The following is a 57,323-nucleotide window of genomic DNA, read 5'->3' as shown; positions in this document are numbered from 1 at the left end:
AATTCGACTGAATGCCGGTACTGAACAGCGCTGCCTGCTCCGGGGGGGCGGGTGCGTGTCCATCCTCTTCGTTATGAAGGGGAAGCGTGCCCCGGCCATGGGTGGCCATCTCAGTCTGGAGCAAGGGCTGAGGGACCAGGCTGGCCGGCTAGCTTGCACTGGTTGGCAGGCTTCGCGCTTCAGTGCCTGCTCCCCTCATTCCCTTTGCACCCTCCTTTACTCTAAATTTACCTCTGCCTTCGTAAAACCTAAGCGATTATCTGTTCTAGCTAATCTATGTCCTAAATCTCTCTGCATCATTATTTTTCCTTTAAGTCCCCTTTTTAGTTAATTGCCCCATTATTTCAAGGATCTTACTGTCTCAATCTAGTGTGCACGTGCTGAAGAGCACCCAATCGAGTATAGTTTACAAAGAGGCATCCCATGACAAACGCTTCTGACTAATGCTTCAATTTTTGTCTCTAGAGGGTCAGTAAGAACCGCAAGGCTCCTGTTTTAGAAGCGGCTTCCGCTGGTCCTGGAAGAGGCACCACTCTCCCCGGTCCCGTGCTACTACGCGGGGTGCCGTTACGGACTTGCAGCAAGTTCTCTGTCCTCTATCTGCCGCACTTTGGATCGCGGGGGCAGGAACGGAAAGCAAGCTTCTGTCGCTGCCGTCACGACCTGCTCGGGCCAGGCAAACCTCCCCCGCACCGCGACGAGGGCAAGCGGGGGATTCTCGCTCTGAGTACCCTCGAGCCCGGGAAGGGGCGGGGCTGCCTTGGGCGGTGGGCGGAGCCTGGTCGCCCCTGGGTCCGCCAATGAAATCCTGAGCGGGCGCTAGGCGTGCGCGTGACGCTGCGTAACGGGCCGCGAGGCTGGGGGCGGAGGGGCTGGGAGTCCGGCGCTTTATCTGCGTCTGCGGCGGGGCTGGCTCCGCTGCGGGCTTGGACCCTGAAGAGCGGCCAGGAGCCGACCTTTCTGCCAGCGGAGCTGTGACGGCTTCCCGGCTCTGCCTTCCTTGGGGCGATCCCCGCTGCCGGGCTCCGGCGACAGGTAATGCCTGTGCCCCAGACCCCCACCTCACTTCCCGTCTGGGTCCACGCACCCCGGCCGGAGACGAAGGGGATAGAGGCGGCGGTTGCAACTCCGGCCCGGCGGCCTCGGCCTCGTCCTAGGCTGGGGGGCGGAGGAGGCGGCCCGGAGCCAGGGGAGGGGAAGCCCCTCGAGTCCTGGGGAGTTTGGGGGCATCGAGAAGGCGGGAAAGTTACCATCGGGTCCCCACGTGGTTGGCAGCCTTTTAAACCTTGGTTGGAGATTGGTGTGGTGTCCCGCATGCGCTGTGGCATCTCTCAAGCTGGTAGTAAAGAAAGTTATGAGTTACAAGACATTTTATGCCTTAAAAAAATCAAAACAAAAAATGCACTCAGGAAGTCAGCCCCTAATTTATTTGGGCGGGGGGGTGGGGACTTGCGGATGGGTAAATGGCACTTCAAGATATTGAAATCTGCTTGCCTGGGCTCCAAAGCCTTTAATCAAGCTCATAATTTAGTCTTAAATGTTGGGATGTAATTTTCAGTCATTCTTAAATGTTAATGGCCAGGCAGTTTAAATGACATACATATTTAGAAGTTATTTGTAAAGGAGAAACAACGATAAGCTCTGTAGCATCTGTACGTAGGTTAAATTCATAGGTCAGTTAATATTTAAGTGGCTGTCATTTATTTAAACTGCTATTTTTTCCCCCAGAATGCTTGCCCTTCCCTCGACATAGAATTCAACTTGAAGTGTTTTTCCCCCCTTGCTTTAAGTTGGACAGCATGGGTAAATGACTTGTTCGAGAAGCTTGCATGTTGTCTAGGCATGAGAATGGATTTTGGAAGGAACTGTGAGGCATTAAAGACTAATCATTTAATGAAAGAAAGTAATCATTTAAAAATGCACGTGTCTCGATGCATCACACACGTAGAACTCTCAAAGATTTCACATTTCTCTTAGGATGAATAGCAAACTACTGCTGCCACTCTTACTTTCTCCAGTTGACTTTGGGCCACTTTCCTCCTGACTCTCTGGGCTCAAGCCACACTGGTTTTATTTTTGTTCCAAGAAAGCGTTTTTCTGTTTACTGTCTCCTGGTCTTTAAGGGTTTCCTCCCCCTCTTAGGTACTGTTCTCCCCTTTTCTTCAATTCCTATGTATTCCTCACTGTATCAGCGGAAGTGTCCCGGCTGGCTGTTTCAGCAGTCAGTCATCCATGGTAACAAGTTGCATTAGTTACTTAGAAGCTTTGTTTCCTCCACTAGCATGCACATTTCATGAAAGCTGGCCTAGACCACCTTATTTCTGTCTTACTGCTCTGGAGTCTTGCTCAGCACCTGGCACAATGAAAGAATGAATGAGTTGGAGGACAGAGGAAGGAACTTTTGAATGGGAAGTCTTAACTAGGGAAGAGTGCCTGTTTCCTTTGGGAAGGAAATGGGAAAAAATTTTTAGCGAATTTATTTTTGGAATTTATCGCGTAGGATAAATGATCTAAGAGAGCCAGTCTGCGTGCTTTCGTTTTGCTTATTGACTTAATGACCTTATTCTTCAATATGTAAATATTGTGAGATTGTATTAGGGCAAACTTATGTTTAGAAAGAGGAGGGAGAAATGTTATGTTTTGGATTGTAAATTTATCTGCAGTTGTTTCTCTCTACCCTCCACTGAACCTGAGAGTGATACAGCAAAGTTCTTCACTGAGAGTAGGCACTCAATATTTATTTGTTTTACAGATCTATAGGTTCTTTTGAAAACTTTATTAATAGGACCATGTAGGCAGGCTAACATTTGTTTCTCAAATTCTTTTTGTGTTGCTTTTGTTAAACAGAAAGCCACAGCCCCATGATCCCAAACCTAGATTTAATACCTGTTCTAATTGCAGTTTCAATCTCTCCCAGAAATGTAATCTAAATTAGCCTACCTGATAAGACCCCGCCTTCCCCCACAGGAAGGTGTCCCTGCCTGAAATAATCTACTTTTAACTTCTTAGTCCTGTCCTCTTTCAGCCTATAAAAACCTTTCCTTTACTAGATGGGATGCTGTCCAATTCATGAATTACTTAATAAAGACAATTAGATGTTCAGATTTACTCAGTTGAATTTTGTTTAATTTTCTCTTTTTAATAAAAAAAATTTTTTTAAAAGAACCTGTCAGAAATGAGGAATACAATAACTGAAATAAAGAATACATTAGATGGAATCAACAGAGGATTATTAATCCTTTCTTAAGCCAAATTAGACGCTATCACACTGAACATTACAAAACCAATACATAGATTGGATTCTTAAGAAATAGTTGTTTAGTCAGTGTGTTATATTTTGAAATAGTTAACTAGACAGCTCTATGTCATCTTGGGTGTAAATGTTTCCTCTGCCACTTACTGTGGGACCTTGAACAAGATTTGTAGGATTTCTGAATCTTTTGCATCTTTTAAAATGGAATGTTAAATGAGAAATGTTGTACAACTTGCCCTAGTGTCTAGCACAGTGTTACTGACTTAGTAAATATTAGTGCCTACAGTCTTTATTGCTAAACCTCTCTCAAGACTAGTCTTATGACTAGTGTTTTTACTTCCTCAACTCATTTTGCAACCCAGTCCAATATATTTCTTTGTCATTCCTGAAACTAACTGTAGCAGTAAAGTACATTGTAGCTATTAATGTCCCCAAATTGTGAAATATCCCATATGCTACCCTCCTTTTTATTTTCTCCATTTTTTTGTCCTACTTAAATTTTCCATGATACTGGCCATAGGTTACTTCTTGAATTGTTTAACTTGATTTTGAACATTTCTTGCTCCTGGTTGTCCTCTAATCTTTCCTAGCCTTGCTTTTTTATTGTTCCTTAATTGTCTTATGATATTGGGAAAATTATCAACCGCATGTAAAATGGGATAATGGTACTTGCCTGCTGCATACATGGTTGTGAGGATTAAATGAGCCATGTAAGTGTAAGGTTAACATTAGCTTTATTATTTCATAGGTCATCTCTTGAGTTATGGGTTCCCCGGGAGATCTTCCTGTGTGCTGTTGGCCATGGCCGCTGCCCTCTGCCCCGGGGAATCCCAGGTTGCCATCTTCAGTCCAAACTTGTGTGTGCACCTGCCTGTTGGAGATCACCATGTGGCTGATCGACATGCACAGGACATTAAACCTATCAACTCCCTTCTCTTCTATAGTTGCTTAGCTTAATGGTGTACCCATGGCCTTAGCTGAGTAAGAAAACTCACTTGGGATCTGCATTTCCAACTACCTTCTGAATGTAGCCACCTGAATTCTCATAGATGCCTCAGCCCAGTGTTTGTAAATTTTTCTCCCTTATCTCTTCTTTCTTCATGAAATCCTTCATTCATTTAGTAAACTTGTGCCATTTGAGCCTTACTTTAGGCCTCTATCATATTTGGTGTGAGCTCAGTGTTCTTTCTCCCTTCCACTATCTTCTTTCTCTGCCATATTGTCACCTGAGTCACCTTACCAAACAACAAATATCGAGTCACCCTGTTGTTTAAAAAACTCTATCAGCTTCTTGCTTGTGTGTTAAGTACCAGACTCCTTGGTATGGCTCCTAAGGGTCCTTGGCCTTTTGTCCTTGTCCTTCCCTATACCCTGTGCTCAGCCTTTTTCCTTTTCTTCCTTTATGATTTAAACTAAATTTTACCTTCTTCAGGAAAGTTTTTCTGATTGCCCCTGAGCTCATCTGGCCACCAGGCTGAATTCCTGTCATACTCTGAAATCTCAACTGCTGTTCTATAATACCATTAGATGTTATAATTACGTTTTTACGTGCTTCGCCACTAGATTTTCACTTGTGGAGGGCACAGAATCTGTGTATCCCAGGGCCTGGCACACATGAGACCTTAATAAAATGTTTGAAATAATGTGTGAAAGAAATTTAAGGCAAATTGCTTTGCCTTCTATGTTTAAACTGCCACAGCCTTTTAAAGATGTGCCAAGGTCACTAAAATATAAACAGGTCTATACTTGTTCAGTGTTTTTCATAGCTTGCTCTCTTCCCATCCTGTTTTTGTGCCTAGCAAACTTCTGTTTCTTCTTTGAACTCTGGCTCTAATGTTACCTCCTTCATGAAGACCAGTTTCACTTCCCTAAATAGTTATCCCTTCTCTTGACACATTGTGTGTGTGTGTATACAATTTAATGGGGGTAGACCTCTGTTATAACATAATCATCTGACATGGTTGTAGAAAGAAGTGCTTAATACATATGAATTTTATTTTCAGATAATTGATTGGCACATATCTTTTAAGTGTTACAATGTTTAAAAAAAAGTTTGGTGCAAATTGCCTTGCCCTCTGTATTTTTTATTTAATTTATTTATTTTTATTTTTAAATCCTCACGCAAGGATACATTCACTGATTTTGGGGGGGAGGGGAGAGGGCGGGAAGGGGGTGAGAGAAACATGGATTGCCAACCTCCCGCACAGCCTCCCGCACACACCCCACTGGGCCGAACCCGCAAACCTTTTGGTGTTATGGGACAACTTGGAGCCCCCAGCTGGGGCTTTGCCTTTTATGTTTAAACTTCCACAGCCTTTTGAAGATGTGCCAAGGTCACTAAAACAGGAACTTCAGCTAAGGTCTGCTTTGATAGAGTGATGTATTGGGAGATGCGTAAGAAATAAACCCCTTTGACCACATTAACAAAAACCAAAACCCTGTGTTTGTTCTCTCTTTTTCTAATGTTGATTCCCACTTTTTAAAAGCCTTCTTTCTTTACTGTCATTTAAAATTGTGCTTTTGGCAGTCAGTACGTTTTTTTCTGTTTGAAAATGGAGGCTGAATTACCCCAATTTAAGGTTATTAGCATTTAAAGGAGGGAGTCTATACAGAGGACTTTGAGTGAAGCAAATAGTAAGCACCCACTAAGGGAACTTAAAATTCTAATACGGTTTATTCTTATTACGTGAATTGTTTCAGGAGAACAGTCTTTCAAGTTTGAGAGGTTTCCAATGGAGTAAAGGGCACAGCATTTGTCAGCAGACTGTTCTTCAGGTTCTCTTAGATAACAAGTTTAGAGTTGGGTCCTGAATTGCAGGTGTTGATGAAAAGTCTTAAGCTCTAGAACAGATCATTTTTACGTACATACCTACAACTTAAGCTCCAAACTTAGTAAATGTCTCCATGAGCTGTTTCATGTTTATCTTTTAATATCAATGGGTAAAGTTAGAAAGAAAAGTGAACATTAGTTCCAACTCTTATACTAGCCTATTAATGATGATTTCATGGACATGTGAAGGGCGGTGGTTTTTATTTCCTTAATGTTTGTGAGAATGCTTGCTACCTGTTTACTAATTCATTCAACAAATGCTTATTCAGTGCAGACTGTATTCCAGGCACAGTTCTAGATACTTGGGTAAAATGGTGAACTTCACAAAATCCTGTTTTTCATGGGGACTACAGTCTTGTGGGGTAGATAGGAAATAAGCGCTATAATGTATCGGACAATAAGTGCTTTGAAGGAAAGTGAAGCAGGGTAATGAATAAGAGTAACAAAGTGTGAGAGTATTTTTAGTTACGGGAGCCGGGGAGTATAGAACTTGAATGATAGTGGCGGAGAAAGCTTGAGGGTGTCTGTGGGAATGAGCCTGGCTTGCTCAAGAAATAGCAAAAGGCCAAAGTAGCTAGCGTAGAGCAGGCGAGAGCGCCGCGGCAGCAGGTCAAGGCTGCAGGAGGCCGGGCCGGAGAGGCGAGCGGGTCACTGAGTCACTGGGTAACGGGGAGGGATGAGAACAAAACCCAGTGTTCGAAGGGTTTGGAGCAGGGAAGTGACTTGCTTCCACTTACCTTTTCAAAGGATCACGCTGAGTGCCGTGTTAAATAATGGGGCAGAAGGGAGAACACGAAGCCAGGCCAGTAGGAGGCCAGTGTAGTGAGAGGGGACGGCGGCTTGGACTGTGGTGAGAAAAGGTTAGAACTGGGTATGTGTTTTGAAGGCAGAGTCGAATGTGCTTGCTGTCGGATTTGGATAAAGGAGAGTAAAAAATCAAGGATCACTTCCAAATTGGGGTTGGGTTTTTTTTTGGTTTGTTTCTTTAAATCTGCACAGGTTGACTGTTAGTGCCATTAACTCAGGTGGGGAAGGCAGTGAGAATGGAATTGGAGGGGACGTCAGTAGTTCACTTCTGGTCACATTAAGTTTGAGACGCCTGTGAGACAACTACATGACGGTGCCAAGTAGGCCTCTGGACAGGAGCCTAGAGCTCAGAGGAGGGTGGGGCTGGTGCGGGGAGACGGGCATTAAAGAATTGGTGTGGAGGAATAAGAGCAAGTGAACTGGTGGTGTTCCAAGGATTGGGTGCTGGGAATCCGAATCATGGACGCGGCAAAGTTACTGGTAACAGCAGTTCTAGGGGAAGGTGTGACGGGGACACGGGAACAGCTTGTTCGAGACCAGAAGTTGAGGAGATTGGAGGCCAGGGTTTTGGATGGGTCTGTGTACTCGGATGATGATATAAGAGAAGTGTGGAGGAATTAGTGAGAGGCAGAGTGAGTGAGGTGTCCACCTCCTCAGAGAATGAGGGGAGTGATCAGGGAGCCAGCACACACTTGCAGCAGGAGAGGTGTCGTGATAATCTGGCTGGGAGGAGGAACATGACGTGGAGGTGATAGGAAATGAGGAGGATAACCCCCCTTTCAGGCCCTGTGTTAATGGGTGGGCGAGAAAACACCTGCAGTACACCACACCTAAGGGCAGTGTGGTCCATGTCAGCACTTAGACACCATTGAGCATTAATTACAGTTTGAATTTGTGCCTTAGCAATAGCTCAAGTAGTTTGCCCAGCTAGTGCCTCTAGACTGGTAAGGAATAGATTCAGTCTTATTTTATTTTCTTACGTTTTTAAGATTTTATTTATTTATTTTTAGAGAGAGAGGAAAGGAGGGAGAAAGAAAGGGAAAGAAACATCAATGTGTGTCAATGTGTGGTTGCCTTGTGCACGCCCCCAAGTGGGGACTTGGTCCACAACCCAGGCATGTGCCCTGACTGGGCATCGAACCGGCGACCCTTTGTTTTGCAGGCCAGCACTCAATCCACTGAGCCACACCAGCCAGGGCTCAGTCCCGTTTTAGATGAGTGGTCAGAAAGGTCATTTCTCCCTCATCCCTCAGCTGAGTGAATGCAGCTCACTGGTTCCTTGCTTGTGCTCTTGACCTCATGGTCTGCCCTTCGTTCAGAGGCCAAAATGATAATCTGTCTAGAGAAGGAACGAACAGTTGAGCTGAGCATTGCTGTAATTTGCCTCCATTTTTTGCATAACAGTTATATCCATTAGTTAACGTGCATGGCAGGAGGAGCTCGGTTCAGACATCTCATAATTTTACCATTTACATGATCTGAGCACTTGGTCAGAATTGAGGTGAGCCACTTTAAGTAATAGTTATCCTTCCTAACACCTGACAGTAATAAAATGTTCATAGTATCTTGGAAACCACATGGTGTTTGAGCTGCCCTTGAGGAAGTATGTAATTATAGCGCTTTATTTACCCTCATCTAGTACATCATAGAGCAAACAAGAATTGAGGGATGACATGGCTTAGTGTTTGACTGTGTCCCTTAGCATACAGGAAGGACGTATGTAGATATTGGATCACTTGATTCTTTACACTTGGTTGTTAGTAAAATATTGGCACTGTGTTGTATATTATTTTACTTTTTTGTGATGATAAACTGCAGTAGTATTTATCTTCATTTTCTAGGTGAAGGAACAGATTCAGAGAGGTTGGGGGATTTGCTGATATCGTGGAACAAGTTCGTAAATTACCGTGTTGTGATACTAAATCCTGTGCTTTTCCACTGTGCTTACAGTTCTCACTTCTAGCTAACAAGAGGAATTTGAGGTCAACGATATTAGTGTAGACTATGATAAAAAGGGTTTGTTACGTTAGCATTTTCCTCTTTAGCCCACCTCTAAAATAGATTGCATTATGGCAGTGTGATTGTACAAACTCAGTACCTGTGTTTTAGCTTTTGACGTAAGACTGTTCTCTAGGTTAGGCTGATGTTTCCTAATTTCATGACCAAGGACTTAATTTTTCTATAGAGTACCCAGGCCTAATTTTTTTTTTCCTGCTAACCATCATTTATTTGTCAAACTTGGTTTATTACCTATTTTTCCACCTCTTAATTAGTGCTTTTAATCAGTGTTCGTTAGCCTGTATAGTTCACTTTATGTGATAAATGTATAATTGTTTCTTTCAGCTATTGGAATATTTGAAGTAGTTTTTGCATACCTTTAGGAGGCTTGAGGACCACCCCCCCCCCCCCCCATTAAGAACAATTGTAGATCTTACTGTTGAGTAGGATGTGCAGAGCAGTTAACAGTAAAGATGATGCTCATCCAACGCCTCCCAGTACAGTTTCCTCCTGATTCTCTCAGTAGAGCACTGTATCCTCGCACGTAGGATAGTTGGTTGTGGGATTACCGATACACTTACTTTCTGTGCTACTGCACACCTGTTGTGTTCCAGAGGCTCCCCACTAGATTTTGGGTATTCGAGGAGTAAATACCATGTAGTCTCTGTCTTTGAGAAGCTTGTGCTAGTGTCAGGGGGAATCGTATTGCTCTCTGAGTATGGTAGTGTGATGGGATTCACCAGGTGCAGCGGGAGCGCCGAGGAATGTGAGATGATAGGTGGTGGGTCAAAGAAACCGTTGCAGAGGGTGCGAGCCAGGCGGTCTCCGTCTCGTGGTTACAGGAGGGACTGTGGAATCCGACAATTCTGGTTTGGAATCCCAGTTCTGCTGTTGGAGAATCATATGATTTGGGGCAAGTGAAATCACTTCTCTAAACTACATTTTTCTCATCTGTAAAATGAGAATGATACCTACCTTCTCAGTTGTAATGATTTAGGAAGAAAGTAAAAAGGACTTAGCAGCACAGTGCCCCTTAGGTATGCAGTAGCTGCTTGCTAAGTCAAAGCTGCTTTCGTTACTATGGCCATTCCTGCAGCCGTGGCTGTGACTCTTACTTTGAAGGTGAGTAGGATTAGCTAGATAACAAAAGGGCGCAGGAGAAAGGGCTTTCTAGAGACGGGAAAGACTAGTAGAAGACAGGGTGTCCAGAGACAGTATTTGAGGAATAAAATAAGAGTAGCTACCTTAAAGATTATATTGAGATTAAAATGCATCATACATGTAAAGCACATGAGCACTCCAAAGTAGAGTCTCTGTTTTTAAATCACTTCATCCCCTGTATAATTTCTTACTTTTGGAAACAACCTGGTTCTTTTTGCATCTTTCTTTCTCTCTTGTTTTCTTCCGTGATTTCTTTTCTACTTCTTGATGTCTGTCTTTGAGGGCATTCCTCAGAATTTAGTTGTTTGTTCTCACTTCTCTGATCTTTTCTGTTGAAGAACTAGATGCTTTTCTGGCTTCCTCTGTCACTGTCACACAAATGATGTGGAGATGTACCAGTTGCCCTGACCTCTTTCCTAAGTTCCTCTTACTTGGATCTTACTGGTTTCCTAAAATTTCTGCTTGACATATACGCCTACTGTTCCGTAACTATTTGATATGTTCAGTTTCAGAAGAAAAAGCTAATGTATACATCTGACTGATGTATATTTGTCAGACAGAACAGGACATTTTAATCTAAAAGCTTAGATTATAACAGAATTTTTTAAAAAAAATGTAGCTTTAGAAATAATGTAGTGAGTATTTTATTATTTTCCTTTCTGCTTCAGACTAATGAAAATTTCATACCTAGTAAAACACTGCTTTGGAGTAAACCTTGTTCTGTCTTGACATTGATCTGTCTAAAATTTGACTTCAATCATATTTTTCAGTGCTTAAAATGGCTCACCACTGCCTAACTGGAAAAATGTCCTAACTTCTTAGGTCTTTACAGTTTGATTCCAACTCTCTTTTATTGTCTTTCTCCGCATCATATTTCTCTTTTATCAATTGAAAAAAAATGGAAATAAAAGTGTTTGTACTCAGAGGGGCCCCGGGCTCAGATCTGGCCCTGGAGTTTGGTCCCTGCCGGCTGCTGGAGCCGCAGGAGGAAAGCAGCGCCATGGTTGCCCGGGAGGCCTCGGTGTTGCTGCCAGATGGCTGGGCACTTAAAACCAGTTCTTGGTGTTTTATTGAGCACAGTTTCACTGACCATCAAATCAGAAAAGGCCATTCCGTGACCATAGTGGATCAAGACAAAAACAAATCCATGCTGTCGTCATGTCTGAACCACACAAAACCTGAGCATTGTCTAGGTCGCAAAATTTCCAGCCTCCTCTTCCCCAGAGTAAGGCCAGTGATGGCTTCTGCTTTGCCAGCTCCAGCTTTTGCCTCCCTCTCGGGGGTCTTCCTGCAGAGATTGGTTGGGAAACCGAGACTTAGAATTGTCTTGGCTTTCTGACAACACCCAAGCCACAGTGAACCTCTGCCTCTTTGGACTCCCCCAAAATCACCTAGCCAGGTCCCAGATCCTAACTGTCACTTCTGATGCCTTCTTACTGAGTCACCCCGCAGTTGCCCATGGTGTGCGTCCCTAATAAACCCAGCTTGTACAGCTGCAGGTGCGTTCCTGGTGTGGGGGCGGAGGGCATCACAGTAGCTACTCTGAGCCTTGTTTTTTCTCATGTGAACCGGGAATAGTAACATCTTTTTTGCAGAGTTGCTATGAAGATTAGATAGGAAGACAGGAAGCACCCAGCAGAGTCCTTGCACTTAGTAGACATTCAGCAAAAGCTTGTTTCTTGTCCTCTGGTAAGATAGTCCCGATCAGTTGTGGTCCCTTGAACAGGGCTTCCAAAAATCTTGTTTTAACCCTTTCTTACTCATGAGTGCCTGTTCTCACCCTTCAAGACTCAGTCCAGATACACTGCTTTTACCATTGACTCGACTGATAGTACTCTACCTTGTGGCATCCTTGTACTTAGCTTTTGTTATTAAATTCTTAATTTTTCATATAGTTATGCCTTGTTTGTTCAATTAAATTGTTCTTTAAGAATGAGGGTGTGTTTAAGGAAGGGCCTTTGAAACCAGTCAGTTACTTTTTGGGGACTAATTTCTTCACATTTATTTTAGAATCTTATACTCAGAAAATGCATAAACATGATCACAGTAAAACAGAAGGAAGAGAATATACCATCATTTTTTACCACCTCTAATATGGTGAAATCATGCAATTTGCTTAAACCAGATCCCTAGCTCAAACCTTTTTACATCTTCTTTCCTAGATAACACAATGGTAGGCGAAGAGATGTCTCTAAGAAAACGGCTGTCAAAGTCCAGTGAAAATCCTGAAGAAAAGGAAGACCAGGGAAACCCTACACAGCAGTCCCTAGAGACACCCACGAATGGTGAGGCTTCTCATTTATTTATTTATTTTTTTTGAGGTGAATTAATGAAATAGAGAACAAATTCAGCATCTTAGAACAGTGATTGCCATCTCTTTCACTCTTTTATAAATGGATATGCTGGTAGGCTCTGTAACGATGCAGAAGAGAAAAATACACTGATAAAGAGAATATAAAGGAACATTGATTTAATTGTTAGTCACAGCCACCTTTGATACTACTGGTGACACAGCACATCACAAAGCAGTAAGTTTGATGGATATAAGTGGAGTTTGCAATATATACTTTGATGTAGGATTTATAGTACCTAGAGTTTCATGTAATGAATAAATTACGATATAAGCTTTTTCTTCTTAATTAATTCAGTGAACATTTGGGAGTTATCTGCTATGTTTTAGACACAATTCATCCATTTACTCATTCCTCCAACCGCCGGACCTACCAGTAATTATTGGTGCCCTGCCAGGTGCTGAGACCTGTAGCAATGATCAGTACAGATGTGTTCGTCCTCATGGAGCTCTGAGTTAGGTGATTAAGAAACACTCCCTCTGCGATTAACATAATTAGATTATTATGAATAAGTGCTACTAATTATTCTTTTAATAGATGTAATAAACATAATGAGAATAATAACCAGGATAACTAACCTAGTTCAGTACAAGGTTATAAATCTTGGGAGAGATAGAGAGATTAGGAAGTTTTATTCTTACAGCCAAGTCTGTTTAGCACATGAATACAAAGATGTGTATGACATAGTGCTTGTTCAGGGTCAAGGTTGGTGCTTAAGATTGATAGACCTGTGAACACAGCTCCAACTGATGTCATCTATTGCATCAGCTATTTATTTTTGCAGTGACATTTGTGTAGGTTTCATTTCAAGGATTTGAAAGTCTGAGGCTTGTTTGGTTAACAAGTAGGGGTGGAACTTTGAGACAAGTTGTCTGACACGCTGGACTTCTTAAAGAAGTGATCTTTTCCTTTTTCTCCTTAAATTTAATTGTAAATATCAGCAGCTGGATCCCCAGAAAAGAAATGTTTCTGCTTGAATTGGCATAATGAAGTTTGTTGCGTGCTGTACTCTTAATTAGCTATTTATGAAACATTTGTGTTGCATATGGGCTAGTTTTAGTGTGATATAAAATGTGAAATCTGACCCAACATTAGATAGAAACATTCCTCTTTCATGATTTAGGGACTGGGTAATAAGCCATTTTGTCTTAGAGGCAGAAAAATTACTTTTTATTGAAACTTCCTGTCACCAGATACAATTTTCTCTTCATGTTCCAATTTTTAAAAATTTTTAAATAACTCTAATGTCTATGTATTTTCAGTACTCTTTATTGTTTTAGTTCATTAAGTTTTAATCATTCCAGGTTTTAGTGCAAATATTAACAATTGAATTTTTAGCTTAAATCAAGTATGACCTCCTCCTTGGTTTAATGTTAAGTAATGCTGATCTGAAAATAGAATGTGTTTGTCTGCTTACCTAATAAACATTTGTTCATTTTGGGGAATTGGCAGATGAGTGAGATGTGCCCTTTTAGTTTTAAGGGCTTAAAGGACACCAAGCCATGCCAGTTAGTATGGCCCACCAACCAGGACCTGGGACATCTGCACTATCTGGTAGCTTATAGGAAATGTCCCACCTCACATTTATTGAATAAAATTTCATTTTAATAACATTCCCAGGTGATTCATAACATGTTAAATTTTGAGACACATCTTAGTGGCAAATTTCTTTTGGCGTCTGTATTAGTCAGGGTCTTGCAGAGAATCAGAACCAGTAAGAGAGACGCAGGCACCTAGAAAGGCGCACTGTGAGGGATTGGGTCCGATGGGGGCCGGGGAGTCCCACAGTCTTCTGTCTGCGGTCTGGGGAGCCAGGGCAGCCCGTGGCGACCGACTAGCCCAAACCTTAAGTCCGAAGTCCTGAGATCCAGGACGACCATCTAACTCTTAGTGTGAAGGCTGTGAAACCTGAGCACCACTGTTGCGGGCAGTTCGAGCCAGAGAACCTGTCATCCTTTGCCCTGCATTCCGTTCAGGCCCTCCAGCGCTGGAGAGGGTGATTTTCACCGGGTCTACTGATTCAGCAGCTTCTGTCTTTTGGAAACGCCCTTGCAGACACCCCCCTACCAGGGCAGTCAGATTGACACAAAGTGAGCCATCGAAGGGTGCCCTGAGAATCACCTGTAGAATGAAAGGAAACCAAGAAACTGCAATTGCACCTCGGTCCCCTGCATAAATCTACTGCATCAGAACCCCAGGGGGAGGGTCCAGGAACGCTAAGTGTGGAAAAGCTTGCTGGACAGCCCGCCAGGCATTGCTGGCTGAGAATCACGCGTGTCAAGAACTCTGAGACTCAACTAGAACTGCCTTGTGATATATCACTTTGGCATAACCCCAAGGACTTTTACCTTAAACTCACTGTATGTAATTCTTGAAGTCTTACTCTGTGGTTTGTAATTCTGGTAACTTATGGGTAGGATGACTTGATGTCCCAGTTTGCTTAGGTTAGTCTCAGTTTTTGCCTGTGTCCAGTGTAATTCTTTATAGTGTTTCCTTGCATTCTGAGAAGTGCCCCAGTTGGTTTGATAAATTATATGCTTACCCAACCTTTGATTTATTGAATTAATAGTGACCATTATTGTGACTTTGCAGTATTTAGTTCACATTTTCACAAAAATATGCTTAACTTACCCAGTGCCTATTAGGTGAAATTATGGTTAATTGCCTTTCTTGTTATTTTGTTGCATTTGTTTGAAATAATATCAGCTTTTAAAATTTATTTATTATTTATTTATTTTAAAATACTTTACTTATTTATTTTTTAGAAATAGGGGAAGGGAGGGAGAGAAACATCCATCAGATGAACACCCCCAACCGGGAACCTGGCCTGCAGCCCAGGCGTGTGCCCCGACTGGGGATCTGGCTGATGGGCTGGTGCTCAGTGCCCTGAGCCACACCAGCCAGGGCTGAAATAATGCCAGTTCTGAAGATAGTTTGTTGTCTAAATTGAAACTGTTATTGCCTGATTTTATTTTATTTTTTGAAAATTTATTTATTTACTTACTTTTTAGAGAGGGGAAGAAAGAGAGGGAGAGAAACATCTATTGGCTGCCTCTCCCACATCCCCATCTGGGGACCTGGCCCACAATCCAGGCATGTGCCCTGACTAGGAATCAAACTGGTGACCTTTTGGTTTACAGGTCAGCACTCAGTCCACTGAGCCACACCAGCCAGGGCTATTACCTGATTTTAAAAGTAATGTGTGTTAATAAAAAAAGCTTGTATTGTGCTATAATGTATATGCAGTAAAATGTTCAATTAATTCACAATTTATTAAAAAAGGATAAAAAAGAAAACAGAAATGACTCAAAATTCTGTCATTGAGAAATAAGTGTATGTCCTTCCAGAGATATTTAATTTCCATAAATAACATTTTTTATATAAATAGATTATTTTACATGTTGTTTGGTAATTGGGGTCTTGAACACATTGTAGAAGTTGTTCCATTGTCAAGTTATAGGTGAGTGGCTATAAACTTTTTTATGCATGTCATGTACCAAATGTACTTGTTTTTCCAATGAATATTTAAGTTGTTTCTTTTTTTTTTCCTGCCATAAACAAATGGTAACTAATATCTTCACCTGTTTGTCAGATGCCTGTCAGAGGAATTAAGGGGTTAGAGTATGCTCCTTTAAGATACTCATTTTGATACGTAATGCTAGACTGCAGCATTCACCTTACAAAATTATCCTTATGTGTTCCTGCTGTTACTGTGTTTAATTTTTTCTTTTTTTAGTTGCCTGTTTAAATTTTAGAAATCTTCCTTACTATTTCTTTTCATGACTGTGTACCTGTCGTTTCTGCTCTTTCTCCCTGATTTGCATCCCTTGTCACACACTGTGGAATTGTTCGTTCTGGAAGTGAATAGAAATGAGGACCCTGCATACCTTGGTAGAAAAAGCTGAAATTGGGAATCTTATCTAGACATAGTACTGTGCCATTTACCAGTTCTGTCTTTATCCTAAATGTGGAAATGCTATTTGAGCAGAGACTGGTCTAAGTTCTTTTTCCTTCTTTTTCTCCTCCTTGTTTTCTTTTCTCCCCTTGATCCTCTGCTTTTTCCTCCCTTCCCCCCATTTGGCCCCTTACCTCTTACTCTTTCTTTTTTCCTTCCATTTCTTCTACTTTTTTAAGTTGATGTAATTTACAAATCATAAAATTCTCCATTTTAAGGTGTATAATTCACTGGTTGTCAGTGCATTTACAACATTTTATAGCCACCTGGGGAAAATGTCCTGAGGTGTCCCGGAGCCCTCCTGGAGGACGGTGCCTGGAGACCAAAGAAAGAGGCCGACAACTCAAATTAAACAAAGTAAGGGAAGCAGGACATAGCAGGTGTTGGACACCAGCAAGGAGGTGGACCTCTACTTCCTGCACGGAAGGCAGCTGGGAGCCTGACATAGGGAGCCTCGGGCAACACAGGTGGCTTGTGGCCACGTGGTTAAGAGCTGTACATTCCAAGACATGAGTGACTTAATGGGCCTACTTTGTAAGAACATTCCTTTCAGGTGACACAGGCTCACCCCTCTCTGGGAGAACTGGGGTCACTGAGAGCTGCTTGCTTTTTAAGATGGCATCATTCACGCCAAGCAACAGAAATCATTTGCCTAACAAATTATTGTCGTTGTTTAATTACAGAACATTTTTATCATCTCCAAAAGGAACCTCATGTCCCTTAACAGCCACTCTCCATGCTGGCCTTCTCCCAGCCCTGCAACTATTCATGTGTTTCCTGTCACTTTGAATCTGCCTGTTCTGGGCATTTTATATGATGGGAATCATAGAATGTGTGGTCTTCTGTGTCTGGCTTCTTTCACAAAGCATAATGCTTTCCATGCTTTAGCGTGTATCACTTCAGTATTTCACTGTATGGATATACTTGCTACATTTTGTTTACCTATTACTTATCATATGGTTGTTTGGGGTGTTTACAGTTATTGGCTATTAGGAACAACGCTGCTGTGAGCAGTTTTGTGTGAACATGTATTTTCACTTCTCTTGGGTATACCCATATACATAGAGGTAGAGTTGTTGAATTGTATGGTAAATCTGTGTTTAAATTCTTGAGGAATTACCAGACTTTTCCAGAGCAGCCACACCATTTTATATTCCCACCAGCAAAGGTATGAGGGTTCCAGTTTCTTCACATCCTCTCCACCACTTGCTGTGACCTGTCTTTTGAGGCTAGCCACTGTAGTGCGTGTGAAGTGGTGTTTCACTCTGATTTTGAATCCCGTTTACCTGATGGCTAATGATGTTGAACATCTCCTCATGTACCTATTGGCCATTTGTAGATCGTTGGAGAAAAAGCTTTTAAGTCGTTTGCCCACTTAAAAATTATTATATTTTTCATTTTTTAATTTTATTGTATATTTTCCATTACCATTTATCCCCTGTATACCTTCTGCTGCCGCTGCCTCCCCCCTCCCCATATTTTAAATTTTTAATTGTGGTAAAAACGCGTATAACAGAATTTGCCATCTTGTCCATTTTAAGTGTACAGTTCCGTAGTGTTAAGTAGATTCACATTGTTCTTCAAGCGATGTCCAGAACTTTTTCATCTTGCAAAACTGAAACTATATCCATTAAACAACTCCTCATTTCCCCCACCTCTTGTTAACCACCATTCTATTTTTTGTCAATGAATTTGACTACTTTAGATACCACATAAAAGTGGAATCGTACTGGCTTAGTTCACTTAGTACCATGTCTTCAAGATTTATGTGTGTTGTAGCATGTGACATTTTAAGCAAGATTTCCTTCTTGCATAAGGCTGAAAAATACTCCATTTCATTCATATATTATGTTTTCTTTACATGTTCACCCACTGATGGACTTATGTGTTGCTTCTACTTCTTGACTATTGTGAGAAATGCTGCTGTTATGAACATAGGTGTACAGATATCTTTTTGAGACTCCGCTTTCTATTCTTTTGGATAAATATCCAGAAGTGGGATTGCTGGATTGTGTGGTAGTTCTAGTTTTAATTTTTTAAGAAGCTGGCATATTGTTTCCTATAATGGCTACACCATTTTATAATCCCACCAGTGGTGCATAAGGGTTGCAATTTCACCACATCCCTACCAACACTTGTTTTATTATTATTTTGAATAGTAGCCATCCTGATTGGTGTGGGGTGGTACTTCATTTGCATTTCTCCAATGATTTGTGATGTTGAGCACTTTTTCATATACCTGTTGACCGTGTGTGTTTCTTCTTTGGAGATATGTCTGTGCATGTCCTTTGGCCATTTTTTAGTTAATTGTTTTACGTTGTTGAGTTGTAGAAGTTCTTGAGTTAAGTTGTAGGGGTACATCTGGAAATGAACTTGTATCAGATATATGACTTAGCAGTATTATCCTCCATTCCATAGGTTGCTTTTTCACGGTTGATTGTGTCCTTTCATGCATAGAAGCTTTTAAATTTGAAATTACTCTGTTTATTTTTGCATTTATTGCCTGTACTTTTGGTGTAATATCCAGGAAATCATTGTTAAACCCATTGTCATAAAAGTTTTCACCTATTCTTTTTTTCTAGGAGTTTTACAGCTTTGGGTCTTATACCAGGGTCATTAATCCATTTTGAGTTAATTTTTGCATTTGGTGTAAGATAAGGGTTCAGTCTAGGCTTTTGCATGTGGATATCCTGCATCAGTTTCAGGAGTACAGCCATCAGGGGTAGGCAGAAGAATGTCCCCTCTCCTAAAAGGTCCTAAAACTTGGAACCTGTGAATGCTTCATGTGGCAGGAAAAGGTACAGAGCGGGATGCCGTGGTGGGGGGGGAGGGTTGCAGATGAATTAAGTTGGGAATCTTGAAATAAGATTATCTTGAATATTCATGTGGGCCCTGAATGCAGTCTTATGTAAACAGGAGGCAGAGAGATCTGACCACCCACAGAGAAGACAGTGATCTGGAGATGGAGCTGAGAGAGATCTGTAGATACTGGCTTGGAATATTGGCCTGATGTGGCTGTAGGTCAGAGGGTGCTGGCCGCTCCAGAGCTGGAGAGCAAGGGTGGGGTTCTCCTTAGAGCCTCCAGAGGGAGTGTGACCTTGCTGTGATACCTTGGTTTCAGATCAGCCTCCAGAACTATAAAAGAATAAATTTCTGTTGTTTTAAGCCACCAAGTTTGTGGTAATTTGTTACAGCTGCCACAAGAAACTAATACACTATCCTAACAGAATTGAATCTGTTAGTGCATGAACACGGGATGTTTTTTGGTTTATTCAAGTTTTTAATTTTTTTCAACAATGTTTTATAGTTTTCAAACTGTAAGTTTTATACTTTTTTGTTGAATTTATTCCTATTTATTGTTTCTTTTGATGTTATTGTACATGGAATTATTTTCTTTATTTCACTTTTTGATTGTCACTACTCTACAGAAGTGCAGCTGGTTTTTGTGCTCATGCTGTATCCTGCAACCTTGCTGAATTTATTTTTTAGGTGTAACAGGTTTTGTAGTATTTACTGTAAACATGATCATGCTACCTGCAAATAATAGTTATCTGTGGGTTTTTTGTAGATGCCCTTCATCAGATTGCAGAAGTTCCCTACTTTTCTCCTAATTTACAGGTTATGCTTATTTTCGACTGTCTTTTATTTTACCACTTTGTTCATGTGATAGTTAATTTACCACCACTAACAGGTTTATCATATGGCAAGCACTGTTTTAAGTGTTTTACAATTGTTAACTCAGTTAATATGCTGTAGTTCTATTTAATTTCAGTGTTGATATATATGTTTATATATGTTATATATATGTTTTATATATATATCTCTGAACATAGTAGCATGGCTTTTGTAACAAATTTTGAAAATCCCTTGGCAAAAATATGAAAAAAACCCTAATATCATTGTTACTCTGTAATCTTGCCTCTTCATCCAATATATGCATCTAATTATGAAACTGTCCAGTCCACATAAAGCTTTGATTAACTGAATAGGTTGAGAGTACCTTTTTTCCTTCTTAGAATAAAAGCAAAACATGTTTGTTTTAGAAAATAAAGATAAGCAAAAATTCAAGTGTTGTGATTTTTCCATGGAATACGTTCCTAGACATTGTGTTTAGGGCAAAAGGAATGCGTATCTGTAAGATGATTTGGGTACAGGTTGCCAGACTGTCTTCTCGGAATGTGGCCCTCCCAGTGGCAATATGGGGGTCCCTGCTACTTCACGCTTTTTCAGTTGTGGATGACATGGCCTTTTAAGTAAACTACGTGTGTGGCGTTCTGAGAGATGAAAAAGTCCACTAACTTGAGAAATGCTTTGTGCAATGAGAGGTAACATAATTACCAGCAGAAATAAAGTTATTGGTTATTAATTAGTACTTTTTATAGCTTTTAAGGTCAAAAGAGATTGAGTACCTTAGTTTATTGCAGGAAGATTAGTAAAAAGAAATGGAAGATATTAGCTAATGCTTTCTTTGACAGCTTTTTAAACTTTTTAAAGAAAGAGAATTATGCTAAAAAAGCAGCCCGAAAGGTTTAAAGTTCTAAGAGGGCCAACAAAATAATGTCAATGATGATTTTTTTCTGGGATGTAATGTATTTCTGGCAAATTTGTCTTTTAGGAGAATTGCTAAAAATCACTTGAATATAATTTTTCCCAGGCATAAAAGGTACATTCAGTTTTAAATAATGGAGCATGAGACATAACTTGACTATTTTGAAAGAAAAGGTGGTCAGTGATGTTTTGCTTTTAATGAGATATTCTTTCATGTTGCCAAGCCCTGGGGCAGGAATATAATCATAAACTGTAACAGCGTTCTAAAGGGGAGAATATTATACAATCCACTTTATGACAGTTTTTTAAGGTGAAGTTGCAAGAAATGTTTGAGGGAATAGCTTGTATTTTCTAATCTGATTTTCACTGTTGTAGCTAGAATATTCTGGAATCTAATTTTAATAACTTTATCAAAAGTTAAATCTTGGAATTCTAGCTTTTAGAATAAGAATTGGTCTTAGCTGTTGTTTAATCATGGCATTACATGCAGTGCTTGCATCTGAGATTAAAGTCTGGTCACTGCCTTCCAGCAGACAGTTTAATCTAGTGTTGTTAGGCGCCTTTGATCTATGTATATGCACAGTGTTGCTACTAGCTCAGATAAGTAAGACACTGAAACAGAAGACAGTTCTATGTTATAAACAGTAGTTAAAGTAAAGTAAATTATAGTAACTATATGGAATAGGAGGCCAACAGGGTGAGGGGTATCTTGCTTTAGAATGGAAGGAAGTGTCTCAGAGGGGTAGAATTTGAGTCTGGCCTTTGAAGAAGAGACCAGGAGAGGGCTTTCAGGCCAGAGGAAGGCATGAGTTAGCAAAGGCATGGAGTTTAAGACAGTATAGATGATGTGTAAGGTGTTTAGTTTGCTTTCAGAGAGGATTTCTGGGAGGAAGTAGTACAGGTGGATTTGTGTTTTGTTTTCATGGTTAGGAAGACAAAATTGGATAGGCCAGGAGGAAGTCAGAAGATGGGGCTTAAAGTCTTTTCTGTGTATGTGGTCATCGTACCTACGCGGATGACTTACAGCCTGTCAGTGCTTACGTGTCCTCTTGCAAAACAAAGGAGAGCAGATGAGAAAGCACTGTTTACAATATGTAGCACTAGATTCATCAAGGTATTATTTTACCTTCCCGTTGATGGTGCTGGCAGCTCTTCTGTCCCAGATCCTAGGCAGCTTGGCAGCCCTCTGCTATATAATAAATCAACTAAGAGTTATAGTCTACATGAAATCTTAGTATTTCTACCAGAAGTTATCTCTTAATTTTTAAATTAAGATCATATGATGTAAAAGATCAATGGTATTAAGGCTAATTCCTTTATTCCATATAGTGTGGGCAGCTCACACAGTTGATTCAAGTGTAGTGATAAAAGAAAAATAAACCAAAGTTAACTCTGGTTGAGTAATAAAGTTCCTGGAATTATTTTGATTATAGATTAAAAATCCATTTATAGCCTTCAAAAGGTTACAGAGCAGCCCCAGCAAGTGGCTTAGTTGGTTGGAGCGTCATCCCCTTCACCAAAAGGTTGCGGGTTTGATCCCCGGTTGGTGTATTGGGAGGCAACTGATTTCTTTCTCTCACATCAGTGTTCCTCTCTCCCTCTTCCTCTCTCTCTAAAATCAATAAACATATCCTTGGGTGAGGATTAAAAAACAGAACAAAACAGAATTTTAAAAAAAGTTATAGACCAATTGTGATTGGTATTTCCATTTATTCCTTTGTAGATTATGCATAATCTTTGCATAATCTCAGTCTTCTGTCCTCATGCTAAGTAATGGGGCTATTTCCTCTTCTGCTAGTCTTTGTTCAAGAAATACAAGATATTTTGGTTTCATTAAAAAACAAATTGCTGTGTCTAAAAATAAATAAAAATCTTAAAAATTTAGATATTGCTAAATATTAGTTGGTTTCATAAATCTGAGTAAATATTCTTAATTTTTAACTGCTGAGTCTTGTACGTACATTTTATATAAACAGTAACAATACTGAAAAATAAAACTGATATGCCCTTCGCCTGTGCTGTAAGTTGGGTTTCAATATATCATAAAAGTCTTTCATAAAAAAAGTGTGCATGTATGTATGTATTTTTACTGAGAGGGGAAGGGAGGGAGAAAGAGAGGGAAACGTCAATGTGTGGTTGCCTCTTGTGTGCCCCCTACTGGAGACCTGGCCCACAACCCAGACATGTACCCTGACTGGGAATTGAACCAGCAAACCCTCGACACTCAATCCACTGAACCACATCAGCCAGGGCTAGATATTACTAATTTTACTTTTAAAAATGTTATACCACTTTATATTCCCATCTATATTGTTATCCCATCCTCTTGTCAATATGTCTTACCAATCTTTTTAAACTTGCAATTTGATGGGCAAAAAACACAGCATAAATTTGTTTTCATGAATTATAAGTGAGGTAGAGAACTTTTTAATATATTTATTGACTTTATTTTTTTTTCTTTAAAAGCTCTGTTTCTCTCCTTTCCCCATTTTTATTACCTATCTGGTGGCTATTTTTCTTTTCTTTAAACAGCTATTCTATATTAAGGAAAATAATCCTTTGACTATCATGTATTGATGGGGTGAATATTTTTTAACTAGCCGTTTGCCTTCTGACTTTGCTTATGGTTTGCCTTGCCACATTTATTTTTTATCTAATCACATTTTATTGCTTTTAGATTTCTTGTCATGTTTAGAAATCATCCAATATAACGAGAAAGGGAAACAAGTTTTTTACTTACGGTTTTTTAGATTCAAATATTTGATTCATCTGAAATTTATTTTAAATAATAAGTGAGTTAGGGATCTAATTTTACAGTTTTTCAGAATGGCTACCTAGTTGGTATACCATTATCTATTAAATCTGCTTTTCTGTATGAGTATTTGTATACTGACCATTGTTTCTGGTTCAGATTCCATTTCTTTATGGTTGTGCAGATATGATTAGTTGAGAATTAAGGAAAGTTTTTGAGGTCAGTGGAGCAGTATAAAAGATCATAGGTGGATTATACTATGTTATCTCCCTTTTTGTTTTAAAGACTGGTAAATAGTGACTCAAGGACTACTTCTAAATTCGACCATCCTATGGACACAGAGGTGACTTTTACATGATTTTTAGGTTACTGATATCTCTGAAGGGCAAGAGAGGCTGGGATGCCTTTCTTCTAAGGCGTAGTCGGAATTTTTTAAAAGAAAATGATCAGAATTTTAAGATGAGTTTGAACTTCTAGGCAATAAAAACCTCTTAGTGCCAGCCATTAGCTAATTCTGTACTTGTTGCAAGGAGACAAAGAATCTATTTCTTAAAAGAATTGAAACAAAAAAATGGTTATTAGTCACTGTTTAGTACTCCTTAGTCATCTTTAGGAATCCAGTCACTAAGTAGGCTTGATTGTTTAGATTTTTATTTCTAACTTTTTTAAGATGCGTGTCGCGTGACGAGGGGCAGAAGAATGCCCACTTTTACTTCAAGTGCCCAGTTACTTACTGGTCATGCAGCTGTGGGCAAGATGTTTAATTTATTTGAATCTTAATTTCTTCATTTTTAAAATAGAAATGAAACCAACTCTTGCTTGTTACAATGAATAAATGAGATGATGCATGATAAATAGTTCATAAATGTTGAAATTTGTAGCAGATTTAACGAGGACCAGGATTTAGAAATTTGGATTCCATAGTGACTCCAAAAAGAGAAGAGTTTCAGAAACAGGTTGGGAATGAATTGCTAGTGAGAGAGTGAAGATGGGAAATGTATTTTTAACCTTTTGAGGAACTTTTAGACTGTTTTTCAAAGCATTGCATTATTTTATGTTCCTGCCAGCAATGTAGGAGTGATATGCACAGTGCCAGCACTTGTTCAGCATGTTTGATTATATCCATCCTAGTGAGTAGGAAGCGATATTTCATTGTGGTTTTGATTGGCATTTCCCTGATTTCCAGTGATGTTGAACATCTTTTCATGTGGTATTGACTGTTTGAATATCTTTTTTGGAAAAATGTCTGTTCACTACTTTGCCTATATTTAAATTGGATATTTGTCTTTTTATATTGAGTTGTTAGAGTTCTTTATATATCATGGATACAAGTTCTTGCTCAGATTTGCAAATGTTTTTTTCCTGATTTTGTGGCTTTTCTTTTTATTTTCTTGATGTTGACCTGTTCTTTTGCAGCACAAAAGGTTTTTCTAAAAATTTTGAAGTTCAGTTTATCTGTTTCTTTAACGTTGCTTGTGCGTTTTATTAGTCACAGTTGCAGGATCTATTCGGAGAATCTAATTTCCCAGGCTGTTAGAATTGTATCTTATTGCATCACATGGTTAATACAGTTGTAATTACTATGTGTACATGTATAGTAGTTTTGTCTTTTCCAGTTAGCATTTTTATGTGTGAGTTTGCTTCTATTTATATTACCCGTGCTTTATTTTTAAGAGTTGTCATGTCACTGTCGTTTACATAGTCATCCATTTTTGCTTGTTTGCTTTTCAACTTCATGATTTAAATAGCACTGGTAGGCAGCTGTATCTCCATCAACTTAAAAGTTACATTTTTTTCCTTCAGGCAGGGTCGACGTAAAGCAGTTGATAGCGAAGAAGAAACAGCTGACAGCAGAGGCAGAAGTAAGTAATGCCCTCTTCCAGAAACGAACATGTAGAGTGTTAAGGTGAAGAGTTTTGTTCAGTAAATTTTTAATGCTAAATTGCTTAAATATTTACCCTTCTTATCAGTTGACATTGCCCTTCTGTGGAACAGGAGAGTAAGGTCTGCCACCCTGTCGTCCTCCCTAAGAACCAGGTCGCCCTTTTCGCTGCCGTCCTCTCCATCACTGTCACTTTTCTGACTTTTACCAGCAAAACTTGGTTTTAATGAACCATATTAGAATTGAACTTCTGTACGAATGTCTAAGTGCTTTGTGAAAGTAGCAAGGGTCATAGAAGTAATAGGCTTCCGGTAAACGCTGAATCTGAATCTAGAAACAATCTGTTGGGAATGTAGAAGAAATATCAACTCAAAAACAGCAACGTGGAGCCATTTCAAGCCAAGCAAAAAATTCTGCAAGTCAGAATTGAGTAGTGCACCCAGGAAATTCTGGAGGACAAAGAACAATTTTTAAAAATTTATAATTTAATATACTATGTGTGCTTGAATGTAAGTTGACTTCAAACCCAAGGTAGCCTTGCTTTTTTCTGAGAAGATTACTTCCAGAATTTATTAGTCAATGTGAATCTCTAAATAACCAGTGTTGTAGATGAAATAGCCCTATTTGTATCTGTTTATTAATTTAGTGATACATACATGCATACACATACACATTCATTTGGGATAACAAATTTAGATATTTTTAGCCTCATATTTGAATGGGGTTCTTGGACCCAATCTAACAGGGGGATTTGGGTTCCCGCCCCACCAAGCAATTCCCAGATGCCAGCAAGGCTGCCCCAGGAATTCAGCTCTGTTCTGATTCTGTTCACCCAGAGGTAAAAGTCAGACTCTGCAGGTGAAAAAGGGCTCAGTCCCCAAGACTGCCCTCCCCTTCCAGGTAGCCTGGAAGCAAGCCGGGTTGCTTGTGCTTCTGACATCTGGCTGCAGCTGGAGGTTCCAACGACCCCCTCCAACTCAGTGCCAGTAGCAAGTTCAGATGGTCACTTGTACGTCTGACCCACTGGCTATAAATCAGAGGCTCCGCAGGGCTGGTAATTTGGCAGAGTGGCTCACAGAACTCAGCAAAACCTGGTTACTCACTGGATTACTGAGGTATTGCAAAGGATAAGAATCACAGCCAGATGAAGAGATACGCAGGGAGAGGCGCCAAAGGAGGACCTTTCCCTGAGGAGTTTGCACCTGGTAGGTGGGAAGCATTTGGTTCTACAACAGGTAGAGCTAACCAGCTGGCCTTCTGGGTTTTTATGGAGGTGTAGGGGTGGGACTGGAAGTTCCAAAGCCCTGATCCAGTGATTTTTAACCTTTTTCATCTCATGTCACACATAAACTAATTACTAAAATTCTGCAGCACACCAAAAAGATAGAATTTTTGATGATCTGACAAAAATATATAAAATATATTTTTTATATATATATATAAAATTTTGATTCATTTACACCAGTCAGCTATTGTTGTGTTGGCTGTTGTCATTTTTGTCTTTGACAATCTAAGGGAAAGGTGATCAGTACCCCTGACTAAATAGTCGGGTATTGCATGCTTTAAAAGTTCCTGCAGCACACTGGTTGAAAATCTCTGCTCTAACCATATGATTGGTCTCCTGGTAACGCAGTTGTCACTCATCTTCATTGGACAGTTTTCCCTTCATTTTTGTTTCTAAAGACTTTATTTATTTATTTTTAGAGGGGGAATGGAGGGAGAAAGAGGGAGAGAAACATCAATGTGTGGTTGCCTCTGGTGCGCGCACGTCCCCCTGTCCCCCCCCCCCCCGCCCCCCCCCCACACACACTGGGGACCTGGCCTGCAACCCAGGCATGTGCCCTAACTGGAAACCAAACCAATGACCCCCTGGTTCACAAGCTGGAGCTCAATCCACTGAACCACACCAGCCAGGGCTCCCCTAATTTCTAAAGTGAGAATATTGGGCTGTCCTCATTCAGAAATAACATTCTGAGTCATAGTTGTGTAGCTAACTTAATTTTAGCTCCTAATTTACTATTTCTTTTTGTGAAGGGAATGGTTATCCATAGGTTTTACTAGGTAACTCTTTCAGCTCCACAGAACTGGAGTTGTTAGATGAAATACAGTATGCCTAGCGAAATTTGAATTCAGATAAGCAACAAATAGCCTTTTAGGCTTTATGTAGTATTCGAGACAGAGTAAAATATTTGTTGTTTATCAGATTTAACTGGGCGTTGCTATATTTTTATTTGCTAAATCTGGCAACCTAAAGAGGACTCTGAGAATTCAGGTGTACAGACAGAAGATCTCATAACACATAGAACTGTGAAGAAGATTGTCAAGTAGCAAGCAAGCTCTTTAGTCTGCAGGGAAGAGGAATGAGGGTAGTTACGACATTAGTGGGTTAAACTGGTTGAATCTCTGAAGGTCACTTCTGGGTCTAAATGCTTTCATAAAAATGTTTTACGTACTGAATTAACAAAAGCCTTGGTGTGAGTGGGGTCACAAGACATTGTGTAACCCTGCGCCATGACCTTGTGAAATCCTTAGAATTGTGTTGTAACAAGACTTAAAAGACCTTGGAACAGTCCAAGGGAGATTTCAAATGATTAAGTCCCAACCAATTTACGTTAATAGATAAATTAGCTTTGTTTTAACGTGATGTTATTTCAGTTTTTTCTTTTGGTTGCAAATACCAGAAACTCATTTTGTTTTATTTAAGCGTATTTGATATTAATGTATCTCGTAGAATCCTAGCAGAGGCTGGACACTCAGGCTTGGAGAGGGAGGGGATTTTAGTAGCAGGAGTTCACTTGGTTCTGAATTTTTCAGTTAAGGAGGTATCCAGTCACTCTTCCCGAGCTCAGGCTTTCAGATTTGTGAGCAAGAGAACTGCATTTTTGCGAGAAGGACAGGACTCACATGGTACAGCCGTGGCCAGGACACTGGATGCCTGTCCTCCTCTTTGAGCACAGTTGCCCGAGTACAGTGACAATGGAGAGAAGAGAAAAGGGAGTGCCTTTATTATCAATATTTGTAGGACTTTTATTAATGTACATAATTTTATAGAGGAAATATTAGGTATAATGTGAAAATTTAACAGCTGAAAAATTTCTACTTCTTAAAAATACATACTTGTTGCAACATATTTCGTTTCCGCCTTATGTAGCATTTCAAGTATTATTTTTCACATTAATACGTAATGCTGTTGCCCAGTCATTAATTGGGCAAACTAATGAGTAAGATGCAGGTGGCATGTCTGCAAATGAGGACTTCCTTTCATGGTTTGTCACACATTTGAGTAACCTCTTCTAAAAACATTTTTGGATAGTGTCAGTCTATTTGATTTATTGATGGACTGCTGGAGAAAGAAGTCTTAAGTATTTTCTGCCCAGAAATTCTTATTTGTTAAGTGCTAGGAATAACTACTTTCTGGTTTCTAGTATTTAATAATGGCTCATAAAGAAGTGAAGGAGGTAGGTAAAGCTGATGAGAAGCAGAATAATACACCATTTGTATAGTTAATCTACCTAAATTGATTAAGATAAATGTGATTCAGTTCATTAGACTGATACAAATATGATATAAAGAATACATACCTGAATAGCCCTGGCTGGTGTGGCTCAGTGGATTGAGCACTGGCCTGCGAACCAAAGGGTCACTGGTTCAATTCCCAGTGTAGGGCACATGCCTGGGTTCCAGGCCAGGTCCCTAGTTGGGGGCATGTGAGAGGTGATCAATGTGTCTCTCGCACACTGATACTTCTCTCCCTCTCCCTCCCTCCTGTTCTCTGTAAACAGTTAAATACAATTAAAAAAATATATTTTAATCTAATTTAAATTGGGAGGCAGCCAGTATGAATTTTATTTTAAATAAAAAGGGAATATATATATATATATACACACACACATATATATATATATACATATATATATATATAATTCAGAGCTCTAAGCTCATTAGTTTTTGCTCTGTCTTGAACCTTTGGCATCCTCTATTAAGGATTATACAATAATTATGCTTAAGACTTATTGCCAGACAAGTTTCCTTTTTCTTTTAAATATGGAGGAGCTTATTACTGTGCACTATTTAGGACTTTAAACCTCTTCTATATTGATTCTTTCAAATGAAATGTTTGGAACAGAACTAAGCTAAATAACAATCGCCTTTCATTAGGTAACCTGCCATTTTCAGGCTACATGTACATCATTGACTTTTTGCCGGGGAGGGGGGGTGACTGTTTTGGCTAATGGTGCTCATCCCATAGAGAATATTTCAGATAAAGTACAGAGGAAAACAGTATAACGTAATGTGAACTCCTGAGGTGGTAGATCAGGGATCTGATCCAGGTTGTTACAAGTCCTGTGACCTTGGGCGGGTCACATCACTTGACTTGCACAAGCCTAGATCTCCCATATGTAAGAGGAATTCTGTTGCCTACTTTAAAGATTGTTTTAAGACTGAAAATAATATATAAAAAGAATATATAAAAGACTAAATAATATATAGACAGCATCTAGCATATAGCAGTCATTCGGTGAATAATAGCCATTACCAACAATAAAAACAAGTGAATTTTAGTTCCTTTCATAGCCTCTAGAAAGAAATCAGAGCCAGGTAGTTTTTTAAGGGAACTACTTTCTGCTTTATAATAGACACTGAATAAGCCAGCAGTGGTAGGAATAGGAGTTTAGGTGCCAGAGGTTGGTTTCAAAAGCTCTCTGGAAATATATTTAACACCCATAGCCTTTCCAGGTGCTTTGCAGAGAGCTGGGTGTACAGTGGTTAACAAAATGACATGAGTGTTTAAAGTCAGGTCAAGGAGACAGACTTTAAGACACCAAAAAAATAGAAATATATAGAAATGGACATCGTTTTAAGTGCGATGAAGGGAAAGAGTAAGGTGCGATGACTTTAGTGATTTGTTAGAGGGGGGCCTCTCTGGAGGAGTCGATTTAGCTTCAGACCTAAACACTGTGTTATTACCTGTTCCACTGTGTTACCTGTTTTGCCCAAAAAGGTCAGGTTTCTGGTTCCCTGCCACTACAAGGTTAAAAGATTCTCTGTGCCAAGCCAGGCTGTGATTCGGAGAAACAAGTAATTCAGGGACTGGGCAATACGACCTTGTGGAATCAGAGTGTAATTTTTTATGCTCCGTGTTCAGAGAATGCACTTTACTGTGTGTTTCTGTCAGTCTACTCTTGTTTTTTTCAGGCCTTTGTACTTTTGAAATGGCTGTTTTTATCTAACTGTAATTGACCCTGATGTTTTCTCATTTTAAGATTCATTCCAAAATAACCTCTGCTTGGAACCCTTTGTAGAAGACTTATCTTTCTAAAATGCAAGTCTGAACATGTTTATAAACCTTGTGCTTAAAACACTGATTTCCAGTTGCCCTTAGGATAAAATGAAAATATATTAAAATGGCCTAAGGGTTTGTCATGCTAGTCCCTCAACCCTGTTTGTCTTGCTTCATCTCTGGTCGCTCGTGCGTGACCTCACTGTGTGTTCCAACCAGAGAGTCTGCTTCATAGTGGTTGGTCCTCATTCTTAGAATCTTGGAGGTTAACCGTTTTGGCTGTTTATTTTAAAAACTGAGATTTCTTTGAGCTCTAAAAATATAGTAATTCTGTTTAATAGATTATCTAAGCACCTGCTTTTCTAGTTAACTGCCTGCAGCCTCTCTTCCGTTGTCTTCTGTTGTCCTCTGTTTATCTGTCCTCGAGCTGGGACAGTCCATGGGCTGGGTGAAATTAATGCTAAAGAGAGGGCGTTGGGGAGACAAGCAAATGAGAAAGCCTGTCACCCTCAGCCTCCTTTTCAGGTTACTGTACTAGACATTACTCAGATTTACTGTGATGCATTTTGAATTCTCATTGAGGCCAGTTTGATATTATAGAAGGACTCAGAAGAGGGCAGAATGGAGCGTTTCTTGTACTGTATTTTCTATATTCCCTCTTTATTTTCATCAGTGTTTGGATACATGGAAGGAGGAGGCTAAGGAAACTTCGTGGTGTCACAGTAGCATCCTTCCTGTCTCCCACTAGCAGCAGCTTTTGTCACCTGAATTCCTCAGAGAAAAAAGGCATTAAAAAGTGAACATAAGACGCCTAGTTAGTGTAATGCTATGTATAGGAATGCAGTGGATTTAAATAGCTACCTTTTAATAGTGATAGCACTAAATGACAGAATTGGCTTACACTGCAGTTTTTATCGCACATTATTTTGTTTCTGTTGTTAGAGGCCAGCTCTGACTGAGTAGGTAGGAGTTGGAGCTACAAATATGTATAGAGCAATAGCTATATCAATTACCGTGCTTTGCCTTTTTGCAGGGTTTTTTGTTTTTGTCTTTATTTTGGCTGTTTTAAAAGTTCACACAACAGTTTAGCAAGTCAGATGTTCTTCATCTCAAGTTTGCACGGATGTACCTGCTCAGAATAGTGGAATAGGTTGCCTGAGGCCTCACACAAGTGGTAGAGGCAGAATTTGAAGCCAGGTCTGCCTGACTGAAAACTCATATTTCTTTTATTACTTTATTATTAGCCCTAAAGCCATCTTATTCCTTGTTATTGTACTAGCTGAAGTATGAATTTGTGTACTACTCACATAAAACTTTTACTGCAGGAAAAAGGGCAAGACTTAATACTAAGATAAGAGCCTTTTAGCTTAGCACACCCAAGTGATGCTCTGCGCTGTCTGAGGTATCAGAGGTTGGAGTCAGAGACGGGGGAGGGCGGTTGTGAAAGAGAGTTAACAAGGAGACAACATCTGTTACCACCTTGTACTAGTCCTCACACTATTGAGATGCCTGTGATTTTTATTTTGTTGGTTCTCCTATCACTCCCAACCATTCTTTGTGGTATTCACTCTGCAATTAATCATGTCTTTCCGCACTGACGGACAGCGAGCTCTGAGGGTAGGCTGTGTGTCTCTTGTTCACCGCCGTAGCTGCTGGATAATACAAGTGCTGCTTGTCGCACACATCTGTTTAGTCCCTGCGATCCGACAGTGAGTTGGGATGACAAGGGACACCCTTGTTTGTGGGATGCCTGTAAAAAAAAAAAGATAGGAGTTCCGGAGTGTGAAGGGAAGGAAATAGGAGGAAGGAGGAAAGAAAAGGGTACAATTGATAAGAAGGATGAGGGTAAGGAGATTGCTGTAGGTTTTCCTAGTACATGATGGAAGTTTCAAGTGCGTCCTTGGAATGTATGGCAGAGGCTCATCTGTGGGCAACTCGTAAATAAGGCGCAAGACCTGGTGCCGTGAGGAGTTGACTGCCGTATTCAACTTGAGTTGGGTGGATTAGGGTCTGGTTTTAGCAGCTTTTATGCTGACATTTATAGAACATTCATTGTGGGGTTTGTTTTTCATGGTTCTGGTCTACTTAACCCAATACTTAAGTTGGGGAGGAGACTGGTTCCAAAGCACAAGGAATCCTAGCTGAAAGAAGTGGCTTGCCTGCCTTTGCCACATCTGAAGGTCCCTGGCTTCGTTTTTACTGTTGAGTAAAAGATAGTGGGCTGATCGGTGCGAGCAAGGGGTGCAGGGTCCAGACCTTGTGTGGTTTAGACGTGCCCCTGCCATCCCCCCCTTTCCTGGCCTCACTTCTCATTGCTCCTGTGCTTCAGCTACGAAGGCCTGCTTTTCGCTATTTATGGAACATGCCAGGGGTGTTCCTGCTTCAGGGCTTTTTACATTCATGCTGTTTTCTTCCTACTGCTTTTCCACAGATGCCCACTGACTTTTGCCCATTTAACCCCTCCGCATTTTCAGTGTCATTTAATCTTCAGGCTGCCCTACCGTCGCTATGAAAAACACGCCCCCCCGCCCTTTCTTCCTTTGCACAATACCATCCTGTCTACTTTATGTCCGGTAAATTCCGTGAGCTCAGCAACTCGCCTTTGTTCATTGCTGTACCTCCTGTGCCCAGAACAGTATTCAGTACCCAGTACTTAGTGGAATGAACAAATTCTTTCCCTTCTTTTTGAGTATACTTCTACAGGGGACATTTTTGTAGTTGGGGAAAAAAACCTTTATATATTAATTAGTCCAATTCTAGAGATGAAAAAAATGAAGCTTTTTTCTTCATGTCATTTTCCAGGGATTGGGGCTGGTTGTGTTTTGATTAAGGAAATGTCCTATTGAGAAGTTTCAAAATGAAGATGGACATTGAAATGGAACAAGCAACAGGAACTAAAATAAAGTACTATTATATAACCTTAAAGTGAAAAAGTTGTTTTATTTAAAAAAAATAACTTTATAAAAACTATTTTTCTTCCAGGGAACATACTCCGGTATTTTGTCCTTAAAACCAGCCTACATCATTTACATTTTCTGTTTTGACTTATAATTTCCTATCTCTCTGCTTTTTATCATATTGTCTTCTGTCACTTTTCACTTAAAATTAAGTCCTGTTCTTCAGGGTTTCAGCTCAACTCCCAGCTCAAAAAGATATTTCCAATCATCTCATCCTTGTTTCTTTGTTTACTAAAATACTAGATGTTGTTTGAGTTTTCACTGATGGTCATACTGCTCTGGTGAAACTCTTCTGTGTGTTACTTATTGGTGCATATCTGGTATTTCCCATCTCAATCAGCAGTCTGGGAGAAGGTGGGACTCAGTGTATTCTCGCTGCTCAGGCCCCAGAAGGCATTTGGGAACTGAGAGAGCAGTTTGAAAGCCCTCACATATAGTCTCATTAGGTACATTGATATTTTTTTGCTTTACTTTTAAGGGACATGGTTGAACTCTTATAATAGAATGGAGAAAATGCTACTTCAGGTATTTTAGGTTTAGCCTAAATAATTTACTTAAAGGAAAGAGCAATTTTTTCATTGAAGAATTAGGAAGTAACACTTAGTTTTCTTTTGTGTTGATGAGTCCTGCCAATTTAAAAATAGCAACATTTATAATTTGAGCATCCACAGTAGGTGGCCTGTTATGATCTGAAGAAATACTGTTTTTGCTTCATACTTTTCAAAAACTGTATATTAAAAATAGCCTCGGACCAAAATATATAACAATTTCATTTTATGAAAATATGTGTTAGGGTTAGGTAAACATAGAGCTATGGAGGTAGGAATAAGCATTATTATATGAACGTTGGTAATGTACAGAAATAACATGATCTAAAATACAGACAGTGAGTACTTGGGCGAAGGGGATGCTTGAGGAGAAAGGGGACTTAAAATTATACTCATAATGCTGATTTTTACTTTTTGTTGTTTTCCGGATAAAAATTTGAAGAGGAAAAAAGTAGACTGTCATCTTTATCATTTCTGTTATCTTGGTTCTGTATATTATTTGTAGTTCCTTTAGTAGGTGCTTATTTTGCTATCTTGATTTATACTTAAAACGGTATTTTAAAAAAGATAGGAATAGGAATCATTTTGCTTTTGCCCCTGTGAGCTCACTTAAAATGGGTTTCTTTGATCCAGCTCTGTTTTCTCAAGAGAACCCTTGAGAAAAATGTTAACTCCTACGCATGGATTGGTTCTAATGCTTGTTTTAAAATTCTAGGAATTGAAACCGTTTTTTATGAAGGAAGTTGGCACGCACTTTGACGATTTTGTGACCAATCTCATTGAAAAATCAGCATCATTAGATAGCGGTGGAGGAACCCTCACGACCTTTTGTGTCCTTGGAGGAGAGAACCACCACAGGGCTAAGTAAGTAGGAGCCTGAGTTCTTTCAGGGCGGCATTTACTCTCGTCTGCGCAGAGGCGAGGGTGCAGGTTGCCTGCATTCCCGCCCGGCACCATTTTTCACCAGCCGTGTTACTTTGGGCGAATCACTGGAAGGGTGTCTTTCTTCATTTAATATGTGGATTATAACCTGTGCATACTTCATTTAGGACTGTGCTGGCACTTGGGGGCTCTTCATTTAAACCAAACAATGACCCTGTGAGGTAGGTACTGAGCCGCCTGCCTATCACAGACGAGAAACTGAAGCACAGAACAGTGGGGTGTGGTCCCGGATTCCACAACGGGGCTCTGAACCCAGGGCCCCTGCCCTTCACCACCCCGTTGCACTGCTGCTCAGTTGTACTCTCTGTAATAGTTGCTATAAAGTGCATTAGTATTTATTTTTCTAATTGGTCAGTCATGCAGAGCATGGCGGGAAGGCTGTCAAAGGCCAGTGTTGTGCAAATTGGCCGTCCTGGGCTTTCCGTGGTTCTGTGCTCCTGCTGCCTCTGGCAGTCCCTCCCGCCCTGAAGGACAGCTCTAACCAGGAATAGTTAGCGGAAGTGCTAATGGTTCTGCAGAAAGCCCTAAAGAAGGTGAGCGTGCTTGGTGCTAGCAAATGTTAGGAACTGGGGGCAGCCTTTAAGATCAGGAGGTCGCCGGGGATTGTCAGAAGTCCTTTGACATTGCAGAGGGTATCATAAACATCGGTGCATTTTGGAGGACAGATCAGTGACAGTGTGTGAACTGGAGTAAGTGTGGCTGAGGCTTGTCTGGGTCCTTAGGGGTGTCTAGGAGAAGGAAGAGGGCTTGTCTGTGTGACATCAGCAACCTGTGCTGCCTGCGCTGGGTGCGCCTCACGGCCCTCTCCCTGGCCAGGCAGGCGCGTGCCTGCTGCGGCATTGTTCCCAGGGGCGAATCAGGTGATCAGTGAAGAACCTGAGCGCTGTGCCTGGCTGCCAGGAGGAGGCAGTTCATTCATTTTACTTGCTGTAGTTGGTATTATTCTTTCTCCCATTCTTAGGCTTAAATTTCTTATAATACCTGAAGTACTTATATTTTGTTTTAATTTCTGCTCTTCCCAGAGATCTGAGAGCACCTCCAGAACATGGAAAGATTTTTGTTTTAAGGCGATCCCTCTTAGAGTGAGTATTTTTTGTGCTTTTGTTAATTATTAGTTTGAATAAAAAAAAAACTATTCTGATTCTTGGAATCACTGCTAAATCTATATGGATGTTTAATTAATTTGTTCTGTATTCATATAAATCATTTGTTTTGATACTTCAGTGTGTTTCTTCCTCTTTCTGATCTCCTGACTCTGCATCTAAATTTAAAGGAGGTTTTAGAAATCAGAATGGTTATCTGCCCTTTGATAAATTCCTTGAAGTTGTGCTGCAGAGAAGTGGTTACCTAAAGAGCTAGAACAAAGTTTTCTATTTAGGCAAACCACTTCAAGAGAATTTTGGTGTTGCTGTCTTCTTGATATATTAATATTTTTATTTAATTTTCTTTTATCCTCACTGGAAGACATGCTTAGAGAGAGGGGAAAGGAGGGAGAGAGAGGGAGAGAAACATTGATGTGAGAGAGAAACATCGATTGGTCGCTTCTCACGTGCGCTTCCACCACGACAGAACCTGCAACCCAGGCATGTGCCCTGACCAGGAATTGAATCTGTGACCTTTTGGTTTATGGGATGACATTCCAACCAGCTGAGCCACACCTGCCTGGGCTTGATATATTAATTTTTTTTATCTGTTTGGCTAGCCAGCTTACAGACTTGATAGTTTTATCAGACTTACTTATTTTAAAACCTGATTGTGTGAATTTTATGAAAAAAACATCAGGCGATGGACATTAATTGTGGTGACATCATTTGTGAACTGAAAATGAAAGGTATACTTTTTTTAAAAAAAAGATTTTATTTATTTATTTTTAGAGAGAGGGGAAGGGAGGGAGAGAAACATCCGTGTGTGGTTGCCTCTTGGTGTGCCCCCTACTGGGGACCTGGCCCACAACCCAGGCATGTGCCTTGACTGGGAGTTGAACCAGAGACCCTTTGGTTGGCAGGCTGGCGCTCAGTCCACTGAGCCTCACCAGTCAGGGCAAAAGGTATACATACTTTAAGTATGCAATAAATATTTATTTTTTAGTGTTCTCTGAGTAGATCATCCATTCCATTAGAATACTGCTGTAATTTAACCTGAGTTAGTATAGGTTACCTGAAATAGTTGGGCTGGTGACTCTTAAGTGATTAATGTGCTTTTCTTTAAAATGCATTGTATGCTTATCAAAATTAACTTTCTATGGACCAAATTGATCTGTATTACTTAATTTTGATGAGAAGGTCGAAGTTTGCTGAATATCTAATGTAGAATACCAGCCACTTCAATCTTATGCCACACTATTGTTTGAACATTTATCTTTGGAAAATTTCTATCTGGGGGAAAATGCGGCTTTCCACATAAAAAGAGAAAGTAAAACAAATATTTTGAACATTACAGTTAAGGTTCTTTTTTAATCCTCACCCTAGGACATGATTTTATTAATAGAGAAGAAGAGAGAGAGAAAGAGCATTGATTAGTTGCCTCCCATATGTGTTCTGACTAGGGATCGAACTTGCAACCTTTCGGTATATGGGACGGCGCCCTAACTACCAAGCCACCTGGCCAGGGCAATAATGATTTTAATCATGCTATATGAAAAATAAACAAAATTATAGCATACTTTAATTAAAGTGTTTTGATCAAGGAAATACAACACATTCTATGGCTCAGGTAGGTTTTTATTAGAATTTGAATATCCTTAATCCAGAGATTTAATAGTATTTTAGATTCCTTAAAAAGTTATGTAGGAGATTAGCATACATCTTTCCATAAACAGAGCTAAGACTTGTTTTAATCAAGTATAAAAAATTCTTTAGAAAAAGTCATCTAAAAAATAGCTATGTTTTAAAAGAAAAGTAGCCCAGTCTTAATCAAATAACAAGATCACATGGCTGGTGTGGCTCAGGGGATTGAGTGCCGTCCTGTGAACCAAGGGGTCTCTGGTTCGATTCCCGGTCAGGGCACAATGCCTGGGTTGCGGGCCAGGTCCCTGGTTAGCAAGTGACAACCACACATCTGATGTTTCTCTCTCTCTCTTTCTTCCCTCCAAAAACAAATAAATAAACAAAAATCTTTTTTTTAAGAAAGATCAAAGAGGATAGAAAATAAAAGCATTTGTATGGACTTGTAGGGTGGTAGTTGGTTATCATCAACATTATATAAATGCATCCTTAACATCTTGGAAATATATAGGGAATGGAATGTAAGAATAGGATTTTTAAAAAAGTTTTTAACATTTGAAAGAAATAGTTTCTGTGTTCCCTGATTTTAGTGTGTGGCCTTTTGCCTACCTTAGAAAACAGAGGCTTCTGGTAGGTTGCCAAGAACACACAAAGGAAACAGTATCATTTCATCAGAAAGAGCCTTGTCCTAAGGTCCTCTGTTAAGTTATCTTGGTCCTGTCATTTACTGTTGCTACTTCAGATTTAGTGTCCTGTTATTATTGCTTAAGATGTTTTTGGAGTGTGGATTAAGAATCTTTTGAACGCTTTAAAGTCTTTAATATATGGTGCTTTAAAATCAAATAATAGATTATTCATTTTATTTGTTTGAACTGCATTTACAGTGAGCTGTTCGAGGTGGACCACATCAGAACAATATATCACATGTTTATTGCCCTCCTCATTCTCTTTGTCCTCAGCACCCTGGTAGTAGATTACATTGATGAAGGAAGGTAAGATGAGAAAAGCAATGGTTGCTTAGTTGACTCATGCAGTGCTGGAAGTTTTCACTATATTTAAATTTTGGTAGAGGGTGATTGGGTTACATTTGCTTTAGAAAATTCCAGAGCAGATGATTTGAGGTTGAGCATCCTCTTTCTTAAAAAGTACATCAAAGAAGAAAATTAGAAGTTTTCATTACTTCTATTTTTAAAATGGTCTATTTGCAGAGACTATAATTAGTAGTTTCTAGGTAATTTTCCTAAATGGAAGAATTTTGTATATATGATTTATCAATTTTTCTACTTTGGTATGCATTTCATGTTGGTACTAAAAATAAGTAGCTTATTAGAATTTAACATTTAAGAAACATTTCTTTTTAATATAAAAATCAAATTGTAACTATAAAAAATGACAGTGTGGTAATTATACATTGAATTGTATGCTTTATTAGAAAATTAAATTTTGAGATGTTACAATATATCAGTAGATTTTTGAATTATACCTGTTTTCTTCTGAAAAATCTTTTGTGCCTAACAGTGATTGCTACTTGAATACTTCAAATATTAACATTGCCATAGAATATTTTAGAGTTTAAAATGTATTAATGTGACAATCTAACCTTTGAGAAGTTCAGAGTCTTATTATTTTATTTATCTTAGGTGTTTTATGTTCAAAGACTGCGTGAGGGTAGGGCTTCTAGAAAATCTGTTGTTGAAATATACTGCGAAGCAGAGTCTGACAAGCCGTTTTCTGTGTAGCACAACTATAGTGGCCTCAGTGTATTAATGTCGCTGTGTTTCCTAAAGTTGAGTTTTGGGCTTGAAAGTTTTGAATCCTATGAGTCAATGCTTATTTAAAAAAACATATTTTTGTGTCTTTTCTCTGTGCTTTTTCTCCCCAGGCTGGTGCTTGAGTTCAGTCTTATATCGTATGCTTTTGGCCAACTTCCTGTTGCCTTGGTTACATGGTTGGCCATGTTCTTGAGTACATTTTCAGTTCCCTATCTCCTCTTTCAACACTGGGCCAGGGGCCACAGGGAGAGTTCTCATCCAATGGTCCGTTCCTTCTTCCATGGCTTGCTTTTCATCGCCTTCCAATTTGGAGTTCTAGGTTTGGGACCAGCATATGTCGTATTAGCATATAAGCTGCCGCCAGCTTCCCGGTGCATTATAATATTTGAACAGGTAATGTTTTGAGTGCTGCCCAATGCAAAGCTGTGCTTAGTTAAAATAATAATTATACCAGTACTAATATTGTCATTATTCTGGTAATATAATACGAGGTTCTGTTATTTTTAGTTGCTTTAGTTAAATGTTTTATTTCTGGTTCTTTTGCTGTTATCTAAAATTAAAGTGTTAAACTAGTTCATCTCATGTCATAAATTTGTTCTAGCTTCAGTGTTCTCTGATTTTTCATCATTGAAATCACATTGGACTCTTCTGAATGAGTTCAGATTTTGTCTTGAACATTTTGTAGTAGTTACCTATACTATAAAATATTTTTGTAATTAAAAGTCCTTTGAAATATTGAATTCATTGTTGTGTCATACAACTGTTCCCATCTAAAGAATGGGTTTATTTTGTTCATGCACCCGTCCGATTTTCTTATGTTGGCTGCCCACAATGTTCTGTGTGACTCACAGGAAGGACCATGTCAGGACACTTTCTTTGTTTAGGCTTTTAAGTTCTTAATTTTTAATATACCTGTGATAGCACTGTTAGATGCAAAATAATAGGTCAATAGTATGTCCTTCTTTAGAGGTTTTTCATCTGCGTTATTCCATAAAAGCGAATTTGAGTTGGTCTGTGCAATATTAGAACATTCTTTATGTGACTATAACCTAGTGTTCTGGAGTTGCTTATATGAGAAAAGATAATGATAGAAAAAATGATAGAAAATCATCTTTTTCTCCCTCTCTTCTCCTTCTTTAGATTCGTCTTATAATGAAGGCCCATTCATTTTTGAGAGAAAATGTGCCTCGGGTACTAACATCAGCTAAGGAGAAATCCAGTATGTGATTCTGTTACATCAGAGGGCTGTTCATGGGATATTTCAGCCTTGGTGTTTCCTGGGATGGCATATTACATTTTATAGACATTATGTTTGATTTTTAAATATATAGGATCCACATTGATTTGAAAGACTCTCTCAGTATTTCCTGATTGTTTGTTTTGCCTTGGTACCTACTTTTTAAAAACATCGATTGTTAGACTCTTGTAAATTCATGTGGTTTTTATAGAATGTTAATACACTCATTATATCCATGTGAGCTTATTACTCTTTGAATTGCTGCTTAAAACTCAAGAAGTTATTTCTAAGTCACAGGAATAACTTAGTGTAGGAGGATTGGTATATTACTCTCAGAATCAGAAGTTGTCATTTGGGGAGGTCAGGAAGAAACTAACATATGCTAAGGGGCAGTGCTTTTTTCCCTTCCCTATTCCGTCCTTCCTTTCCCTTCTTAATTTTGCTGAGAGCTCCTGACCTGAGCATGGTTCTCCTTCCCAGGCACTGTCCCAGTCCCCACAGTCAACCAGTATTTATACTTCTTGTTTGCGCCTACCCTCATCTACCGGGACAGTTACCCCAGGTAATGGCACTGTGGGGCACAGAGGTGGTGAGCACCTGGCGTGGGGCGGGAGTGAGGGGGGCAGGTGGGGTGGGGGGCCAGCTCGCATAGGGCTCCCGAGACCGGAGGATGAGCGTTCGTTTTCTCGCGGCCTGGGGAGCCCAAATGGTGATTCTAGCAATCCCATTGGCTCACAGTAATTCTTGACAGAGTTACACAGGCATTTCCTATGTCGAAAACAGTGTTCTATGTGGGAAGATACTGTGAGGATTTTCATTAAAGTTCAGTTTTTTACTTTATCTAGGAAACTTATTTTGTTGCTTCCTTTTTTAGGACCCCCACTGTAAGATGGGGTTATGTTGCTATGCAGTTTGCACAGGTAAGTTTTTTTTCCACTGCCTAAGATTTGGTCATTGGTGGGAGATGAGGATTTGAACTAATAATAACTTAATCTATTTAAAGTGTTGGTAAATGCATGCCTTAGAGCAGCACTTTCTGAACTTTTTAAATTATTCCCAATATAGTGAGTGGGGTTTGCTTTGCTGACATCAAAAATAATTTTCTTCACTAAAAGAATTTAAGTAATTCCATTTGGTTACTTCAGCCAGCATCTACATTAATTTCCCTCTCCCCTCTGGTTTTTATATTTGTGGATACATATGTGGGTGGGTGTGGTCTGATACTCCTCCCAACTCTTCCCCAACCCCTTATCAGAATCAAATCTCAGAATATTCCATTTTATATTCTTGTCACAATCAAATACCCACTTTTGAGATAAATTCTTTTGTTATGGGTTCATGTAGCAGGAAAAGCAGGTTCCAAGAGTCTGATCTTTTAAAAATGCCATTTGGTAAAGGGTTGGGAAAAGGTATGGTAGAAACTAGGTGTTGAGTAATATCTGAAGGGTACGGCTCGGCAGTGTTATGTTATACTAACGTTAAAAGAAATATATGTGAGCGTTAAGGGTCACGTGTATCTACTTTTGAAGGAAAAGCACCCTGTTTCCTTATCAAGCCATCATTCTTACAATGATACCTTTGCTGCGTTCCAGGTCCTCGGTTGCTTATTTTATATGAACTACATCTTTGAAAGGCTCTGCGCCCCCTTGTTCCGGAATATCAAGCAGGAGCCCTTCAGTGCCCGTGTTCTGGTCCTTTGTATATTTAACTCCATCTTGCCAGGTAATGTGGATGCTGGTTCATTTGGCCACTCATAAAATTGCAAGGAAAATAGAAAGCCATTGTACCTTTGGTTTACCTGCTTTTCACTGTAAACTCATTGATACATCTGTACCCACCTTGCTCTTTCCATAAATGAAATATATTTCAGCCGTGGACCCCTTTTTTCATCGGTCTTCTGGCTTTCCCTCATGTTGCTTTCTCTGACTGGATAATGCATATTTGGGCTTTATTTCCCCATCATCTTGCTTCTACACCAACCACGCCACTGAAATAGCCTTTATTAGAATGACTAGGAGTTTCCTGATTCTCTGCCCAGCAGCTGCTGTAGCCCTTCCTCTGATCTCCATGAAGCGCTCCCTGCCACCCCTCCTTATCCTTCTGTTTTTCCACTCGTACCTCGGTCTTACAATTTCTAACTTGCTTCATTCCCTGCTGTATTTCAGGTGCTGATGACATAGCCGTGAACAAGACATACTCTTTACTCTCTGGAAGCTTGCAGTCTACTTATATATATAGTTTTCTTTACTTTTTTCCTTTTCTCTACCGAGTAAATGCCAGTACATTTTTCATGATCACATCTGTCTCCTCTCTCTGATTGCTTGCCAAGATTACTCCAGGAAATTCTTTATCTCTCCCTCTAATAGTATATATGTTTATTACTTACGTGTCTTCCTCTCTAGGCTACAAATTCTTTGAGATCAAGAATTGCATCTTATAGCCACTCAGCCAGTCCCAGTCTCTCCCATATTAGTGGCCTCTATACATATTTTTTGAATAAATAAGTGAATGAAAGGGGTGGGCATGTAAATGGGTATTTTACAATTATAGTGTAATATATACTGCATAAGGAGGATAAAGTGCTGATTAACTCTGTATCATATTGGAGATGACATTTAACGTTGGGTATTGAAGATAGATAGGCATTTGCCTGGCAGAGCAGTGGTAGAAAGGTGCTTCCAGGTAGTGGGGCAGATACAGAGGCATGGACTTGCATTAGAAGGCAAGTCCGTCTGGGATGATGTTTGCGGCCCCAGGAGTGGAGTTGGAGACGAGTTCGCTTATCACTATGGACGTTCGGGGATGGGTAATTCTTCGTTCTGGGGGACTTTGTGCCTTCAGTTGTGACAATCAAAAATGTATCCGGAGTTGTCAAGTGTCCCTTGGGAGGTGGGAGACAAAATCTCCCCCAGTTTTAAACTGGTTTAGAGAAATGTGTGAAGGCCAGATTTTAAAGGGCCTTGGGTACCAAGTTCAGCCATACATCTAGGCATTTCTATTAAAAACAGGCTGGGTCATTTGTCATCTCTAAAACCCATTTGGAAGGAAGTTTCTGTATAAAATTAAAATAATTTATGAAGAACACTATCATCCCTGGAATGGGTAAGCTGGAATAATAACTTTTATTTTAGCTAAACAGGTGATGACATAATTAACTCCTGTTTGGAAAGACTCAATATTGTTCATTTTATTTTAGGTGTACTGGGACAGTTACTTATTTTTTTTTCCTTTTTGCACTGTTGGCTCAATGCCTTTGCTGAGATGTTACGCTTTGGTGACAGAATGTTTTATAAGGTAATATATACTTAAACTCACTTTTCTTTTCACATTTTACTATGTGTCCTCATTGTCAGGTATTTGAGCATTGTTGGCTTCTAGCTTTTTAACACAGACATTGTGAAATGGTCTTTTTCCCACAAGTTTTACCAATATCAGCTTTGAAATTCTGCTGTCAATGTAATTAGTAAGGCCTTTTCTTCTACCTCACATATCCTCCCCCTTCGTGTGGTTTTTACTGGAGCCCGTGTGCGTGTTTGCAGTAGGAAAGCATGTGACCAGAGAGTGTCACGAGCCTTTGCTGACTGTTTATTCCTTTGAAATTGGTTGTCTGGAGTCATAGGAGTAATTTCAACAAATTATTCAATTAAAATTGTTGAAGGAAGGAAATAACTTTGTCGTCTCTTATATTGGAAAGGCATTAATTGTGCTCTAAATAGTATTCTTTACTTCCAGAGTTGGAATTAAGTTCTAGACTAGAACCCAGGCCTAGAGTTTTGTTGGTTTGTTGTGGTTTTGTCAATTCTCTAAGCCTGTTACTCCTCTCTCAAAGAAATAGTGAAGAGAAGTTGTGTATTTTAGATGTCTGAGTCCATCGGCCTGCTCTTACAGTAGGGAGGGCGCAAGACATACATGACGGAGCACCGGGCTCCGGAGTTAGCCGCCATCTCGCCCCTCGTCCAGACTAAGCCTTTCTGTTGGATACCAGCAAACAGCTCCCTAGTGTTAGTGTGCTGCCTAAGTCTACGTGATCTTAGGTTCTCTCAGTGTGTTTTAGCAAGGTAAGGATTTGTGGATTGCTATTTAGAGAAACACTAGGTTTAATCATTGTTTATGTTCTGTGTCTTCCACCGTAACCTGTCTTAATGAGACAAAATGAACCTAGGGAATTAGTCATACATAGAACTAGAATTAATATCCTATTGAACACTGGTAACCAAAATGCCTTTTAAGATTTTTCTGACAACAGCCCTGGCTGGTGTGGCTCAGTGGGTTGAGTGTCAGCCTGTGAACCTAAGACTCGCCTCTTTTGATTCCCAGTCAGGGTGCATGCGTTGGTTGCAAGCCAGGCCCCTAGTTGGGGGCATGTGAGAGGAAGCCAATCCATGTTTCTCTCCCTCTCTTTCGCCTTCCCTTCTCCTCTCTGAAAATAAGCAAATTAAAAAAAGATTTTTCTGACATCAGTGTATAGACTAACAATTTATCAGAACCCGCTCTTGGAGATTGTGTGTGTACTTTGGGAACATTCAGGGGTTTTGCTTTGGCTCTGTGTGTATGCGTGTATGTGTATGTATGTGTGTGTGTGGTGTGTGTGGTTTTATCACTGTGCTTTTTTCCTCAGGACTGGTGGAACTCTACCTCCTACTCCAACTACTATCGGACTTGGAACGTGGTGGTCCATGACTGGCTGTACTACTATGCCTACAAGGACTTCCTCTGGGTAAGCAGCAAGATTTGGCTGATGGTGTTCAAGAAATGAAGATTCTTTTCCAGAAAGTATTGGTATTGTACAGAAAACTAAGAAGTCATACGTGGTTGTCTTCACTTCTCTTGTAAGCCCTGCATGTCTAAGAAACCTTCTGCTTTGAATAGTACTGCTTAGAGACCAGTATGGACAGTTACTGGGTCTAATACCATGTTTTTGCTCTGAATTTTATTTTACGTAATTACACAGTAAGGATGCATGCAGGCATTTGGAGAAGTTGAAATGATCCACCATTTATGGGTGATTTCTTACGAATCTCACTGCTAACAAATAATCTCCCTCTGGCTTTTTCTTTTTCTTTTTCTTTTTTCTTTCCTCTTTTTTTTTTTTTTTTGGTCTTTTAAAAGTGGAGAAACATCTGTTTGGATTTATATCTCTCCAGTTGGTCATGGGGGAGGAGGGTTCTTTGAGACATTACCCAGAGCAGAATGTATTTAGAGTGATACAGTGTAATCTTGAATTTCATGGTTGATTAACACTGGTATCTCTGGATTATTGGCCAAGAGATTGCATGTATTTGACTGTTCTTTCATTCACATATGTAGCTTCACTATGGACAAGGCAGATCTCTTTCTCTTAGTTCTGTTATCTATAAAAATGGAGTGGATGCCTGCCCTGTCTGCCATACTGCATCACTCTAATGTTGAGGCCTGATGTCTTCGTTATTATACAAACACTATGTTTTGTCAGTCACAGTGACTTGTAAGTTTTTAAAAATATGCCCAGATCTTTTTTCAACATTAATGGTTTTGAAAATGGCTCATTTTAGTAAAATCAGAACTTTTAAGCATAGATGTTTTGTAATTATTATAATATATTTGGATTATAGATCGGAAAATCACAAGTTAAATAGATGCCTTTAGCGTGTGGTAATCATAAATCTCATGTAGTTCATGCTTAATTACTGACTTTTTAAAAACTACTTTCTAAAGACTATACTTTCAGGGATCATTTCTGTAGCTTGTTGCTGGAGAGGTTTCTGTGAATGTGTGGTACGCCCAGAACACGAGGAGGCGGTGTAGTCTTCTCTCCCGAGCCAGAAGCCAGCTTTTGGTGTTGCCTTTGCAGCTGCTGATGGCCATTGGTGGTCGTTCTGGTCTTCCTTTGGGAGAGTAAGAGGGAGAGGATGCAGTCTGAGTGGCAACAAATAAACAATTTAACTTATTAACTAAATCAAAACTGCTGTCTAATGTTTCCCTTTTACCCTAGTTATTCACTAAGAGATTCAAGTCGGCTGCCATGTTGGCTGTCTTCGCTGTGTCTGCCGTCGTGCACGAATACATTCTGGCTATGTGCTTGAACTTCTTCTACCCGGTGCTCTTCGTGCTCTTCATGTTCTTTGGAAGTAAGTATCCTGGCGGCCATGAGGACTGAGCGAGGTGCCGAAAGAGGAATTTACCAAGTAAAGTATAAAATCAGTGTAGAAAACTTGGTCAGCAGTCACAGCATCTCAAGGCAGTGTCTGCTTACCAGAGGGTAAGAGCATTGGTTTTGAGTAATTCTACACAACTCTGGTTCAAGATGTTTACACTTTGAAGTATAAAAATGAGCTAAATAATGTCTTGAAGGCTATTGGTAACACTGATTTGGTAGGTTGCAAAAACTATAAAAAACAGCTTCCTTATTCTTCAACTTTGACATCGTTCACTGCTGGAAAAAAACTGACCCTTTTTTGGTGGGGGGGACAAATTAGAATATGGTGAGTCCATGAAATATATTTTCACCTGTTCTAAGTACTGTCTGATTTCCAGTGAATCACTGATGGATAAACTTCAGCTCTGAAGCTTCATTTTTATTTATAGGAGGACCAGTGGCCAGAATAAAACACATGCACACAGTTCACGCTCATTGTGATGGATAGATGATTATAGCTGATATCTGAGGCTGCTTATAGATTGTTTTGATAAATGTGTTTTTGTTATCTTCTTAACTTCAGTGGCTTTCAACTTCATTGTCAATGATAGTCGGAAAAGGCCAATTTGGAATGTCATGATGTGGACGTCCCTTTTTGCGGGCCAAGGAGTCCTCCTGTGCTTTTATTCTCAAGAGTGGTATGCACGTCAGCACTGTCCTCTGAAAAATGTGAGTCATCAGTCAGGGTGAAGTGGACTAGAGACATGTTTGTGCCTGATTATGCAGGTTAAAGGGCAATCTTAAAGGGAAGGAGAGTAGTGGAAATTATGATGAAATAATGATAAAGGGAGAGAAACTTTAGCTTGTAATCTAATCTTACTGCACGGTCCTTGGAATTTTTCTTTGCTTTTCTTCTCTTTGAACTCTCCTATTTCTTGATTCTCTTCTCTCTTGTCTGCTTTTTCTGTAGCTCCTTCTAATTTTCTTCCTGGGTCCTATAACAGGGTTTTCCCGACAGAGAGAGAGAGAGAGAGACACACACACACACACACTTCCCCCGCCAGTCACAGAGACAGACAGACACACACACTAACCCCCCCCCCCCCCCCCCCCCCGCCGGTCCTATAACAGGGTTTTCCCAACAGACAGACAGACACAGACACACACAGAGAGAGAGAGAGAGAGAGAGAGAGAGAGAGAGAGACACACACACACACACACACACACACACCCCCTCCCCCGCCAGTCACAGAGACAGACAGACACACACACTAACCCCTCCCCGCGCCGGTCCTATAACAGGGTTTTCCCAAAACACACACACCCAACGTGTATCTTTGTCTTCCTTTCCAAAGTATTAACTCTCTGTAAAATGTCCAGCTACACTCAGTGTGCCTAGGATCCTTTTTCCCTTGATTATTTGGTTGCTGTTGTTTTATTTTTCTTGATTATGTAAGGGTCTCAGTCTTAAGAGCTTTAGCTTTTAGCTGCATATGCAGACCTCCCAAATATTTAGGGGGTGCCTTTTTTATACACCTATCTGGGTATTTCTCACAGGCGCCTATAGCTGAAGATGCCAACAATCAAATGCATCTGTTTCTCTGCCAAAGCTGCTACTGTCTACACTGTTCTTGTTATGCTGCCCAAGTGCTTCCTCCTTATTTCTGTCAGCCCCCTGCATGCATTTTGAACTAACTGCTCTAGACTCTAGACTACTAGAAGTAGAGGGGTACTACAAATAAGACGCAAGATACCTAAAGATACCTGTTTGAAATTGGGTCAGAAGTGCAATTGTGTAGGGTTTGCTGGACTTCAAAAGCTTCATGTAAGACCTCTAAATCAAGTAAACCTATGCTATAGATAATGAACATCTTATGAATTATTGAGCTGCTTGTAATTTTAAGGTTACTGAAATTATGGGAGGCATTTTAGGGGTGTAGAGTGTGTGGCAGTAACACCCCTCTCCCCCCATACCTCACACACATAGTGCAGACAAGTAAACTGTGTTTTTGTTTTCCTTAAAGCCAACATTTTTGGATTACATCCGGCCACGTTCCTGGACTTGCCGTTATGAGTTTTAGAAGCTTGGACTTAGTTTCCTCCTTGACACTGAAGATTGGATATCCTGCCTGATTTGGGGCCAGTGTCTGTTTCCAGCTGTTACTGATGAAGTTCTTTGTTATTTGGACCACTCCAGGCTTGACAGATGATGACTCACTCCATTCCTAGGTCACCTGAAGCTGACCTGTTGGAAGTTTACTGGAATTGTGTACACTTAAGCAGTACTTTTTTTTTATTTTGGGGAGAAGGGAGCCTTATAGCTAATGGAACGACAGATTTTTGCTGGGTCGTATTAGCTTAGGCCTCAGAAATTATATCTGTGTTGTTTCTTGACTATCTAATTAGAGACTAAACATCATGTTTTCTTAGCAACTGAATTAGCCAAAACATTTATGAAGAACCATTTAAATACCTCTGGCTTAGGAATTTTTTCATGCACACTGTTGGAATGTATGGTGATTAAGCATGAAATTGGGAAAGTCAAGAAAATTTGGAACGTTTTGTTATTTCTAGTAGAAAGAAAAGATCTACTTTCTAAAGATAATCTTACTATACATCCTAATTTGTATTATTTTTTTTAAAGTTTGGCTCTATCCAAGTCTTCTTTTCACTAAACACACAGTATAGGTCATGTTTTCTATGAAGCAAAATTATAACTTTCACCTTAAATTCTTGAGTGTGATTTCATTCTATTATATATTGAGAAGAACAGAAGGAGGAAGGGAAAGAGAAAGGGGGCACCAGACCAAAAAGGAAATGTCCTTTTATAAGTTTCAAAGTAATTTTTTAAAAAGTCTTGCAGAGTCAATATGTGTTTATTTTATCACTGAACTTACGTGGAAAATAATTTTAAAAACACTTTAAGGTTATAACTTATTTAGAAGTATCCTTTGGTACAGTTATTTTGTTGTCTAATAAATACTGACGAATTATTTTGCAGACTAGTAAGTCTAACAGAAGTATTAATCACCTCTATTAATACTATATTGATTATTAAAGATCCAGAAGCTGGCTTCTGTATTTGCTCAATTACTATACTTTTAATTGTAGTATGCTTTAGGTGAAACAAATTACTATGTGATCATTTTCAAGAAAATGTACTCTATTTATGTGGTATTCCAGTGTTGTAAGATACCCATTGCTAATGCTGTGTGGTGTGGGGAAATTATTTTGTGTGCCTGAGGTGTGATTATGTTTGTAAAGACTGAGCATTGCAAGGAACATCAGAGACCATTTATGTGGTTCAGCTTTCCACCCAAAAAAGTAAGACTTACAAATTACTCAAGAGATTACTGTTATTTGGAGCAGCCAACTTGATGGGTTCTCTCGGCATTCTAGCAGGCCTACTGTTATCGAGAAAATTGGGGCAATATTTTCCGAGTTATTTTAAAGATAGTTGGAGTCTCACAAGAAGAGTTTCTTAATAGTCACAACTTAATTTGCACCACAAGTACCCAGTTTAATCACCTATTTTATTACCTGTACCTTTGTCCAGATGATTTACACAGTATTTAAATATCAAATCCAACTTAAACAGACAAAAGTGTACCTCAAAGGAGGTTATCTTTGGAAACATTCCACTAATTATCTGCAGACTAGTCTTGTGATATAATGGAACCACAACTTCAAAGAAGACTTTTTTAATATTGCTTCTAATTTTCTGGTGTTTTTATTAAAAATGAAAATGAGTCAACCACTGAAATTTATAACTACATTTTAAGTATAGTGAGGTAGCCGAAATAAGGAGGTTGGTATAAGACTTGGATTTCATTATATTGGTTATGAATAAGCCAATATATTGAAGCAAGAGAATGGAATTCTTAGGTCTGTATTTCTGTTAAGTACTGTGAACATGCATGCTCACTGAGAGGACCTGGTGGTTCTGGACTGATTCTGAATACTGTGTTTGATGGACTGATCATGATTACTTAAAAAACAACAACAAAAAACAAAAACCTCATCTTCCCTTTGTGTATTAGTGATTTTTTTTTCTGCCCAAGAATTTTATGTAACAACAAATAATGTGTATCATTGGAAACTCTTTAGAATGATTAAACTGTCCTAAGAAATTTTCAGAAACACTTAAAGGAACAGCCACTTTCTGTGAAAGAAACTAGTCTGATAGCCATGGTCTTATACCTAGCTTTTAGCAAGTCTTTAAACAAAGAAATTAAAACAAAAACTACTTACTAATGTGTTTTAGGAAGATTTATTGATTTTTTTTTCTCCTCTTGCTAAAATTATTTTCGGTTACTGGATGATACTTTTTTCCTTCAAAAGTAACGAGTTTAAAATTTCTTTCCTGTAAGAAATATTAATGTAGTAACTTTTGGGTGTGTTATCCAAGAGAAGAACTAAGATCTCTAACTTTGCCGTAAATTTGTTTGATGCTTTTATTCTCAATCCCGGATAGTGAAGAAAAGTAGAATTTGTTTTCGGTTTTTGGATTCATCTGTTGGAATTGCCTCGTGTTAGAATTTAATTAGAAAACTGAAGCTCTTTTTAACTTGTCAGTAGCTACAACATTGGAAAGCAAAAGGAGTGTGGAAGCGGTGTTCCTTCTTCCTCTTTGCAGGGTAAACGTGGATGGCGTTGGCAGGTACGAGTACAGTGCACCACTGTCCTGTATTTGCAAACAGATTATGTTGGAGAAGTAACTCATTTAGTGTAGGCAATTTTAATCATAATATGAAAATTATACTTGCCTGGAAAGTCGAATCCTGCAGTCTTATAGAAAACAGAACATTGTGTGTTTAAAAGCTGGTCAGGGGGCCTCTGGGGCCTAAAAAGATATGTTTGTGAATTGCTGAAGTCTTTTATGCACGAAGATAACCTTTACTTTGTGTGGTCATAAATAATTTTACTCAAAGTTCATTGTTTCATGTGGCAAAAAGTAATGAAGGTAAACTCATATAACTGTAGAAACCAGGTGGCCTAAATAGTTTAAAAAAAATAAATGGTTACACTTCAGCCCAGCATGTAAAACATATAAAATACAGCCGCTTCCAGGCGAGGTAGAGATGGGGGTGCTGGAGCCCTTTGTGTTTGCACAGTCACTTTCTCCTGCCCCCAGTTGGAAAACCAGTGGTGCAGCGAGAAGCAAGTGTGCCCAGACTTTTGTTTAGGGGAGCCCTGTACTTACTAGCAGAGTGACGTTGGGCGAAGTTGCTTCATTTATCAGAGCCACAGTTTTCCTCATCTGTAAAATGGGGTGATAACTACCTCATAGGATTGTTGCAAAGCACACGCTCTGGCAGAAACAGGTCCTCATTATTTTCTTACCCTCCATAAATTTGAAACCTAAACCCTTATGATCTCATTGGAATCCTTTAAAAAAATGAATTTTTCAAATGCTGCAAACCTCCAAAAATATGTGCTGTGCTTTGCAGACTCTCAGGACGATGTGAATTGGCATTGCACCTTGACTGTTGTAATAATGGAACCTCTCCATAATGGAACTGACAAGAATTTAATGAGGTTCTTAAAGGCACTCACGGATGTTTCCACTTGTCCAAAAGAATGTCTTGTTTAACTGTCTACCATCAGGGAAGGTTCACAGGCTTATATAAAGGAATGTATTTCTGCTCTTAACTAGTCAGGTGTTTAGAACTAGTGTGTATACTCTTTACTTAAGTTTTAAAATTTATGGAGAGGAAGGAAACTAATGAGGCCTTATTTCTGCCAGTGTAAAGAGTGCTTATAGCCTTGGAAGGCAGAAGAAGTTTCTTAATGGAGGATAGTTCATACTTATGTGACTTGCTTACTAATCTTGTGCAAAATTTCATGTAGCTTATATAGTTTATCTAATATGGTTTATATGTATATTGTGTGTGTGTGTATGTGTGTGTGCATATCATTGAAGAACTGTCTTAGACATTGTTTTGTGAATCTTATCTCTAGGCTTTATGTTTATGGCTCAGATATTGAAGGAACTGGGATCTAAATGTTTTGAGGAATAGTATTACTAAAGCTTATGTAAGTTGTTTGTGAACCTTATATATTTGATTAGTTTCTCATATCACTGAAGTTTCTAGGAGTGTTGGAATGCAGTTTATAAAGGAGATAAAATATCTGTGTGGCCACTGTGGTTGGAACAGGGAGAGTGGAGCCCTTCTTACTTGCTTTGACCACCCCCTTCCCCACCCAAATTTAATGCCCAGTGTGGAAATCAATAAATAATACAATTGATACTCTAGTAGGAAAGCTATACAATCTATATAATCTACCAAATCCTTAATAAAATTTCATTTTTTCCCCTGTGAAGTATAAAGACTTTAATAGCTACTTTGGATTTGAGAAAGAGGGTTAATTTCAGAAGTGATATAGTTTAAAAAAAGTCTAAGACTGCCTTTGTACCCCTTTTTTCTAAATGCTTTCTTTCTTATTTCTACATTATTACATTTACATTTCTTCAGTCCACATACCCTTTCAACTACCAGCTACTTCACTGTGCTTCGTGGTGTTCTTTTGTTTGTTTTAATAAAGTGGTAGGTGTACTTTCTCTGTCTGAAATAATTTTGAAACAGGAAGCTGTTCCGGGCACCCAATTGTATAGCGATACAATCTGAATTCCCATGTGTCAAGGGGCCAGTTCTCGGGCGGGAGGAGAGCGCAGGGCCCAGCCACGGCCCTGCCTTGTGGGTCGTCGAGGCAGCCTCCTTCCTGCCGGGGCCCCTTGCCAGCTTGTGCATTCAGTCCATGGTGCTGAGGAAGTGGGAGGGTCACAGAAATCTGCAGGTGACTGAAGGGTTTTACTGTAATTAAAGGTGCCTTTTCTAATTTTTGTTTTCTCTTGTTCCTGAATTCCTTTTCCCTCTTCCCCTCCAAACCCTTGCGTGTCTTATCTCTGGTTCCATCACTTTGTACATACAGGTCCGGCACAAATAACACCCCTTTTTTATTATGAAATCTTTTATTACAAATCATGAGCATGTAATTCTGTAACATACCAATATCACACTCAAGCACACCACCTGACATTTTAGATGAAATGTTCAAATTTAAGTTATCACCCATATTATTACCCTACCAACCACACGCAAGTGGGCGTTACTTCTTCTGGACCCTGTAGTATGCATTGTATTCACATTACCTTAAAAATTTTAAGCTTTAAAAAGTATACATACACAAAAAGGCAAAATATATGTTAAGAATGTGGTAAATAAATAGATTTGGAAGAAAACTATTCTATTGTTTTAAAAGTAACTTCCAAGGTTGCTCAGTGTTAACTATTTATGTTAACTATATTTCATGTTCATAAATGCTTTTCATCTAATACCAGGCAGTTTTATATGCTGAATGTAGCGAAAAAGAAGGCAAATAACAGAACTTTCTTACCCAGGATAATGGAGAGCCATGTTACAGATTACAAGGAAAGAATGGGACCCGGTTGTGACTTGACTTGCACCAAGGAAAGCAGTGACTGCTGGCTCTTGGGCCTCCTGTTTATATTGGTCATTATTGGTTGCCTGATTCCTTTTGTCGCTGGCCTTTTAAAAGTCGTGAATGGCTATTTGTGAAAATGCACCGCCTACCCTCTGATGGATAGAAATGGTCTTAAGTTGCTAATAAAAGGTGGAAATGTGTTGGCCAGGAAGTGTGCCTTTTCTTTTTTTTTAAGATCCTTACTCAAGGATATGTTTACCGATTTTAGAGAGAGGCAGGGGTGCGGACGGGGAGAGGGGAAAAGAAAGAGACATTGATGTAGGAGAGAAGCATTGATCAGTTGCCTCCCATAAGTGCCCTGATCAGAGATTGAACCCACAACCTGGGTATGTGCCCTGACCAGGAATTGAACATGTAGCCTTTTGGTGTACAGGGTGGTGTTTCAACCAACAGAGCCACCCAGCCAGGGTGGAGGTGCGCCTCTACAGACAAGGCTTGGGGTGACTCATTTTGAAGCAGGCAAATTGCTTCATTTCCCTCCGAGGAATCTCATAATAGGAACATCATATGAATAGGACTTCACATTGTAACATTCTATACATAGAAGCATATACCATCCTTTCTCCCTGTCTGAGGGGGATTGTTGCTAGGATCCCCCATCAATACCAAAATCTGCAGACGCTGAACTCCCTTACATAAAGTGGCATGTCTGTAAAACCTGCACATCCTTCTAGGTTACTTACAATGCCTAACAATGTAAATGCTATATAAATGGTTATACTATATTGTTTAGGGAATAATGACAAGCAAAAAAGTCTGAACATGTTCAGGAGATGCAAACATCATAGGCCTAACTACATAGTACATGTCAGCAATAAACTAAATTTTTTTTTTTCAAATATTTTCTCATCTGCAGTGGGTTGAATCTGCAGATGCAGGCCCTAGGGACCCGGAAGACCCACTCTGTGGCAGTTAACAGCCAAGAAAGTGCTCTCCAGTTACCCTCCACGGTGTGGCTTTGCGCACCTGCCTCTGCAGAACAGTGGGAGGAGGAAGTCCCCTCAGAAATTAGACATGCCCACCCTTGATGAACCTACTCAAGTTCAGGGTCATGTCCTCTGCAGTTCGGCTTGCATCTGGACCCAAAATAACTAGATTCATGGATCTGATTAAAGCAGGAGAATGCCATTTTGTCAAAGTACGATGAGAAATCGCACATGGCACGATAGTATTCAGGTTGGCACGGTCAGTGAGTGCTCTCTGCAGAAGCCCAACTTACCGTAGGATGAGAAACATGAATTTCTTCTAGACTATCAACGCCGTGTGCCAGGGACTGTGCTAGGCACCGAAGATACGCTTGTGAACGAGACGAAAAGCGTATTACCTCTTGTGGGCCCACCCCTGTGGCGTCCGGAGGGTACTTCCGTGAACTGAGAACTAAGACTGTGGAATCAGTGCCTGTGTAGTGATGTGCTTGTGTGGAAGCAGGACCAGAAGCCGCTCTGCCCTGGGAAGTGTTAGGCTGAGCAGGGCCCTGGCTTCTCAAGGCTTCTCAGTGTCTCTTTGAAAACATTTGTCATTAATATTTTCATTAAAAACGATTTTTTTAAATCAATTAGAGTTGTCCCCGTTTTCCCCCCATTGCTCTCCCCTACCCTACCCAACCCCCCCGCCCCCCACACACATTTAATCCCCCACACCCTGCCCCGTTGTCCTTGTCCCTGCATCCTTTATACACATTCCTTGACCCTTCTTTCCCATTATATTCCTCCCCTCTCCCCTCTGGTCGCTGTCAGATTGTTCTTTATTCCATGTCTCCGGTTCTATTTTGCCCACTTATTTGTTTTGTTGATTAGGTTCCACGTATACAGGTGAGATCATATGGTATTTGTCTTTCACCTCTTGGCTTATTTAACTTAGCTTAATATTGTGTAATTTTAGTTACATTTTAAAATTCTGGCCTACTTCCCACTCAGACTCATTCAAGGAGCTTTGCGTGCCTTCATTAAGTGCCCACAGAGGTGTGTGTAAATCCTGCCCACACACTTGGAAAATGAGTTGGGAAAAAGGAGTTCACTGCAAAGGCACACCCACTGTTCCTTGTGTTTTTCCCAGTTCAGGGCATGTTTGGCGATCACACTGGCTCTCTTCTGAGAAAATGTTCAAGCTTTGGATGACCCTACTATTGAGCTGGTGTTAAGCTGCCAAAGAAGTCAGCCAACACCAACAAGAAATACTAGCCCCGTTTACAACTATGGCTGTCACTTTTACTATGTTGACATTTCTATTTGGGAAAATTATTACCTGCTTATCTTGCATTTTATCTTACTCTATTTTAGAGTTGTGTGGGTTTGGGGTTTTTTTTGGTATAATTCAAAGTTAGTATAAACTGTATTCTTTAGTAGCAGTGGTCTTAGTGTAATGCGTTCTCACCTTCTGTGCTTACTACTTTATGTACTTCTGCAACTTTAACCCAGACTTGCTCAGGAAACAATGTATAATCATATCATTGCACAGGCTAGAAAATGAGAAGTAACCTTTGATGTCCTTTACTTCACACCTTATCTCCAATCACTTAATCCTATTGACTTGTGTATCTCTTGAATCTGTTCACTTACGTCTTCTATCAATGCCCTACTTAGGTTTATTCTTAAAAAAAAAAAGGTTAAGATTATGCAAGATGAGTTTGTTTTTCCAGGACTTAAATGCTTGATAAACCACGTATAACTGATGTTGGAGTTTTGGGACCTGTAAAGTTCAGTATC

General features: G+C 39.7%; 1 protein-coding gene and 1 non-coding gene across 2 annotated transcripts; both read left to right on the top strand.

The window, feature by feature from the left end:
- The first annotated feature begins 820 nt into the window (after positions 1-820).
- SOAT1 (sterol O-acyltransferase 1) lies at positions 821-54,872 on the top strand. Its single transcript, XM_054587706.1, has 16 exons — positions 821-1,035; positions 12,212-12,334; positions 25,459-25,517; positions 35,039-35,187; positions 36,288-36,347; positions 38,873-38,980; positions 39,871-40,153; positions 40,901-40,979; positions 41,478-41,559; positions 41,872-41,917; positions 42,590-42,719; positions 44,194-44,291; positions 45,616-45,714; positions 46,969-47,104; positions 47,696-47,841; positions 49,137-54,872. Exons 2-16 carry the CDS (start codon positions 12,220-12,222, stop codon positions 49,191-49,193), a joined length of 1,647 nt encoding a protein of 548 aa, XP_054443681.1. The 5' UTR covers positions 821-1,035; positions 12,212-12,219; the 3' UTR covers positions 49,194-54,872.
- Positions 46,689-46,901, top strand: LOC129082102 (small nucleolar RNA U3). Its single transcript, XR_008530366.1, has one exon. It is a non-coding gene; the product is annotated as a small nucleolar RNA U3 (small nucleolar RNA).
- Positions 54,873-57,323: the final 2,451 nt, after the last annotated feature.

This window comes from Pteronotus mesoamericanus, unplaced genomic scaffold (genome assembly GCF_021234165.1).
Source record: "Pteronotus mesoamericanus isolate MK-2021 breed Mesoamerican mustached bat unplaced genomic scaffold, CSHL_Meso_final scaffold_1186, whole genome shotgun sequence".
Taxonomy (NCBI): Eukaryota; Metazoa; Chordata; class Mammalia; order Chiroptera; family Mormoopidae; genus Pteronotus; species Pteronotus mesoamericanus.
Note: the sequence above shows the minus strand (reverse complement) of the source record. Positions and strands in the feature narration are given on the sequence as shown.

What these genes read in the sequence shown, in the direction of transcription:
- SOAT1 (XM_054587706.1), top strand. Translation starts at nt 12,220, where the DNA reads ATGGTAGGCGAAGAGATGTCTCTAAGAAAACGGCTGTCAAAGTCCAGT. An exon ending in AGCTGACAGCAGAGGCAGAA is followed by an intron (nt 25,518 to 35,038) that starts GTAAGTAATGCC and finishes TTAAAATTCTAG; the next exon opens with GAATTGAAACCGTTTTTTAT. An exon ending in GATTACATTGATGAAGGAAG is followed by an intron (nt 38,981 to 39,870) that starts GTAAGATGAGAA and finishes TTTTCTCCCCAG; the next exon opens with GCTGGTGCTTGAGTTCAGTC.